The following is a 51,881-nucleotide window of genomic DNA, read 5'->3' as shown; positions in this document are numbered from 1 at the left end:
TTGGGTTATCATTACAGCAAGCCCTATAAAAAAAAAAAGAAGGCAGGAGCCAGAAGTTATGAGTGTTACCCATAAAGTTCATGCAGTAGTTCTGATTCCACAGCGACTTAACCTCTGTCACAAAGTTTTCCAAAGACAGACATAGCGCTCCTGCAAGCAGGAAAGTGACGTACACAGCAGTGGTTTTATCGCCGTGTGGTGTCCTCATCCTCCCTTCTGTGGCTGCTCAGCACGTCTGGTTTGAGAAGACAGCAGAGTTATCTTATTTCCTCCTCATCTGAAGTTTTCAATAACCCTGTTGGTACTGGAGGCACAGGAACCGAGATGTGTCCAGGCCCTACACTGGAATTCCAAGGTAATTCAGATTCCCTGCCATCTCCGTGCCCTTCCCCATTATGTGTACTGAGACCATCTTCTCTACAGATAAGCACAAATGTGATTTAGCTGCCACGGGACATTTAGCAGCTTTCCGTGTTTAAATTGGGACACAGTGTGATACATAAAGGTTAGATCAGGAAGCTGATTAACTTTTATGTGTATCACTAGATATCTGCCAGATTCTCATTAGTTCTGGCTCATGTTGCACATCGAAACAGATGTGACACAGTATTAATTTTAAAATCTTGATTAACTGTAAATTACTTTTTATACTAAAATATGCATTATAATTAATAAATTAGGTCATAATAACAAGTTAGCATCGCTACTGATTTGAATTTAATTATTTAATTAAATAGTGAGATTGATAAAACACTCTTTAGCTTTCCAACAAAGAAAGCAGCGGATAATGCAATTGAATACCAATTGAAGAGATTCACCAGATTTTGTCACATTAAGATTTGGAAATCAGCTAATTATTTTGACAGTGAAACTAAACCCCAAAACCATCCCATACTTCCTCCTTTGATTTCAGCTCTGTCATGGTGGTAAAATCCTTTTCAATTTAGCTAGAACCCTGATTACTTTAATATGCAGAAGTTCATAACTATTGGCATGCAGTTTGCGGCTGATGGCTGCAGAGATCATTTTCCATCACTTTAATGCCATCATCCCATTTTTGCTTCCTAACCCTGACTCGTCTTTTTCTGTTGCACCAGACAAGCACACCCTTATCTTTTCAAGTCTTTTAATGCTTTATTTCATTAACCAAATTTTTTTTCTCAGGTAATCAAATATTCCTCTATTCAAATAAAAAATGTTGTTGGTCAACATTACTGACTTGTTACATTTTGAAAACATCCTCTTAAACTTTCTCAACTTATACCCGCTACATTCAGAAGTAGTTCCTCCTATGTTTATGCAAAGATTCCTCTATTCTCCTTCAGGGCTCTTAAGTTACCGTATTGCCCCAAGAATGAGAAATTAGCCCCTTGATGTGCCTGCCACATAGACCACTATCATCTAACTGCACTCCCCTGTGTGACTGCATCTGTCTGCTCCCTGCTTGGGATAGGTCTCTTCTGGGAAGGGACCTCTCTCCGCTCTGCAGCGCGACACCGAGTGATCCTGATGTTTGACATGAGGTCTCCAGGGCTCTCTGTACAAACTAATAACAATACAAATAAACTACGAACACTTAGGGTTTAAATTAGGCAGAGTTTAGGGTTATTTATGCTTACAGTTCTTTCTTTCTAGTGCCTTTTTATGTCCATTGCTACGTATGCAAAAATTGCATGAAATGATTGATGAAATGATTGATAAAATGATTGCAAAAGACCAAGATAGTAACAGAAGGTTGAAAAAGGGAAAAGTCAAATATTCTAAACAATAAAACATTTTGTTCTCATCAGTGCCTATGATCTTCTGTACTTGTTTGGACTGAAAGTTCAGTTAAGGAAAAAGCCAGATGGTTCCTAACAAACCCCCTCTTGTGAGTGGGTTTTTTAGGACTGCAAGGAAACGTGTCATCAGCTACAGCAGCCCGCCTGCCGATGCTGTGCTTTCCCACCCCAGCACGGATCTGCCTTGGCACTCTGGAATCCCAGCCACCCCTCAGAGGGTTTATTGTCCCTGGTGACAAAAACGGTCAGTTTACTCTTTTGGTTTGTGATGTCATCGAGCTTAGAGCCCCCTCTCTCCAAAATCTTTCAGAAAATTAAGCGTATGACACACCGTGGATTCTATCAATGCAGTGCTGCCAAGTTACAGTTAGACACGCGGGAGGCTTCCAACAGATGAACAGCTCTTACAGAAGCTGTTGTCTTATAACACAGCATTGTGCACAGCTTGCACTCAGGAGCGATGCTTCTCCAACACAGGCAATATTAAAAAGGCATAAGACCTCATTGGAACAGGCATTTTTCATCAGCTTAATAAAGGCAGGGTCTAACATTAAATCAAAATACCTAGCTGCCAGAAGTAAGCAGAAATACCAGTCACCGAGCTGTCCCTCTTGGTAAAACATAAAGAAGGTGATTGACCTATGTCACCGTTAACCTAGATTGTTTTGCAAACAGGACAATTTTGTAATTTTTGTATTTAGGAAATGGAGAATAAATCAAATATTTTCTTTTGGGAAGTCTTCCTCACAAAAATTGTTACTTAGCAATTTATCAGCATACAAGCATTGGGGAGAAAAAACATAAGTTTTTCATACCATTTCTATATTCTGTTTATGCTAAAATAAACAGATTTTTGAATTATGATATTTATTTATGATATTTATTCCTCTTATAAGTTCTTCAGAATGTCTACAAATGGATCCAGTGTGGAATAGATTCCAGAGTATATCATCGCTTTTTGACAATTATCTTATTTCTGTAATAAACGTGCTTTTCTCTTCCAAATGCTGACTGTGCTATATAAGGCACCACTGATTTTAATTTCTGTCTTTGATCTAATGTGTTTTTTGGAGCTGTCTGGTTGTTGTCTTGCTTTCCACTCCGAGAGAAGTTGTTAGCTGGGCTGTGAGTCACAGCAGTGCAGCATGCCAGAGGGAAGCAGGCTTCCGACCACGAAGACTTGGTCCTCTCAGGTGCCAGCTCTGCTAAAGTCCATAAGCATGTCTGCGAGCCTGGGGCAAAAGAAACACTACATCTTTCTAAGCAAATCAAGGGCCCACGTCAAAGCTCGTAGCCTTCGGTCTTTATTAATATGAAAAATGATAGGACAGTGTCAGGCAGTAAAACTAGTAATACCGAACGGGCTTATGTAATGGCTAAACCTTTATCCTTTTCCTGGACATTTTAAAGCTAATTTTTGTGACGTGCGTGGTATCAAGACAGGTAGAAGTCGAGGGGAACTTGCAGCTTACACATCTGTGTACTTACAGTTATAAAATTCTGCTGAGGGAGTTACAGTGATAAAAAACTGAAGTGACGCAGAGGAGGCTCAGGTCCTTGTTTATAAATATACAATGATGTCTCTATTCCAGAAAGCTTGCAGCCCTATACAGGGATTACTGTCTATAGTCCCTCTGCCTTCAACAACAGTTCTCACTGTAGTAAGCACGGTCTGTTACTGCTTGCTAAACCTGGGGGTAGACAGAAGTGAATGCAAAGCCTTATGCGGATTTTATAACTGAAATTTGTGACAGAAGAGATATTTATCAGAAGCTACCTAAAGAAAATGCAGGACTTGTTTCTGTTGTATATGTATACCAGCTAAATCTTCTACGTTAATATCACATGAATTCAATGAATTTATTTTACAATGCTTCATTATTAATGTAGAGATTTATATACTATCATTTTATTTTCACGCTCCTTTAATCTGTTCTCTCTGATGCAACAAATGCTGACATTTAAAAGTTGTGGTTCCTCTTTGATTGCTGGCTTTGGTTCCTCTAGAGCAGACTGAGTACTATATTTGAACACCATACATATCACATGCCAGTACAGGGTTTTTTCCAACACTTAGGAGACTAATCATGCCAAAAATATCTGCCTAGAATATCTAGAAATTGCAGACCATTACTTGTGGCTTATATTCTTTTCTAACAGGAATTTTATGTCACGGTATCTCCCCAGCTTCAGTGAGGATACTCTGAATTTCCCCCACAGCAATAGTATCACTTTCCTAATTAAAACTCTATTAGCTGTATTAGCTTGACGAAGACATATAACTAAAGAATTCAAAGATTATTAACAAAAAAACTGCAGAATCTCAGGCAACTGTGTTAGGTGTGAATCTTTAAGTGCTAGCTGCTATCCAAACAGCTTGAGTAAGTACTACCATCCTGATGTAAAGTGGGAAGGCAGAGGGGCTCAGTGTGCGACGGGCCACAAAGGCGGAAAACGCCACAGGTGGAACTAGAGCCCAGGAAGGAATTTCAGATGCTTAGTGCTATGCATTAAGATTTCTTTCTACTGGTTATTATATCGATCCCAATACTGCATCACCAATCATCTGACTTATACCACCAACTCAAATTAGGGTAAAATCAAGCCTTAAATACAATTTTTAAAGACAATCCTCTTAGCTATTTTAAAATGAAAAAGCATCTGGAAGCCCCGTTTTTCTCTTCAGTTGTTTTGGGTGGGTTTTTTTTGCCTCTGATTTTAATACAAATATCTAGAGAGAAGAGTGCAATGTGCTGAAAACCTTATTCCACCCCTGATACTTTGTGATACGCCTTTGCTTCATGTAAAATTTGCTCTTGCACATCAGTCCCAGCCCCCAGCTTCAAGCGGCTGTGAATTACAGTTACAATTTTTCCCCCCTAAAACAGTTTTTACGCTATGGGTAAGGACAGACTTTTACTTTTGAGCTGCATACTGTAGCGTGCCGTTTCCTGAAGACAAGTGAACAGAACCGGTGTCAGCAGGAAGTGTCATCCAGGAGTAGGAGAATACAGCTATGAATCACTCTTGGGTGTTCTGTTTGTTCCACTGACGTGTTTCCCTGTGTGTACACTCTGTATACTGGTACTTCGCTACTTCTCTGTGCATTTGTTTGTGGCTTTATTAATGAACTAATGTGTTAAGGCACACAGTAATAGTTTGGGATGAAAGCTACTATAAAAGTGCAAATAATTATTGTCTCTGTAATGCTGATAGTCTGTGTCATGGTGAGCAGAACTTTCCAGTGTTGCATCAGCGTGATTACCCTGCCACTCCCCATCCACAAAGGAGAATAATCCTCCTCCATTGCCAGCACACACACAATACGCACATTCAGACAGTATCTGAAACAATTTTAAATAATGATTTCCTCTCGAAGCCTAAGAAAAAGACTTTCAACAATTGTAATGGATGAGAGAAGATAGATAAGGTGATAAATTGTGGAACAATATTAGGACTGATCTAAGCCTCAACTTTATGATTCATGATCTTATCCTATTTGAGGAAATAAAGATTTACAAACATGTAGGGAAAAAAATTGGATAAATCTGTTACCATCATCATCTGTCCAAACTGTAATATTGTTTTTAATGACTACCAGTAAATATTTATCTAGGTATTTTCTAATGTTGGCAATTACATACCCAATTGGGCATAAAATTGTCAATCGGAAATGTATCAAAGCATACCCTGTGTTTTAACTGAAGTACTTTTTTGACAATGCAAAACAATTGATCCCAAAAGAATAGACTGGAGGAGCACTGAAAAGAACATATATAAAAAGATATTGCTTGTCTCATGACAGGATCATAAAAGCAGTTTGCGCTAGTGTGTCTTCTCTATTATAGCCTTCATCCTTGCCTTTGTATGCTGTTTTGTAATAATATTGTAAATTTTGTTGTACCTCCTTTTCATGTACAAAGCTCTAATCATCCATCTGGTTTACACTGGATAAAAAAGAACCGGTGGAGAAATAGGTAGGTGGTGGGAAAATCAGAAGCAGTTTTACGTGCCACTTGAATCTTCCCATGTTCTGGGTCTCCCCAGGACCAGGACATAAATTAGACAGCCTTCACGTCTGCTCTGTTTCCGTGCATCTCAGTGGCCCCAGGAGCTGTTGCAGAGCCAAGAACAGCCAGAGCCCTGCGATGCTGCCCACTCCTCTCTTCCGCAGCCCCCGTGCTGGGATGACAACAACCAGGTCATTGGCAACAGCAGAGTCTTGGCTTCATGGATATTTAGCTTACATGACAAGTCATTTCAGCTTCCATCTGTACAGGGGAGCATGGACAGTTGTGAAAATAGCCTTTCAGTTCACTGCGATGGTTATGGTATTTTCCTCAGTGACTGAAATACCTGAGAATTATCTTTGCTCAGCAAAAGAAAAATGGACAGAGTTAAGTACTGTGGAATGCTCTGTCCACTCAGGAGGTGGTGTTTTGTGATATCTAACGTGTGGTATCAAAATAATTTAGAAATGTTGTGAAATTAAGTGATATCCAGTCACATGAAACCCCACGATGGTGCGCAGCATTGATCCAGCGAGTCCCATCGTGCCTTTGAGGAGCAGACGGTGGCCAGGCCCCTTCCCGGTGCCCTCTCTGAGGGACGGCTGGCCATGCCAACAGAGGGAAGAGCCACCGGGGCCACCGGGCCTACCAGGAGCTTCTCTGTCAAGTACAACTGTCGCAAGAACTAACTGTAGAAACTAAAAGACTCCTGGGATCATTGAACCTGCTCTGCTCGGCTTTTACTTCAACATTCACTGAAAATAACTGGTTTGCGTGGGGAAAAAAGAACCCCAAGGTTCTGCGTAGCCTGACAGCCCCTGGGCCATCCCATCTCGGGAAGACCAACTGTGCACTGGTCTGGTCTGAAACTTGCCAGCAGAGCTAATTAATGCCATAGCCCATCAGGAGGCGGGGGGCAGCAGGAGCATCTGTTGACAAAGGTAAAACCGTCTCGGCACCGCAGTGGCACCCGGGCAAGTGCCATGTCCCACGGCGGGGAGAGCAGCCATGCGCCAGGGATGGTGCGGGGCGATGCCCCGACTCCTCTCCACGACGCTGCGCGGCCTGCGCGCGGCGGCCAGCCCTGCTCACAGCACCGGGCCCTCGCTCCATCAGCACGGCCGGCGCCTGGCACCGCATCCCGTAGGGCCCCGACCGAGTAACGGGGGAAAGGGATCAGCGCGGGGCCGCCCCGGCCCGAGCCGGAGGAGCCCCGCCATCGCCCGGTTGGGGCGGCAGCATGGCGGCGGCTGCCGCTGGGGGGGAAGCGCTGCCGAGCGAAGCCGAGCGCAGCCGATGGCGCCCGAAGCGCTCCCGGCGCGACGGAGACACCCGAGCGGCGCCGAGGCGGCCCCGTGAGGGCGGGGCGGCGGGGCCGAGCGGCCCGGCCGGATGTGAGCGGAGCGGCCGCTTCCTGCTGCCCGCAGTCCTCCCTCTCCCGCCTCGGGTGGTGCCGCTGCCGCGTCCCGCTGCCGGCGCAGGGCGGAGGCGGCCGCGACCCGCTGCCGAGACCGCCGCCGGCTCGCTCCTTGCGCGGCCCGCCGCCCCCCCCCGCCTCCCGCCCCGCTTGGCAGCAGGAGCCGCCGCGGCGCCGCCCCGATGCAGGCCATCAAGTGTGTGGTGGTGGGCGACGGGTGAGTCCGAGCGACCCCGGGGCCAGGCCCTCGCCCCGTGGGGCTCCGACGGGCCGTGAGCGGCGCGGGCCGCGCGGGCCCCGCCGGGTGCGGGCGCCGCCGCCGCGGGCCCGGGCGCGGCCTTGCCGGCCCGACGGGAGCGAGGCCGCTGAGGCCGGGGGCGGCGGCGGCGGCGGCATCCTGCGGGCGGCGGCGGGGGGGGGCGCGGGGCGAGGCGGCGGCCGGCAGCGAATGGCGGCGGCCGGGGGCGGCGGGGCGCGGGGGGTCCCTGCGGCGCTGGCGGGGCGCGCGCCCGGCGCGGCCGCTGGGGAAGGCGCGGCGGCGGCGGGGGGTGGCGGGCGGGCGGGCGGGAGCGGCCCTGCCCGGCCGGCGCCGGGTGGGAGCGGTCCCTCCGCCCCGGGGCGGCCCTGCCCGCCCGGCTCCGTCCGGGGCGTGGGGGGGGCCGCCGGGCTCCGCCGGCCCTGGGCGCCTCTCCCGTCCGGCGCTGTGGTGTCAGCAGGCACACCGAGGTGCTCACGGTGTATTAAATTCCGCGGTTTTGATAATATGAGAAATTAAAAATCGTTTGGAAATAGCTTTTGTGAAAGCAACAGACTTATTATTGTTTATAGCTTGATTTTTCACATCTGATTCTTGCGGTAAAACGAAGTGAAATGTGCTAAACTCCAAGCACATCGTAAGCGCTTGTGAGCAGAGGCTGTTTTTCCGCATGCGTCTGGTCTTGTAAAGCTGCCGTCTAAAGGAGACTGATAAAGCACTCGAAATACAAATAATTAACGATATCTGTGTCTGTAAAGAACTGTTACGCCTACAGATTCTATCAGGGTGTTACTCATTAGCGAAACAACTCGAGGACGCTTTTTAGAATGGAGTTAACTCTTAAGTTCAGCTGTCGGGTTCCAGCGTGAGGAACGCTGGGGCTGTGCTGGGGAAGGGGTTTGTGTTTGCCGCTTCCGAGCGTTCTCCGGGATGATGTTCCCGTCAGCTCGGGGCATCCGTCCTCCCCCGGGTGTCGGAGCTGGAAAACAAGGCCCGTCTTATGCAGTCGGAGAGGTTTTTTCCTTAGGAGAAACAAAAATCCCAGTGTAGGCTGAGCATAATTGGTATCAGAGCAAACTCCTGCAGATGACAGAGCAGTCAAGTGTAGCGACATGGTCTTGCCCCTCTCTGTAGTTTCACGGGGTGGCTTAATCTTCAAGTTATTTGCGTGGGGTTTTTCTTGTTGTTTTGCTTTTTAAGATGTAAAATCCCCCAAAAGGCAGCTAAGTATGGTTGAGAGAGAAATTTACTCTGTGTGACAAATTTGTTTTGATGTGCTGTGTAAGATTTTGAGCAGTGTGAACATGACAGTGGTTTCTTGACAAATGAATACTTTTAATAGTAGTGTAATTCCTTGAAGGATACCTATGTACTGTTTTATTGATTTTTAAAACCAAAAAATTTGCTTTTCCAATTAATTTTTTTTTAATTCGGCTGAACTGTGTTGTCTGTGACAGTGCTGTAGATAAATGTGATGCATTGTGTTTGGGTGCAGAGAAAAGTTCAGTCTACTTCCTCCGCTAGATTTGAGAACTCATCACAAACTATAATGTTCAGAAATTCATTCAACAAAACAGTTCTTTTCGTCATTTGCTTTGTAAACCATCCCACTTCCAAACATGTTTATTGCTCTTTGTCTTGGAAATGAAAGTGGTGTAGTTCTACCTGAGTTTTGTACGTGTGTGTGAACAAAGTACAGTAGTTTGTTTTCCTTCCTCCTTAGGTAGAAGCAAATCTCTCTTAAGGTTCCATTCGGGTGCTGTTGCTCATTTTTGGTAGCTTTGTATTATTCTCCCTTCGGTGTTTTTAAAAAGTACCTGGCTACTTGTGTTTCTCTGTCCTGCTGCTGCTTCAAAAGTTCCAGCATTACAGGTATTGGAGGAAGCCTGTAATGTTTGCCTTAGATAAGGCTAAAGCTTTAGTGTTTCTGTAAAACAATGCAAGTTAAAGATTTGCTTATGTAATGTAAAACTTAGGTACTGTTTTATGTACCCTCCACAAAGATCTGCTAGGAACAAAATAAACAAAGCTGTAGGAGTACCTGTGTGGTGATTTATTTTTTCTTAATTCGTAAATGAGTAGGCTGTTTCTTGTAGGTAACTCATGTTTGTTCTTAGAGGTTTGACTAGTATCTGTTTAGACAACGAATTTGACTAGAAAAACAGGGCATGTATGCTAGTTGTGCGGTGGCATTTTGCCCTTGTTTTTTTTCTTCACTGTGAGGATTGTTTGGGGAAAATAAATGGCAACTGTTGCTTTGACTCTGGATGCTGTGGAGCAGCAGGAATGTGCAGGACAGAGGAGGAGCGCTCCACTTGAGGAACTGCAGGGATTGCTGTTGATGACACTTGAGAAAAAGCATTTGTGTGAGTTATTTTTAGCAGCTTTTGTTTTCAGGCTAAAAACGCAGCTGTTAAGTGGTATGAAATCTCCAGTGATGCCGTGTAACATTAGGGAAAGTTCTGCATTTTGTACTAGATGCCGCAGAAGTGGTCAAACTTAATGCTCTTTTGTAGGCTTTCTTAAACTGTAGAAATAAGGAAGAACAAGAGCAGTGAATTGAGAGTCCCTGTTTGGAATCCTGCTTAGTTTGAGACCTCATCTGCCAAAGCTGTGCTGTATTTGATTTGATTTCTCAAGGCGGGTGGTGCAGTGTCTGTGGAAGGTGCTGAACACCTCGGGCCTCTCCAGTGCAATCTGTAGAGAGCGCAGTGACTTGATATTTAGTCTGAACTTGTAAAGTTAAAAAAACCCAAATCAGTATAGTATTGTTGGGAGTGAACAGCATAGTTGGGAGAGGGTGTGTCACAGCGAGTGAAACAGCTTATCTGGCAGAGCCCTGCATAACCAAAGCTGCTACGGCGAAAATACTGAACTTCTGATCTGCGGACGGTACTAGAGAAATCTCAGCTGCTGTCTAAGGTCCAGGTGAAGGCCAGGGCTGTTGTGCATCACATCTGCTTGGGAGGTAGTTCAGGTGGATCACGTAACCAAACCTTTTTATGAAGGCTGCCACCTGTTTGCAGACATTGGTGTTTCTGGAATTAAACCTGCAGGTGCTTCATCTGGCCTCCATTACTGTGGCTGCAGATGGGAACTAAAATCTCACAATTAGTTTTTAGTTGTGGGAAAGCAGGAAACACTCGACCATCTGTGCAGCTCCAGTGGGTGCCTTTAGAGTGGAAGAAGTGCTGGGGCAGGTCCTCCAGCGGCATTTTCAGTGGATGTCACAAAACGTGGCTCTGAGCAGCTCTAACATAGTGGGGAAACTTCATAAAACTTGTTAGTGTAAATAAGGCCAGGAAAGAGATGACATGTTTTGTTTTCAAGATTTAATACATATGTGGTTATATAAATACATCGATTCCTGGATGGTTCCCGGAAGCAATAAGGCATTTGGTGCTGTCTTTTTTAAGTCTTTCACTTACTGTTAAGTGGTTAAAATGCTAGATTTCTGTAGGCCATATTTTTAATTACAGTCAAATGTTACTAGTTTCACTTATGTAATAGTGCATGGACAGAGCTATGGTTAAGTAGTTGCTAGAAATCTTGTTATGACTAATCTTGGTTTGGTGTTGTTTTAGTTTCTTAGTCTGAGCCTTTATGTACAAGGATTTACGTTTTGCCAGACAGAATTCTGTGTAGGGGAGTTGCTTTAATACAGAAGTTAGAAGTCTAAAAAAGTTGATCAAGTACTTAGAGGATGCGCTTTTTAAATAAAGGTGGGCATTAGTGTTTATTTTTAAGACTGGCAACCATAACGATCTGATTCGTAGGGCAGCGAGCCAAAAGGCAAGGAAGGCAGGAAACCTAGATGAAGCGAGTCTGAAACAGGGCTGTTGAACGTGTTTTGTCTTGTTTAAATGACTGGGGCTGATGGGCGCTGCAGAAGCACACGACAGGCACTTCTGAGCTTGGAATGAAACCTCTCACCACCTCCTTCCTGCGCGGCTTTGATTAGCCAGAGCAGGCTCACCAGCTCCAGTGCAAAATGAGCAAAGCAGCCTGGGTGCGGAGAAAAGGTCTCCATCCATTGCTGAAGATGTTGAGTTCAACATTAATTTGTTAGAAGCTTAAATTACCTGTAATGAACTTGCTGGAAAATGAAGTGTCAGGCCAAATGGGCTCTAGAAGCGAGGGAGTGCGTAGCCGCTGTGCCTCAAGAAGTTTCCCAAAGAAGCTGGGTTTTACTCCTCTCAGTATTTTGAAGGTTTTCATGTTTGTCCTTTATAAGCCAGTCTGGTGTAGCCTGCTTTATAGTGTTGTGAGGGCAATTCAGTCATATGTTCACCCTGATCGAGCTGGTGGCTCAGGGGGCTGAAAGAGTGAGTTCTCCTGATGGGGGAGGCGGGGTGAGTAGTTTTCCTGAGCACCTTGTTCTGCTTCTTACAGAGTCGCTGTGTGCTAGTGCAAGAGGTGAGATGGGATCTCCTCTTTCCACAGCTGTTTAATTAGCGAAGCTGTGTTGTCATACAGCTCCCTGATTCTTTCCCACACAAGTTTTTGAATGGTAAATCCCTCTCCTGCTTCTGAGCACGAGCGTATCTCACGCCTGTTACTACAGGAAAATGTTCAGAGATGGTACTTATCAAGAATAGAATGAGATGTCCCTGTTGTTGTTGTAGCTTGGTAAAAGAGAGCATGTGCTGAGTGGGACGGGGAGGAATCTCAGTCTGTGCAATAGCTGGCATCTTGTTTCCTTGGAAGCAACTGTGAAAAGTAGTGTGGAAAAATGCACGGTATGACCAGAGAGTTGCAGCAGATGGGATGTTGTGCTAGGTGTCAGCTCAGAAACATAAAATTACAATTGAAAAATAGGCACGTAGGATAAAATCCTAGGTAATTTTGCACTGGGAAGCAACTCCCTCGTAGCTCAGGCATTTAAGGTAACATTGTCAGATACTGCATACAAATAACTTCTTGGGCTAATGCAGTATGGAACTGCTTAAAATTTAATGGAGAGACTCATTAGAGGTTGAGCTACAACTGCACGGTGACTTACGGTTATGACAAAGCTCAAATTTACCTGCCTTAAATTGTGAGTCACTAGGTAAGGCTGGCTGGTTAACATTCAATGTTAAATAATTTTAAAGAATGTTTTGAAGATGGTCTTTGGTGAGTGAAGGGACAGTCCGCATGCTTTCAAACCAAGAGAAGAAACAGTGTTCTAAGTGCAAGATACATAGTAAAATTCACATATGAATCCCTCAAAATGTTTGCAGCTGGAGAACTAGTAAGCTCTTGACTAAAGCTTGTTTCTGTGAGTTATTTTGTTCTTCTGTAGAAGCTAATGGATAATAGGATATTTTTAGCAGTAGCATTTGGTTCTTGAGTTGGGTTTGTTTTGTTTTGCCTTTTTTAAAAAATATTAACTGTAATTCTAGACTAAAACTTCAACGAGTTCCTTCACCTTGTGAAAGATTTAGTTCAGGAAGTTTGTGAGTCAAACCCAATGCTAATGGCAAGACTAGAAGTGTACAGTAAGGTTTCAGAGTTACTGCTAACTTGCTCTGAGCAAATCGTTGTGGTGGTAAAACATCAGCCAGAAAGGCAGTTTTCCTTGCCTGGGAGCGGGTCTGTTTGGGGAGAGCGATCGGAAGGCTGTACGGCCGCCTGGGCCCTATTGCTTTTGAGGAACTGGGTGCACACTGGGCTCTGGAGTCTCTCGGATGAAGGATTCTGTGCTTCAAGTGAGAAGCAAGCACGGGAACCATCTGCAGTCTCACAAGCACTCTTTGCGGAGTCTCAAAGAAATATGGTCCAACTTCAAGTTTTCCAACCCTTTAATTGAAACTGTAACAAGAATCCAACGGTGTCGTTAATCTAATGCTTGGCTCTAGATAAGACGTGGGGAGGAAGGGAGCTGGCTGACAAGTTTTGAAAGAAGCCTGGAGCAGAACCTTGTCCTGCCCCCATCCGGGGCTGTTCAGAATGAGATCGGTGGGGAAGGGTTCAGTGCTCCACGTTCTCCACTATTGGAATGTAATCTATCTATAAATCAGCTTGAAATGCTTGAATAGTTGATGGATGCATGCAGGAAGTCCTTTTGCAATAGCAATAAACATTGTGAGAATTATCATTTGTGTTTGTTCCTCAAATACACAAAAGTAATGATGTGTTGAGAAATTACATCTTTTTTCAAGCTTTTTCAAACTTTATGCCAAAGTATACCATTCTCTGGAAAATGGTATAAAAAAACCCCAAAACACAACAACCAACTGCTTCAAAAACAGTTTTGGAATTGTGCAAAGGGCATCTGGAAATACTTCTTGGGTTTCTTAATTTCAGGGGGTTGGAGCAAGGCAGTCCTGATGAGTGTTCAGTCAGGTGACTCGCAGATGTTAGTAGTCTTATTAATACTTGTGGGTTTTTTCTGTCTAAAGATTAACAAAATTTAGTAATTTACCACTTCACAAAATGGATGTTCATACTAGGTGTGTCTTCCTTGCCAGTAATCTTAAGGCTACAGGCAATTAGCTGTTTTCCTGCACAGGAGAGACTGCTGACACCCAGTTGTCCCTCGGATGACTGGATGTAATCAGTCGTCTTCCCTAAAAGGAATATTATTTCTCATTATTCAAGATGAATGTGTTTTACATGTGAACTTTCTTTTTTTACAGTGCTGTAGGTAAAACATGCCTACTCATCAGTTACACGACCAATGCATTTCCTGGAGAATATATACCCACTGTGTAAGTATTTACGAAACCTGAAGAACTCATTTATGTCAAATTCTCTGTGCTTACTGCCATGCCCTTTTCCTTATCTGAGTGGTTTGAATCGGCCGCAAGCACCCTGGGTTCTGTCTGAGCCCTTTGAGCGAGCGTCAGGGGCGTGAGGAGAAGCCCTTTGGGCTGCGGTTGTAGCAGCGCTCCTCCGTGTGCCACCCGCTTTGCCCCTCTCTGCCCTTGGCCTCGCTTCTCAGGGACTAACGCTTACTGACGCTCCATCGGATGCTCTTCTCTTTTAAAACAATGGGTTATTTCTGTCTTTAATATCATTCATAATAAGCAGTCCCAAGGCTGAACAGCTTGTAAAACATCATATCGTAGTCAGAAACGGTTGGTTTATGTGGCTAGAGATAATTTTTTTAATTTGTTCCTTCTGCTTTTTGTGCTACTGCCAATCCTGTGCGATCTCTGGCTCCTTGGGCAAGATTGTGGGGACTCATTTATTTTGGTGCTTCCCGTTTTCTTGCACGTAAGGATTTGTCGGCATCAGTATTAGTCTAGCTCTCTTTCTGAGGGCCTGTTGCAGGGAGGCTTTGGTGCACGAGCAGCTGCTTTGCCCTTTTCGATGTCTATATTTATCTGGTTGTTTTGCTGTCTGTGAGTATTGATGAGTTTTTCAGACAACAAAGTAGGTTCTAATGAGATTTACAGATGAATTTAGTCACCCTTCCAAGGCCTTGCTGTCTCAATTACTTCCATTTCCTCTTTTTGGTCTTAAATTCAGATTTTTGCATTATAGTATGCTAGTGTTGCAGTGAACTTAGTTTAGCCTGAACAAGTCATTCAAACCTTTGCACCTACAGAAGTGATGAGATAAAAGTTACGCCTCTGCTGGTCCTTGGTTTGATATTTCATTGGAGGAGTTTTTGATTAGCAGGATTAATAAGGTTTTTTCTTACCTGCTGCTGTCGTTAAGGATTCCTTGGTTGTTGCTCATGTATCTTCTATTCTAAATCTTACAAAATTACTTGTTGAATGTCCCACTAAGACTGGAAAGTGCTCGCCAAGTGCACGGCCTGCTTTCCTCTCCTTACTGCGATTAGCGCTTCCTTTGGAAGAGCAGTGAAAAAGGCGACTTCTGTTCAGACTGGACCGAGTCTGTTGTGCGTATTTTTTCCTTACATTACCTGATACCAGGCTCACTATTTAAAGGACAACTTCACTGTTTCTGGCGAGGAGAAGGATGCAATAAAAATGTTTCCTTTCGTGGTGTTCCCAATTAGGACTCTGTAGGAAAAAGTTCTTGGGTGCCCTGTTTTACTGCAAGCTAACGCAGCTAACTCTCTCTTTATTTTTTAGTTTTGACAACTACTCTGCTAATGTAATGGTTGATGGAAAACCGGTCAATCTGGGTTTGTGGGATACAGCTGGTCAAGAGGACTATGACAGACTACGTCCGCTCTCCTACCCACAAACAGTAAGAACTGCAGTGTGAAACTAGAAATAATCTGTACAGCTTTGTCTAACGTAAAGGCTTTTTCTTTTTGAACATAAGGCCAACGGTGTCATATCTGGAGTTGTATTTTTTAGTAACAGTGGCTTGTTGCAAGCTACCTTCCTTCATCCTACGTGCTGTGGCTGTAATGTTATAATCTTTGATGTGTGTACAGTTGTACAAATGTTAAAATTTCATGCCTGTGTATTTGCGTGCATTGATACTTGTTGGCTTTTGTGGAGTTGCAGCCTCAGAATCAGCTAGAATGCTTGATTTAAAACAAGAAAAACAAACAAAAAAATGCACAAAACCAAACGCCAGCCCCCTTGGTGAACAGTCCCGTCAGCTAGGCCATTGATTTTAAGGTTAGCATGCGTGCCGAGAGCAGGATTTTGTTTTGGCTTTAGGTGTGCTGTTTGGCTGCAGCCTGTTGCTGTCTCTGCTAAGTGCCTGGTGGTGTTCAGTCTCTGTGAGGATGTTCTAAGTGTGAAAGAGGTGGCACTGATTGAAGATACTGGTGGCATTGGCGGAGCCTGCGTCGGTGCTTTCGGATGGACTTAGGCCTGTGGCTGTTTTACTACTTACTGTAGCTTGTGCTGTAACAGCAGCACAGATGTGCCCGCGCCGGCCGAGTCCTGTCTGCTGCATCTTTCCTTGTATAAGGAAAATGCTGGAGGAATCTGCTCTGCTTTTTCCAGTGCGACTTCAGAGGTGGTTAATCTTTGCAGAGGCTGGTTTTCTAGTCTCTTTAGAGCCGTTACTTTTATCTGGTGGAGCAGTGCTGTAAGTGAAGAAAGGTGGTAATTTGCAGGGTTTGTGTTTGGGGTTTTTTTGCGTTGATTACTGTTGTTGTTAACTGTCAAATATAGATTCAATGCTAATAATGTAAAATGCAAAATTGTTCCAGTTATTCTACAGCATAACTGCTCTCTTGAATAATGTGAAGCTTATTTAATGAACTTCGGTGCTTTTTTTTTAGCAAACCGTCTCAATTCACAATTTTCCTTAATTCACTGCTTGCTAACTCTTACAGTTTTGCTTTCCCATCAGTTACAAACCCCAATATGAAGATGGACTTGCCAGTTGTAGGCAACTCTACTAGAAATGCCAGAAATATCTGCCTTTCCTAGGAAGAGAGACAATAGAAAGCTGTTTTTCTCTAATACTTAGATATTTATAGTATGCTTAAGCTTTGCTTAACATTGTAAAGCTATTTTCAGAAAAGTACCTCAGGGTAGAAAAAGGAATGTTGAAAGATCACTCCATAGCGTGAGAAGGCAGAGTTGCAAGGGGGAATATTGTTCCTGCCCTGTGACAAAGGGACAGAACACACGTGCATGTCTTCACTCTGTCAGAAAGCCACGGTTATTTTAGCAGGCTGCAGAGGAGTTCAGTGTCAATCTAAGCATACTTGGGAAGAAAATCCCTTCTGTACAAGCATGTATAACTGTGAAGTAAACGTTTGAAGTACTTCAAGCTATTTGGATTTTTAACAGCAGAAAATGAAACAGTGGCAAGTCTTGAACCTCTTCCGAAGCAGTCTTCAGAGTTCAGACTTGTGCAGTATCTAAGATTCATCATCACTTAAGGGACAAAAACCCCCACGAAACTAACAAAAGGCACGGAGGAAGAGAATGGTGGAGCTGATGAAGCCTGACTGTTTTTAGGATCTGCCTTCAGCCTCCCCCTTCCTTCCCCGTGCTATTTAAAACTCCCCTCGCGTGTTCCTGTGTCCCTCTGTTCCCCGCCTGCAGGGCCGGGGGAAAGCAGGGAGGGCTGATGACTTGGCCGACACGTGTGTCTCAATTAGCCGCCCAGCGCCTCAACAGCTATTAACTTCACAGGAGGGACTCTGCCATAGCGGAGGCATTAATTTGTACCTTTTTCCCTTACTCGTCTCTTCCCCCCCCCCCCCCCCCCCCCTTAAAGTGTACAGGAATTTAGTACCTTCTGCTGAATGTTTTTGAAATCTACCAGTATTTCAGAATATTTGGGGAAGGAAGAACTTGGGACAGAAAAGGTGGTTAACTTTGTTTCCTCAGGAGGCCAAACCAGAGGGAGAGTTAAGGCAGAAGGATGCCTCTCATGAGAGGTTTTGCTCTTGCTGCTTCCCTGTGATGCTGCAGAGCGGCGCGGGGCAGGTCCTGGTGCTCGGCTCCGGGGGCAGGTGGTCAGTTGTGCTGAATTCCAGGGCAGGGTCTCTCACCAAGAGCCGTGTTGTGAACATTCGTGAGCGCAGATCGCTGACTGAGAACGTTTTCCCTTAAATCCATTTGAGGTGTAACTTTATCTCCTGCTGTTATTAGGTTGGAGGAACCAATGGTAAGAATATATCTTCCAGTCTGACAGATCAACCTATTGCCGTATGTAAAACTTTAAGTAAACTTCAGTTCCAAGTTCTGTCATCCTGTCTTGCTTACGAGAGTGATAAATTGGCCCCTATTTTTTTTAAACAACTAGTTTTCTTGGAACTATTGAGTTGCTCGATCTGAGAACTCTGTTACCAAATCTCCTTATATCAGTTGCTAAGACTAAATCTTTTCTTGCAAATAAACAGCTTTTCCTCTTACTTACTAAGATTGGTAGCGTGCGAGATCTTCAAATAATTCCTCATGGTTACACCGAATTTTTCGATCTCTGGAGCTAGTAGAGGAGAGGAGAGAATCTGCGCAATGTGCAGAACTTCAGTCCCCGCAAACCGGCAGAATTGGAACTCAGAAGTAGTGGCCATAGTATCACATCATTTGATGTTGTTTCTTTTTTCTTCTGGGACGCTGCTGCTGAAACTCGTTGGGGTGATGCATGAACAACGGGGTTGCAAGTGCTTAGCAGTGCAGATGTCAGCTGCTGACCTAACAAAACGCCTGGAAATGCAGCACAATCAACTAACATTCTGAAATGCCTGATTCTTTAACACATTTGGTAGCGGAATAGGCACGGATGCGGAGGTAGGCTGGGGCAAGTTCAGCGTGTTTGAGAGACGCTGATTGAGTTTTGGGTTTACAAGGTTACAGTCGTCATCAGCTTAGAGAAAATTCTGTGGTTATTCTGACCGCTTGTAGGCCGCAGTGTGTCGTTTGAAGCCCGTTGTTTTTTGAGGTGTATATGGTACAGCAGCTAGCGTAAACGTCCACAAAAGTGTTTTTACCTGCGCTTACAGACTTCGTTTGCCTTCAGTTGAAAAGCGAGATGTGTAAGATCCCTAAAAACACCCGCTTTTCTCTCTGTTTTCCCATGATTTAAAAAGGGAAGGAAAGGAGAGAGCTTCAGGGTTTTTAATGCCCTTCTCAATCCTAATATGTTTATAGAGAAATTCTGAAATCTTTTTATACTGACATTCAATAGAAGTGACAGTTCCACAAGATTCTGCTGATTTGGGCATGAAACTAATAATTGTAGAAATCACTGTATAATTTTTTTTTATTCCCTATGGTATACTTTGCCTTTGCAATTTAGGACTACTTTATAGTAGTATATTAATGTTTAAAAAATTGGTGCCGGTGGTTACACTCTGCAGCATCCCGTGCTGATGGGGGACGTACTGTTCACGGTTTGGTCACGTCAGGCCTGCAGAGAGCACCCAGCCCCGGTTCAGAAGCCACTCTGAGTCGTCTTTGCTTCCTGGGTTTGCCAGAGGCCTGAAGCGCTTTGGGTTGGTTTTTTACCCGAGTGTCAGTGAGGAAGAAGTGGTGACGTTTAGGGGGAAACAGCTTGCAACGCAATGGTATTAGCGTCTTAGTTGCTGGCTACCGCAAGAGCTGACTCTAGACTCGACCACGGTCCCCGCGCAGTTGTTCCCCCTCCGCGTGTCTGCTTGTGGCTGCCGGGGGGTGGATTCCCCACGGGCAAAGCCGCCTCTGTCGGCGCGTGCGGCCGCGTCGCTCACTGTGGCGTTTGCCAGCGCGGTGCAGACGAGCGTGACGCCGGCGACGGCGATATTGCCCTTTCCGTGAGATTTTGCAGTGGTTGCTGTGCTGGACTAACTCCTGTCAACTTGCTTTGTAGGATGTCTTCTTAATCTGCTTTTCCCTTGTGAGCCCTGCTTCCTTTGAAAATGTCCGTGCTAAGGTAAGTGCAAGCTGGTGTAATTTTAAGTGTTCAACATACTGCTCGCTTTACAGCAATGTCTGGAAAATATTAGGTGATTATTATTTTTTTTAATTTTGTTTTTGTCACGCAATGTGAAATGTAGTTTGAAAAGGCAGAAATCCATTTGCCTAACTTATAAGTTATGGAAGCTAAGGGCACGTGAAACACTGTAAATACAAATTGTTCCTTGATAGGGTAACAGTAGCTTGAGTGTTCAGCTAAGATCACAAACAGGAGCGTCCCTCTTGATGTAATTTAAAGAAAAATATTAAAAAACCAAATGCATGTAAAAATGAGGTCGATAGCGCTCGTTCCTGGCACCAGCCAGCATTCCAGCGTGTGCCCGGCTGCTCTTGCAGTCCCTCGTGCCCTCGGGCAGCTCGGCCGCCTGGCGCCGGGGAGACGCCGCCAGCGAGAGCCGGACGTACAGATCGGGGCTCTTCTGGCGTGTGGAGAAAATACAGCCCTTAGGAGGGCAGATGTTGAAGCTGTATGGAAACAAATTCCTGTTGGCTTCATTAAAACTGTGTTGCAATTGCACGCTCTCTTCTAATACTGCCTCGGTGGGGTCTTACGTGTTCCCCTTTGCTCTTTGACTGACTTTGGAGAAGGACCGGGGGCCTTTCAGCCGTAACGTTCTCTTCCTTTCTGGAAACCTGTCCCCCCCCAACCCGCGCTGTTTCTTTGCAGTGGTATCCTGAGGTGCGGCACCATTGCCCCAACACCCCCATCATTTTAGTGGGTACCAAACTTGATCTCCGGGATGACAAGGACACTATTGAGAAGCTGAAGGAGAAGAAGCTGACTCCTATCACCTACCCACAGGGCCTTGCCATGGCAAAGGAGATTGGTATGGCGGCAACGGGCTTATTGTGGACTACATCTGAGCTTCATTTGTGGAAGATGTTGTACCTTAGTTAAAATAAACGCCTGGCGTTTGTTGTGGCATTGGCTAGAAGCAGCGCTGCTGGAATTGTGGAAAACGGCTTTGTAACCACCTTTTTGCTTTCCACAGGTGCAGTGAAATACCTCGAATGCTCAGCACTTACGCAGCGGGGCCTCAAGACAGTGTTTGACGAAGCGATCCGAGCAGTTCTGTGCCCCCCTCCTGTAAAGAAGAGGAAGAGAAAATGTCTGCTGCTGTAAACGTCTCCCTCCCCACCCCCTCCAGCCCGTGCTTTGCTCGGAACAATGGAGCATTCACACTCGATGCCAAGTTTTTCTGTTATAAATTAGGTCTCTTCCATAAATTCTTGAACCGATCAATGATTTCATGGTTTCATTTGTTTAAAGTATGAAAGTTACTTTGCATTCTTCTAAAAGCAAACTCCTGAAAAGACAAACCTATGTAAAGCCTTATTTTTAAAATCCTATTCTTGCTCAATTAAGTGTTGCCAAACTATCTGCTGAACTAAGTTGCGTTGTTGTGCTACGAACACTAAGCACTAAACTGTTTTTTAAAAGATTCTTCTGAAGATGACTCTAATTTCTGGTAGGAAATGCAAAAACACTTTCTAGTTTTTCACAGTAAGTAACAGTACCGAATAATTAGCAAAACACTGCACTCTAATGTGTTTTATTATTAAACGTTTTCTCAACCGCAGTCATTGCATAGTGTTGTATATCGAACCTAAATCTTTGACAATGGCTGACACCCCCGAGTCAGTGTAAAATGCTTTATCGTTGGTAAGGGCTTGGTTGCAATCTAGTTCTTGCTGCTGTGATTTCAAAAATAAAGGAATAACTATTCTTACTGGAGCGTATCTAGTCCTTTTGACAGCATTGTATTTGATGGACAGAGGGTAGTGCCAGACAGTATTTGGACACTGTACAGATGACCCACGCTACACTGCCAGGGTAGCTGAGGCTGAATCGACTCAGTGCAGGGTGAAACCAGGGACCATTTTCCCAGAGGTGCAGGAGTGGAGGAAGTTGCTGTTCACGGGTGAATTCCTTTGATTTCAAGTAGGGCATTCATTTAGGTACAATTCTGAACCAGTCATTCCCACAGCTGATGTGTAGTAAATGCTTTTCTTGTAGAATCTCTTCTTACTGAGCAATATAACTTGTATTTTAAAACCTTTCTGATGATAGAAATTTGCTTTTTTTTTTTTTCTCTTTTTCTGTAGAGTAGAATGTTCAAGCGTATCCTCCTTATTTTCCTGTTACTGCTGACCCAGTAAGTTATGCTTTCTGAGGGGCTTTTAGGCTATTAACTAGGTGTAAAAATCATGTGAAGCAGCTTTACACATTTTAGCCGTTTTTGTATTTTAAACCTCTCTAAACTATGAATCTTTTCCAATCTCGCGATTTGCCAGATCTCCCCCCCAGTGTAACATCACTAATGCAGACGAGCGTTCTTTGTCACTACGTGTCCATGTGCAGCATAGGTTGAGTAATGGTAACTTGGGTCTGTGAGGTTCTGTAATTAGTGCTAATGTTCTGTACATCCTGAACTGGCAGGAATACAATGTTGAACTACACCCTTTCAACCACTAAAGCAAAATTTAAAAATAAAAGTTGCAAAATTGTGAAGTTTTTACATTGATCTTTTGCTAATGCAATTAGCAGTATGTTTTGCATGTATGACTTAATAAATCCTTGAATCACATGTGTGGTGGTGTTTGAGTTTCTGAGCAAGTGTTCTCATTCTTGTCCCCCCAATAAGCGTCTTCGTCCACTGCCACCAGCAGGGGGGTGTCGGTGTCCCCTGGGGCGGCTCCGCACTGACCTGGGCTCCTTCAGTGGGGCCTGGCGTTAAGAGCCGGACTCAAATGTGGGACTTGGCCCCGTTTCTTCAGAGGCCTGTCCGTGTGGTTGGAGTTGGTGCTGGCTCCTCCTGCGATGATGTAAAGCTGGTGACAACTGGGGAAAATACACCTGTTTCACGCCACTGTGCGCAAACGAATGCGATGATGTATTTTCCTCTAAAACTGTTACTCTAACAGTTTGTGACTGGGTGGCTCTGGAGCAGTACAGTTTGTGCTTTACCGCCTCAGGTTCCAGCCTTTTAAATGCAGGGCCGTGGTCAGTGTGCGTTACCGGCCTGGGGGACCCCGGAGCAGCACCCCGTGGCTGCCTGCGCTGGGAGTAACCCCCTGCGGGGCCGACGCACCTCCTGCAGGGCATCCAGCGCTGCCAACAGCTGTGAACTGGGGACTCTGGTCTCACCCCAGCACACCTGAACACAGCAAGACCGCTTTTTAGACTGCATTTTATTTTGTCTCCAAGTTAAGTATCACAGCAAGAACATCCACACAGTTATTACTTTTACATTTTTCTACCTTTTTTTTTTTTTTAATAAGAAATGCTGCTGAGCCTTAAAAAAAAAAAGTTAAAATAGTTGCACACTGGAAACAGGGATGCCACTTTTTTAAAATCAGTACAACTGGTCATACATTTTTTTTTGGCTGAATTGGCTCAGTGTTCTCAGTACTCAGAGCTAGAGCTGGTGACTAAGATGATGCCAGGGCATGAACAATATTTTTTTCTTCTCATTAAGTAGTTATAATACAAGTTTAGTTCGAAATGAATAAAAGTAGTCACGTGGATCAACAAATACAAAAGACAGGTAGATTAGAGAGTATTGCACATGTATATCCAAGCAGCATTTAACCACAACACACTCCCTCCCCTGGATACTACCACCATCTGTAAGAAAAACAGTGCAATCAAGCAATCAGCGCTGCCTGACCAAACACGGGCGCGGGCAGCTGCCCACACGCCCCGCCACCGCCGTCTTCTTCAGGCACCCCCCTCCTGCCCCGGCTCCTCGGCACAGCCGGTGACAGGCGCCGAGACGATGGGGCGCAGCGCCTGTGCAGCAGACCCGGCTGTTCCTGTTGCTGATGGCTGCGAGGGCTCGGTGACGCGCAGGCCAAGCTCTCACCCGCTCGCTTTGGTCAAGTATTCAGCTGCCGCCTCAGCTCGTGCGCCAGCGCCCACAGGTTTAGCTACAACTTGTCGTGCGCTTCCCTTTTTTTTTTTTTGTAAAAGCTCAACCTTCAGCATAAATGCAGACTCTGTGCTTTTAACCAGCATCATGGTACTCGAGGTCGCTGCAGAGGCAAGGGCATTAAGACCCTTGTTTATTTTATGCAATGTGAGAAAGTACGGAAATCCACTTAGGCATGAAAGTGGAATGTGTCCTGAATACTTGAAACCTGCAATAAAAACCCGCCACACCTCCTCTCCCAGCTACAGTTAGACTACGTTGGTGTTACATTCTCGTGTTTGACAAGAAATACACGATCCGTGTTCCTGAGACAAACTGTTCAGAGCTTTGAGCACAACATCTGGCATGTGGTCTGTTATCATCTTGGGACTTATTAAAATGCTGCTGAAGACTGCTTCGTTTGACCATCTTGCCGTATATTTACTATCTGAAGAGCACAACCTAAAAAAACAAAAAAGACACCACAAATACAAGGGCTGAGACTGCAGAACTGGTGCCCGAGGCCAAGGCTGGACCAGAGAACCTGGAGCTGGAACCTCCCAAAGAGCAGCAGTTCCGACCTTCAGGACACAGCTGGGAACGCCGCCTTTCCCTGCCCCCGGTGGCAGAACTGCCCCAAACCCTCCTGCGCCTTAACAGTGACAGAAGCCATCAAATAATCCTGCTCAAAGAGACGGAATGCAGGCTGAGCAAAGGGGGGATGAGGGTCAAGCGCTGCCCATTCGCACCGTTAGTGTCAAATTTAGCCCCTATGTCACAGTGGTACCAGTAGGAGACTAGACACTAGATTTAATGCTGCACACATGATGTATTTAGGATTTTATTTTACAGAATGGTACGTGATGGTGGCTCTCATGCGCTAGTACAAGTAAGAAAAAAAAACCCCTATGATTAACTGCTGTGCTGTGGAGTAAATGAAGGAAGAGAAATGGGCTGAGACCAATGGTATGAGGTTCAACAAGGCCAAATGCCGGGTCTTGCACTTGGGACACAACAACCCCATGCAGCGCTACAGGATTGGGGCAGAATGGCTTGAAAGCAGCTCGACAGAAAAGGACTTGGGAGTGTTGGTTGACAGCCGGCTGAATATGAGCCAGCAGTGTGCCCAGGTGGCCAAGAAGGCCAACAGCATCCTAGCCTGTATCAGGAACAGTGTGGTGAGCCGGACTAGGGAAGTGATCATCCCCCTGTACTCGGCACTGGTGAGGCCCCACCTCGAGTACTGCGTTCAGTTTTGGGCCCCTCGCTACAAGAGGGACATTGAGGTGTTGGAGCGTGTCCAGAGAAGGGCTACAAAGCTGGTGAGGGGCCTGGAGGACAAACCTTATGAAGAACGACTGAGGGAGCTGGGGTTGTTTAGCCTGGAGAAGAGGAGGCTGAGGGGAGACCTCATCACCCTCTACAACTACCTGAAAGGAGGTTGTAGAGAGATGGGGGCTGACCTCTTCTCCCTGGTGACAAGTGATAGGACGAGGGGAAACGGGTTCAAGTTACGTCAGGAGAGGTTTAGATTAGATATTAGGAAACATTTCTTCACTGAAAGGGTTATTAAACATTGGAACATCCCTGGAGGTGTTTAAAAAAAGGGTAGATGGGGCACTTAGGGACGAGGTTTAGAAGTGGCTTTTGTCAGTGTAGGTTAAAGGTTGGACTCGATGATCTTAAAGGTCCCTTCCAACCTCAGCAATTCTATGATTCTATGATTCTAAATGAACTCAATTACGTAGAACAGGAGCCACTGAGAAAACCCGCCAGGTCACAGGTGTTAAAAGTATCTAACTCGTAAAACCAGTATTTAAATTGTTAAACATTAAAGATGTGAAGCTTAAGTAAAATACTAATCTACTGAATGGGAGGAAAAGAAGTGGATTTCTTCTCCAGGCCTTTTCTTCCCTCTTCTGTAAGTTACAGATTATTTTTTTTCTTCTGTAAGATGGTCTTGTGCAAGTTACAGATGCTCTTATTTCTGCTTCAGAAGCAAACAAGGGAGGATATTGAGTACTGTCTAGGCTGTGGTCCATTTCAGGTTGTTTTGTCAAAAAAACCCAACATCAACAACACACAAACAAAAAACCCCACCCTAAACCCAACACTGACCCAACAAAACCACAATCCTCACCCTCCCAGCACTTTCAGCTTTTCCATTGTCTTTGTCTCACTTTCCTGCATCCACAAAACAGCAGCAAAGGACGGGAAACGGGAGGCTGCATGGGCACACTGCTTACTGCGGCAACTGGTACCCAGCCTGGCTGGGCCGCTGTGATGGGCAATATTCTGCCTGCTCCTCATCACCAATATTCACGTGACGACTCAGTGGCCAGGTACTTTGTTATCACGTCACCACTAGCGGGACGTAAGACTGCACGACCTGCAGTCTCGGGCAGGAACTGCAGCACGCCAAGGCTGAACGCAGCAGTCACTGCTTAACATCATCCCCTGAGCACGCGCAACAGGGGGGCGTAAAGAGAAACACTTTCCAGGGCTTTCAGTGGAACAGCAAAGCAGCAGGGAGGCACAGAATAAACGGAAAAGCTGGCTAATGCGCAATAACCGAAGACGGGCGTCGGAGATGCAGATGAGAAGCAGAGCTGGAAATACCTACTTTGAAAGCGAGAAGCAGCTCTGAGTAGATTTTAGGAAAACAAGACAGTGGTATTCATTACTCTACTTACCTCCTAGAGCTGGATTCTTCTACAATGTGGATAATCTTTCCAGGAAGATACAGATGAGGATACTGAGGTGGTGAATGTAAGTGCGATTCATCCTCAAGGGCACTGTATGAAGGTGACCGATGAACCATTAAACTCTCCTCAGCCAGGAGCGGTTGGGTGAGTGCATCTTGGCTTCTACCATCCAGCTCAGTGGGGAAGTTCTCTGGATCTCCCCCAAACACTTCATACCAACATCCACGCAGCAAAATCCGGTACTGAATTCAGAAAGAGAAACAGCTGAGTTGAGGTTTGGCATAGAATCATACAACGGTTTGGGTTGGAAAGGACCTTAAAGATCATCTAGTTCCACCCCCTGCCCTGGGCAGGGACACCTCCCACCAGCCCAGGCTGCTCAGAGCCCCGTCCAGCCTGGCCTTGAACCCCTCCAGGGATGGGGCAGCTGTGGGGGACATGGTTTAGAGGTGGGCTTGGCAGTGCCGAGCTAATGGTTGGACTTGATGATCTTTAATGTCTCTTCCAACCATAACGATTCTATGATTTTGTTCTGCAGGTTTAAGTCTTCTTGCACCTGTAACTTCTAACTCTCCATTATCCGACTCTGCATTTACTACGTCACCCAGGCCTTCTCCATGACTCCTCATGCTGGGCGAGTACAGCAGATTTAACTTTAGATGTTGAGAAACAGCAGTTTTGAATCTTTAAGACACTCCTCTACACCTCCAGTATCATCTTGCCTGACACCACCCTGGATCCAGCACTTTCAAAACTGTTTCTCACAAACAAGAAAAGGAAAAGGTGAGCAATTAACACCATAACAGAGAAATATTTGCTTTCCAAATAAATTCTGAAGGTAAAATTTAAATAAAACCACTAACTTGTTTACTTAGTGATACTACATGGTTATTAAAGTAAGACATCTCACTGATTTTTCACCATTTTCGGTTTTGGGTTTTTTTCCCTTTCTTTTCTTTCTCAGCAAAAGTAGCTGAGAAAGGTCCTGCATGCTGAGCACGGGTATCTTCCAGGTCTTGTTGAATCTTAATTTCCAACAAGACAGCTTTATACCGTAAGAGACTAACATAAGCGTTGCTGAATTAAAACCAAACACTTTTGTTCCAAAACACAACTGTAACTGTCTCCATTAAGATCAACCCCCCCCCGCCTTTGTCACCTGGTTAAAGCTGGGGCTTAACCCAGCTGAGGGGCCCACTGGCTTTTACCCAGGAACTGCATGCCCTTACCTTGGGTTTGTTGCAGTTTGCCACGATTCTCACTATTCTCCTCTTTAAATCCTCCATGTTGGGCATACTTAACCTGTTTAAACACACACAGAACAAAGTAAATAAAAGCCTCCTATTCTCCGCAATCTAAGCACCTTTGAAAGAACAATGTAAAAACATTTCCATCTCACCTTGCAACGAGGTCCTTTCCAAGGATGACTGAAACAATGAAGTGCTTAGTGTAATCTGCAAGTGATTTGCTTAAGAAAAAAAAAAAGACACCCTTTAGATACACTAAGGAGAGGCACACTGTAGTCTTATGACTATCATTATCATTCTATAAAAATACAAATATGTGGCAACAGCAGCAGCATTAGCAGTCGGTTCTTCAGCCTTTCAGACCTACTTGCTACGGATGACAGTAATTTCAATGCTGATCATAAAGGCGCGTTGCAGATGTCAAACAGGCCAAGCTAGACTGGTCAGCTGGGCATTTTATTTTCGAAACACTTCTTTTAAACTCTAATTATACTATCTGACAGAATTCACTAGACATTTTTGATTCTGTAGTAGTTCCCCAAGAATTCGACTGTAACTCAAGATGGAGCACATCCAATTCGAGTGGAGAATGTATAAACAAACTCTTAACACAGTCAAGCCCAGAGTTATCATCTAACGTATTTGTCAACTGCCTTGAAGATTTTTACATCTCAGACACAGAACCGAATAACAGAAGTCTCACATTTACCTTAAAAGTCCTCCTGGAGGAGAAAAGGCATAACATCTCAATGTTGGGAAAGAGTTCCTGAGCATGATCGCCAATATAGAAGCTGTTCCGCCACCCAAACTGTGACCAACTATCACAAGCTTATATTCCTACAGACAGAAAGAGAAGACTGAAATATCTTCACACAGAAAAAGCTTTCTGTAATTTTGCTGGCAAACCATATTATTTGGAAGGTAACTTACTGGAGCAATTGTGAAAGCCTGGTTTAAAATTCCATCATTTATTAGCTTTCGATAGATGTAATTTGCAGCTTGAGTTATTCCCTGCAAGACAGCATTTAAAGTTAGAAGAGAAGGGCGTATCTAATCTGAAGCGTGATACATGTACACTTTAAACACAACACTATCACAGAACAACTTGCTTTTTGCAAAGCGGGTCTTCTCTTTTAACATGCTGCGGACAGAAGTCTAGTTATAGCCAAGCGGTCTCGTACGTAATGGTTTAAAAGTTTTTGGAATATTTAGTAAGGACCTAAGTCTGACAAGAGGATTACAAATTCTACCTTGCAGTTCCCGAGGCAGTATTTCATGCACCAACTAAGTTACTGAAATGATTTGCGCAATCCATCTCACAAGGAGAGCACTCTTCTGTTTAACTACAGGATCCCAGGAGTTTATAGTTTTCTTACTGCCGAGATGATTTATAAACAGCTACAGACTGCACGCACCTTATGCACAAAGCCATTCTCCAAAACATCCTCCAGTGTCAAGTCTTCACAATCTGCTGACAGATCAGTGAGAATGTCCTGTAAACAAGACAGCTTTTGTCACACCTCTCTGCGGGGCTTCACGGCTCATGGGCCGTGCTCCGCTCGGCAACACTGTCACAGGACATCAGCAAGCCGACTTCCAAGTGTGCAAGCCACAAACCACCATAAACCACCACCGAAGCAAACACACAGAGCAATCACAACTCTGATTTCAGCAACGACGTCCGAGCTGCACACACACACGTTACAAACGCAGCTCCACTCACAGTGAAAAGGAATTGCCATGCCCGCCCTCCACACTCTCTTCCACTGGCACAGGGAATATTACCCATCCAAGGGCAGAAGGGCTTACAACTGAAGTCTGGAAGACTCACACCTGTGAGCGAGTTATTTTTACACACGCCAGCGTAACGCAGTTTCCTCTAGATACTAGGAGTTCACACATTTCGATAAAGCTGATTATTTATATCAGATGCACCGTACCTCAAAAGACAAGGTTCCTCTCACTGCAACCACAATAGCTTCTTTTTTGTGATCCAAAGCAACGAAAAATGGTATCTCATAGATCTGGAGGGGAAAAATGCAATCAGTAAAGACATCAGCTTTTTCTCAGGGTAAGCGTTTGTTCTCACCTTCGGAAAGCTCTCTTATTGAGCTCTCTATTGTATTATGGAAAAAACCAGAATTATTTCCTTATCAAGTTACTGTAAGTGCCTTTTGTGCAATACTGAGACAGATTTACGTCTGTGGTTTTTGTGGCTGTTCCTTTAGATTAGGAAAAAAAAATCAGAACTGAACGTTTCAGGACCTGTTTTCATGTGGCTTTGCATCTTGCACTTTATAAATGCTGAAGGTAAACTAGAAACTTCACCCCTTGCTTTCACAGAATTAATCACTAAATTTTTTTGGTGAATTCTTGCCCAGATTGTTTACCTTGTTATGAAAACTGATATGAATGAAGTCTCTGTACTGCAGTCCTGTTATTTTTAGGATGGATCCAAAGTGAAAGTTATGACGATCACTGCCAGTTATATCAGAATCTGTTGGTCTATTTCCGCAACTAACAAACACAGAAGAGAAAAATTTTCATGTTCCAATTTTTTAGGTTTCCTTTCAAGGAATCAAACTCAGTTACATTTGCAGAAGGATTTCCGCTAGGAATCAAAAGCTCTTTTGGGTTTTTTTTGTTTGTTTGTTTGTTTTTCTTTGCAATAGTACCAGTAGTCTGATACAAGATGTTGCCTCTGCCCACAAACCTGGCTTTGCTTGAGCAGCACGCCATGCATTTTCAGCTCAAGAACCGGCAAGTACACCGTTGCTACAGGGCTATCAGCAGAGCAAACAACCCAGTAAATGCAAAGAATTGTTAAGACTACAGGCCACTGACGGAAAACACAAACAAGCAACAAGGAAATTCAAACCAAGTTCTGTACAGCAGGCTTATCTCATGTTTCATCCTTTATATTATGCGATATTTTTTTCCAAGTCATTTATATTTCAGGAAGTTATATTTATATTTCATGTTACTAATGAAGTTAATGATGGTTGCAGTCAAAAATGTCATATAAATACATATATGTCACATAAATACACAGTAATTCTACACAGCATTATGCACACCTCCATACTGACTGTAAATATTTTTTTGAGTAAAGGGGGCAAAGGGAATAGGCTGGAAGGACAGGTAACTTTTGCTAATTCCTTTAAGACAGGGAAAACTGTTCATACACTTTTATTTCTTGTTCATACACTTTTATTTCTATACATACACATGTGCCCAAAAGGCAGCTCTAAAAAGCCTCATTTTAAAACATGTTTGGTTTCATTCCAGTTCTTCCTTTGTCATTTTGCTAAATGAATTTTATTTATCTCAATCACAAACTTGTCTTAAGGAAAAAAAGTCAATCTGTTTCTGAGGGTGGAAAGACACTGGAGTAACAAAAGGAAGTATGTGTTTTTAAGCTCTTGATCAAACCTACCAGTCACCGTTGAGCTTACAGAGTGCAGTCAACGGGTTGGTGTATATGTAGTAGGGCCAGCCATAAGCAGCTGCAGCAAACAGCATATAGTGAGCAGCATTCTCCAGTTCGACATCCAAATCATCTGTCTGAAAGGACACAGGGAAAGAAAGGGAAGGAGAGAGAGGAAGAAAGGTGTGTTAGGTAGCTCCAGCATAAAGCCTGAACACAGACTAGCAAAAATCAAGGCACGATGAAATAAGAATTATCCGAAAGGAAAACCTCAAGGTCTAAGAGTAACTAAAAATAGCCACTCATACTCCAGGAAAAAGTCTGTGTTTATTTACGTATCTAGACAGCTCAAGAATCTTGGAAAGCTCTCATTAAATCATTTTCTTCCAATACTAATACACTGATTAGCTCAATACTGAAAACAACGTTCACTCCAAATACGTTACTTAAGGATGCCACAGGAATGGCTGCAGAGTCTGTAGCAGATCTCTCTGGTAAAGACTTTTAAAGCTTGACCCTATCATGCTGTCTGGATCCGAAAGGAAGTCGACAGAAACATACTGGTTGAAGTAGAATTATATACTTCCATGGAACACAGACCAGAAGAAGGTAAAATAATTTACAAAGGCATTTTACCATAGAAAACCAGCAAAAATCAATCAGCAAACTGAAAACCACCATCTGCAAGCATTTAAAAGATGCTATTTTTGCTTCTTACCTTGTCTAGATATTTGCAGCAGACATAATTTAAACAGATCAAAATACTAAAAGACTATCTATCTTTTCAGTTCTATGGAAACAGTACTAAATGTTAATTTTCTCTCTGTTCCCTTTCTCTCTCAGCTCTTCAACAATGTTCAAATGTCCTAAATGGTTCCTTTTTGCACCTAATTCCCCATTCATATATAAGTTCTACTTATGCAAAAGCAGACAAATGTTTTGGCTGAGAACTCATCAAGATGTTTTCACTGCATTTATTAATTATTTAAATTGCTGTGATTTTTTATAATAGTGTTTGACTTTGTTCAAAGAACAAAACTGAAACACCCTTGCGCAAAGAACTGCACTTCAATTTGATCTGGCACCATCTCCTACAGTAATTGCACCAGAGGCTGCAACAATCCTATCTTACCGCAAGAGATGATGGAGAATGACACAGGACTTCTTCAGGCTCTTTTGGGCAACTTTCCATTTTATCTTGCTCTTGATGGAGCAGAATCAAACCAGCTGCTATGTCACTGGGCACCAGATCAGTGTCCTGTACAAAGAAATGAAAGAGAACTTAAAAGCATCCCACACCTCAACACAGCAGAACTATCTCATAAGAAAATGCACACGGAATTGCATTTTTTCAGTTTATATAAATACATTTCACTCAGAGACAATGTGAATGTTGCAGAAACAGGTCACAGCAGCATCTAAACTCCCACCCTTCTGCACATATCGAATGTTTTCTTCAGTAAGACCGATGACAATTCTACACATTAATTTCATCGCTTAACAAAATACCCAACAGAGTATCGGCCACGTAGTACTGCTCAGCCCTATAGCAAATAATGATCCAGACATCACTGATCACTGTTCTACACTCCTATGTGAAAAGTCCTCTACGCTGAAAACAACTAAGAAGGATTTTACACAGGAGAGGGCTGAGGGGTTTTTATTCAGCTATCTGTGGCAGTCATCTCTCCGTGTGACTTACACCCTTTAGCCTGTAAACCGCTGCGTAGGCTGTAGCTATAAATCGCCATGCCCAAATGCTGCTTAATAAACAAGAACTACTAGTTTTGAAATCATGAACAGATTCAAAGTCAACATTGAACTACGACTACCCAAGCAACTGATGACATACATTTGAGCTAAGTCAACACTATACAGACTCCAATCTGGCAGATGCAATTTGTTTCCAAAAAGCAGCTTCCTGCCTGCGCTCACTCCAGCCTGGTACCTGCTCAGAAGCGGCTCAGAACGGGTCAGAATGGCTCAGAATACAGCCTCAATGCAGCGTGGGACTCATTTTTTTAATAGCTAGAAAGTGGTCCGATTCTTTGCTATGGGTAAAACTCCTTACTCATTGTCAGTAGGAAAAATGCCTGGACCCTCACATATTGAGGAAAACAAACTCACCTTTGTTCTCCTGACTAGATACTTAAGGAGAAAGAATACTGTTGTCTCACAGCCCTTCACACTTGTGAAAGGAGAGAAGCCTTCGTTAAACGGAGGGAAAAATCAGTGTTATATTACGAGAATCACCTTGAATTTTGCAATTGTCATATTCAAAACCTGATTCCAAGGCACAGGGTACCAGGGCCCTCTGGCTGAACAAACGTACGTGTGTGTTGCAAGGTCTGCAAATTCACTGTTAGCCAAAACAGAACATAAAAAAAGCTTTCCATCTTACTGAAAAGTAGGCGCGGAAAAGCTCTGCGATACTTGTAAAAGCCACTCGATGGTCATCATCTTGCACAATACAACAACACAGCAACCTGATTCTTTTTTCCCAGACTCTGGTGGCAGTATTCTTCACGTTATACAGCAACTGCCCTGACTGACTGCTTTCCAGGTTCCGATTTACGCTATCGGTGAGGTAAAATGTCTTTTTGCCCCCCAGTGGATCAAAGACGATTACAACTCCAATGATGGTAAAGATGATGATAACCCAGCTGCAAAACAGAAGGAAGTGAGATAAAAAGACCGTGAAAACAGATACTTCTGACAAGTGTGCAAGAAAACACAACTACAGATCTTGACAGACAGAAAACAAAGTTAGGTATTTACACCTAACTGGTATACCTGCCCGGTCTGGTGGGAGGTGTCCCTGCCCAGGGCAGGGGGTTGGAACTAGATGATCTTTAAGGTCCCTTCCAACCCGAACCATTCTGTAATTCTGTATGCAATACCGTATGAACACCATCTGTTACTGTCTAACAGGTGCGTGTTTTGTTATTGGGCTTTCAATCCCCTGGGCACAAGAACAAGGCTGTCGGCTCATTCCACAAAGGGCACAAACTCAGTACCACAGCCCTGTGCTTTGGAAATAGCAACCCAGAGGTGTGAAGGCTCCGTTTTTCACTACCAGTTAAGTGATCTAGCTAGTACCCTCTTCATATTTACCCACTTTTCTACATTCCCGTCTACCCCTCTTACCCTTTCTGATCTTCACCTCCTTTCCTTCACTGTATCACGTGCTCTCTCAAGGCAAGTACCTCAAGCTTGTTTATGGAAGGATACCAATACATTCTAGCTGTCTAGATTTAAAAATTCTCCTTTCACAATGAAAACCCTTCTATGAGAAACCAGAATAAGTTATAGGAAATACTGAAGTCTCCAACTGCTGGAGTCTTCAATAAACACATACAAAAACCACGTAAGCAGTGTTTTCCATTCACGTACACTATCAAGCTTAGATTTGGGGGGATGCACCTTTACCTTGCAATAACCGTCCCAATGATGGCATTTATCACAGCCTTCTCGCAGCGCACACTGCTGTCTGACACCCATACAGCTCCTACAACAGCCCAGACGAATTCAGGCAAATAGAGAAAGAGGCGAGTATAAAGTAACTTGGGAAGTGATTTTCTTGGGCCCGGATTAGAAATTGTTCCTGAAATTACAGAGCAAATTTAAAACAAGAACTGTTTATGAATGCGTCTTAAGCACATAAAATCCTACCCAGATTTATGAACTTTCTGAGCTCTACATAAAGGAAGAAACTTAATAGAAACTATAAAGTATCTTCATACTAATGGAAAGCTGTCACTGAAGCTGAGAAAAGAAAAACCACAATGGGTTTACAGCTGTGATTTACTCTACTAATACCCAAAATCACTCTCTAGTCAGAGACAGTTCTGCAGGGAACCTGAGGCAGTAGTGCTTGCCCAGCAGAAGCAAAAGCGGCATGCTGAAGCATTGGCTCACCTACAGTTCCTTGTGACTTTCAGTGCCTGCTTTTATTATTATTCTATGTAGCTTTCAGTTGCCTGAATATTTCATTTTTAGATGCTAGTTTGCTGGGCTACAATGAAGTTCCGTATACCGAGTCACTAAATAAATTCATTCACATTTTTAGGAGAACAAAAGTAGGACCATTATCAGGACAAATACTTCTTAGACTATCTTCTGTATTGCTAGCTTACTAATAACCTCTTCCTTTTAGCATTCAGGCAATAAAAAAGCAGAGTAATTTTTGGCTAGCTCAGCTCCTGAAACCAGTTTGTTGATCGCCGGGTAATAAGGTGGTAGGATGCGTGTGCTCACGTGGAGGCAGGATAATTTGCAAAGGCTTAAAACACCGCAGAACAAAAACAACTTTGGAAACAATTTTCCAATTGTAAAGGTGTGGTTTGCAGCCAGTGACAAAGCTGTTTAAAAAGCTCTTGATCCAGAGGTCGCTTATTCCCATTCCCCGGTTGTAGCCTGTACAGCAGCAGCATGGTTGCTTACACAGGCATGATCAGACGGAACTGCGGTTCCTGAAAACCACCTCTTCCCTTTCCCAGCACCACAACCCAGTGTACGAGTTCTCCCGTCAGGCTCACCGCTGGCACCACTACCGCCCAGTCAGTACAGTGCAAGGGGTGGTGTGCGAACCACTGCTCCTGAACCCACACATTGTAACCGCAGTCCAAGATATCTCACCATTAATTTTCTTAGAAATTCAGCCTCAGAATTCTCCCATTTCTCAATTATAATGGCCTCGTAGCTGTACTTTTATACCAAACAAGGCCCTTTTCTCTCTGCTATTTATCTCATCTCTCGCCTCCTCAACTTTGATATAGATATAAATAGCACAACTTCGCTTATCTTCCTTTGCCTCCTCTGGAAACTGTAGGAAAACCACCGTTTAGATTCAAGGCCAGGATTATCATCCACATCTCGGCTCTGTCGTACTTTCTCTTCATGCACTCTTTATGCTTCTTTCCACTTATATAATTTAAATATTTTTTTTATTTACACTGTGTTTAGCGAATGAATATATTAGAAATCGTAGGGTCTCATCTATTACTCCAGAGACCACACATATATTTCCAATTAATCTTCCTAGCATCACTTTGATAATGAGGTGTCTCACCAGGAAAAAAATCTTTCCTAGCATTTTTTAACCCCAAATGAAGCATTTCTACAAACGACAAGAGTTGCATTGGGGTCCTTACTTCTGTTTCGCCATTCACTTCAAGCTATAAGTCCTGTTCTATTTAACAATACTTAATGCACCAGTTTAACTATGACATTTCTATGGAACAAGTTCCTATGTGTGGCTTTTTTTCCCAAGCAACCCACTGCAGCTAATAAACTTTTGCAACATACAACTAAACCTGCCTATGCAAGGCATAGATACTTCAGATGAGGAACTGATTTTGGATAATTTCCCCTAAATTCCTGTCAGAAAGGTTGAGCGGTATTCCATTTGAGGTCATGTATTAATAGTGAACGGAGAGGAAGTTTTCAAGATGCTTTGATGGCAATGAACATATCACTGTTAGCTGCACTAATCTGCTGTGTCCATTTATTATTTTAGGTTCCTGACTAACAGAGGTAATACTATTAAAATACATTCATACTATTAAATTAATGCTGACCAACAGTTTCTCAAGTTTGAGGACCATTAAAGCACTTCAATTTTTTTGCATTGTGGTTTGTTGGGTTTTTTTTCACTGTCAACTCCAGCTTAAAAAACATACCTATTACAACTATTAATATTAACTACAATAATTTTATATTAAACACAAAACATTAACTATTTACCTTGCATACTGATGTATACAAGAGCCGATAACGCACATATTATGGAAGCCAGGAGAACGAGGAGCACGAGCAGGTAGCTGTGCAGCAACCCTCCGCCGGGACAGTTAAACTGCCCCTTATGGACCGTGTACAGCGCGAGAATCCCCATCCACCTGCAGAGGCGAGAGCAGCAGCTGCGGCGGGAAGGGCAGGGCGCGCACTGCGGGCCGACGCCCTGACGCAGCGTCCCCATCCCAGCGGAAGCCTTGCACAGCGCTGGGCAGACGGGCAGCTGTTCTGTCAGGAACTCGACGGTGAAATGCCCGCGCGAACGCCCGGCGGCGATCACAAGCCGTTCGCAGACGGCAGCAGCCCCGCTCCGCCGCGCCGCTCATCGCATCGACCCCGCCGGGCCCGGGCCGAGCCCAGCAGGGGGATCGCCGCGTCCGCCCCGCAGTAACGGAGCCTCGGCGGCACCCGCCCCCGACCGGACGCACGGCGCCGGTCCCGGCGCCAGCCCGCCCCACGTCCAGGCCGCCCGGTCCCCGCGGAGTAACGGCCCGGCGCGCCGCCTCACCACACCAGCCGGACCAGGAGCTCGAAGGCCCCCGGGAGGACGAAGTCGTCGCTGCCGATGGCCCAGCGTCTGCCGAACACCACCAGCCCCGGCATCCTGCGGGCCGCTCCCTCAGGGGCGCCGGGCTCGGCCCCTCGCCCGCGGCCGCCGTCGTCCCGCCGCCGCAGGCCACAGCGCGCCCGGGGGCAGGCCGCGCGTCACCGAGCGCCACGTCATGACGCACCGCGCGTTGGGCCTTCCCGCCGCGGCGGGGCCTTTCAGCCAGGCGCATGCGCGGGGCCGCCCGACGCGCGCACGGGCGATGCGGCGCGTGCTCCTTAAAGGGGCAGCGCACCAAACCCGGGACCGCGCTCTGAGCCAAGCAGAACTACGTCACCATGGCGTCATCGGGCGATAACGCCTTAAACAGACCGCATTTCAACAGGGCAAAGCGACACTCCCGACTGCGCCTTTTCACCCGGTCCCAGGCGCATGGAATCAAACACTCAACATCTTCACCATTTCATAAAGTGTTTATTGAGGATGGTAACACAGGATAAATCATGCAACAGCTCAGTAAAAAAAGGGAATCATTTAAAGGATAAAGAATGGTAACTGGTGCTGCTGATTTTGAAAAGTTTGTAAAAAAAAAAATATTAATTGTCCAAAAGTGACATTGAAAACCACCTGAAGCTGAACATGGAAGTTGCTTATAAAGCATTAATTAAAAAGAAAATGTAGTTACTGTTTAAAATGGTCGCCTGCAGATGTCTGCAATCAACGGTGCGAGCCCCCGGTGTCTGCGGCTGCGCTGCCGCGTGCTCCCGGCACCGGGGTGGTCCCAGGCAGGCGGCACGGCAGGAACGGCACCGGCCTCCCCAGCCACCGGCCCCGCCAGAAGGGGAACAACCACGAGAGGCGACGGCTCCCCTTCTGGCACCAACGTCTGTTTGAAACGGGAACCCCATGTCAGCGGATGGCACAAAGACTGGGCACCAGCACACATCACATCAAACATCGGTGGTTTCAGATTCAGAGTTGACATATATTCACCTTTTGGAAAAAAAATAAATACAGTGGAATGAAAATTGAATCAAAGGGAAAGAACAGATGACTACCATCCATCAAGGATGCACAAATCTGTGCACTGAAAAAAAAAAAAAAGAAAAAAAAATCAGTCATTTCAAAGAAATTATTGAAAATTAAAAAAAAAGTTTGCACTTGTTCCTGGTCATAAACAATCTCACAAAAATCTCACTTTTGGAACTATTCCAATTGAAACCATACACTGAATTTATTAATACAGTATAAGTTTCTTTATGTAAAAAATCTTTATACATAGTAATAAAAAAGATAAAGGCAAGATGCATCAAACAGAAATCTGCTGGTTGTTTTTCCTCCGTTCTTACAGAGCCGCTGATGACTACCTGCACTATAAAGAGCTGTGTTTCTGACTTTCTGTCTCAAGCATCTTCGCCTTTGCTTGTGATAAGGATTGTTCTGTCCAAGCATCCCAAAGGACAGATGCTGGTGATGGTTTTTTGGCACTTACGCTGGCAAACTGAGCTTCTTTCCCTTGAGTACTGTAAGGAAAAGTGGGAAAGGAAACAGTTAGCAGAACAGACGTGACCTACGAGAAGCACATGCTGTTAAAACTTCAAAGGGACCAAAACCTGTCACAGAGAGTCACTGGGTGCTCTGCAGACAGTCCTTCCAAGCCTGCCTCTCTCTCCAATACATACTGGTAAAACTATGATGAATTAACAACTATTCCAACCCTGCCCTCTCGTGGCACCCTGGAATTCTCACTTTTCATCCTCAGGAAATACTAGCCTATGACCCTGGTTTCTTAAGAGTTAATACTAGAACAACACACCCCCATATAGCTTTGTAGTGATATGATGGAAGCTGGAATGTGAACAAGGGCAGTATTGCTAATGCACCAAGCAGAAATAACTGCTTCTACGCTTAGCATAAACAGAAACATCCAAAATCCTTTGGACTCTTAAGGTATTTAAATCACTGAGAAAGGTGTCTGTAAGCATGGAATCTGCACAAAACAGTGTATGTTGTCAGGAGAAGCACGAGGATCATGCTTAGTTATGGAAGATAACAGCAACACGTATTTAGCCATACTTATTTTAAATTTATCAATTAAGTTCATCAGACCATTTACACATTTATATTCTACCCACAATCAGAACAATCCTCAGAAACGCCCCACACTAGCAGAAAGTCTACTTGATAAATCTATCAAGGAGATTTCAGCAATAATTTGCACGCAGCATTTACAACCTAGTAATGTCGATACAGCAGATGCCTACGAACGTGTTAACTGCTACATTCCAGAACCTGAAGCTGAAAGTTATTGCACTGCTTACCTTTTGTAACATACAAATAGAAGAAGTCACAGTAAAGAACGGTCTGGACCACACCAGCAACAACGGCTATGAGGTCGAAAAATCCCTCAAAATAGTAGCGCCAAATCCAGTTGACTAAGTACAAGGCACGGTACAGACCCAAGAAGAAAAGATAGTGAGTAGTGATGGTCTCTGCTTCCCCAGTTTTGCTGATCATAAAAAGTTGAGGGAGAATAGCAACCGACTCGAGATAGATGGAGAAGGTCCACAGTATCTGAAAGGAAAAAAACCCCACAAATATATTCAACTGTCTTACTGATAAGAAGCGAAGAGGATATTTGACTTGGCTTGACTTTTCACTTTCTAACAATGTTATGAATAAGTACAGTATTTTGGCAAACCATTCTTGGTACAGTAAAAACTAAGTGAAAGCTTCATAATCAACCACGGGACGGTAGGAGGGAACAACTCTCTTGGCAGACAACAGACTCTCCACACCAGCTGTCCAGTGAGCTGGCAGGCGTAGGTTTATTCATGAGGAAACTTATGCGCATCCATCAATTCAGGATTCACAGTACCACGACATGCAGTTTACAGAGCTGGTGCTGTGAAAAGCTGCAGGGAAGATGGAAGTCCTTCTTCCCGCCACATTCTTCCAACTTTTTAAATCTATTGGTTTTAAAGAATGAGTTAATACAGAACAAAATTTAAAATAATGTCTCAAAGTGTTGGAGCTAAAACTCCTTTAGTCTCTAATAAAATAATTTAATGCCAATGAATATAAAAATGCAGTTCAATCCACTTCAGATAAGCATCTAAAGCTATTCATTATTTCATGGGGAAATACAGAGTTTGAACTCTATAATTACATTTTTAATATAATTTTCCTGTTAGGAAAACACATAGCTGCATTTCAAATACAATGCAATTCTTTCTAATACTCTAGACCATTTGCTATTCTACAAAATTTAAGAAGTAGTATAGTTCCTTTTGTTTTCAACAGGTGGCACCAACTATTCACAAACCGCATTCTGGGGCATTTCTTTAACAAAGATAACATAAGGAAGGATACTTCTGAATTAATATAACCATCAGAGTACACTGGGGAAAAAGATAAAGCCTTCCCATTTCTAAAATAACCAGTGTTGATGCTAATGCTAGTCTCCTAAGTGCCTTAAATTTTCACAGAAATCCACACTGTAAAGATGCATTAAGCCAGAACCTACTAGACACAGGCATCTTTCAAGCGTTCCTCAATCAGCCTAAAAATGCTCATCTTCATGTTCTAAATAATTTTAGAGAAAAAAGTATAACCTCCTGCCCATCCTCAACTCACCTCCAGAGGAGAGAAGTCATGATTGACAAGAAACGAGAGTCCACCAACAGGAACTATCAGAAACTCCACTCTGAACGTATCATGGTTTCCATCATAGGTGGCCTTAAATTTCATGTAGATCAGATACACAGTGGCATACGAGCAAGCAATGTAGATAAGCTAAAGAGCAAGGAAAGAAGAAACAAAAAACAGAACAACGCACAGAGGTTGCAGGATTAGACCAAAGTCGCTGAACAAGGATATTCCCAGGCACTAAGTGCTGTCTTTTTTGGTTGTTTGTATTGTTTGTTTACCTGCATTTGCAGTTCCAGGCTATGTGGTGGTATTTAACTTTTCTCAGCAGAGTAATAACTCAAAACCAATGACTCTGGGCTCTAGTGGCTTTGCTGCTTTAAAACCATCACCTTGCCTCTGGTTGAAGTCAAAGTTTCCTTACAGACCGTTTCCTGAGCAGACAGAACTAAGGAACTGACTGCAGAAGGAATACCCCTTCTGCTACTGCAAGGGAAGCACTGGCCCAGAACACTGATGTTGAAAATGTGCACGTGCATACGTGCAATAATGATGGCAGGGGTCTCTTTACATGCAAAAAGCCTGGGAGTGGTGTGTCTCATGTGGCAATTAAAAATTTACTCAATAAGCCCCATTCAGACTCAGCCATTTAACATATCACAAATTAGATGATTTGATTTAGACCTTTAAACATCTCTAAAATCTGAAGAGTGGCAATTGGCCAGTGTTCTTCACCAGCCAACCGCCATAAAACCTGCAAAACTAACAGACTGCTAGGAGCACTGAACCAGAATTCAGTTTCAATTTCAGTTGTGTCTAAAGTTAGCATTTTTAATTGTTATGGTAGACTTCATAGCTATTCCCTGTTGAATAGGCAAATATCTTTATTTTACAGATGAGAAAACAGAATCTGAGAGAATACATTACTTTCTAAAGGTCAATCTGCCATCATCAGGACAGAGCTCACATTGTCCTGGAGACAACATAGTGCAGTAGACTAGACAAACAGTTCAGCTTCTGCCTCAGTTTCATCACAAATATTAAATATTCCAAACCATTTATCACATTAAATATAGGTTCTTTACAACTGAAAACTAACAGATTTAAAAACCCATTGTTTGCAGATGCTACTTATCACTAAAAACACTGCTCAGGGATAAAAAAATGCTGCAAATACTATATTAAGGAGCTAAGAATCCCAAGACTCTACTACAGTAGCACCCCAGCTGACTGGAGATGAAGGACCACAGGATGGGGTATCAGTTACGGGGAATCCCTACTACAGGTGTAAACTAATCGTAATTGGTATGGTCATAGAAGAAACTGTGAAAGTGTGAGTGAACCCCAACTCCTTATTAAAGATTTCTTCATGAGAATTATCATGTGTTTTGGGACACTCAAAAAGTTTTTGTTTTTAAAGATAAAAAATAACACAACGGTAGAAAAATGACTGCAGATTGCACCAGCAGAAATGCATCCAATCCTCAGATACAGGTACCATGAAAAAGAAACTGTAAGATGCAGAATGCTACAAATCACAAAAATTCATCTGCAGGTCATTAAGAAAGACAGATAGCGCCAATTAGTGTATTTCTGTATACATTCCTGGAACACAGAAGAAATTAATTTTCCTAAATATCTGATGACCACTGCCAGACAAATACAGCAAGTCGGCACCTGTAGTTTAATTAATATTCCTCTACAAATACTGAAGAAAATCCTAACTCTACAGAAACTGACAACATTTTTTACCACCAATTACAGTAGTAATTTACAATCTTTTCCTCAGAATAGACAGTTCTTCTAGTTGTGCTCTGGGTAAGCTTATTTGTATAGTAGTTCATGTTCTCTACAACTGTCTAATGTTAAATACACCTGAATATACAAAGATAGAACAAGAAGCTGTGTCGGGACCCTCAAGCAGCTTTCTCTTGGCCTTACAATGACAGGCCGAAAAGCCAATTACATCTGGCAGTCTCTCTAAGCAGTAGCCTTTGAAACTGTAACTGATGCTTCCATTTTGCAAGTTAATATTGGATTTGACCAGAGGACCACTCTTTCATTACTGGAAAGACTCATTTTAGTATGAAGCTGAGTATCACAAGTGTCATTCCCCATATTCATTCCTTTTCTGGGTAGGAGGGCTGCAGAACAAAGACATGGTCATGACCCTGAAGCACAACCAATAACTAAATTGCAAAAAATCATAGCTGCACCTTTAGCGTGCTCAGAAATTACGTAGGAAAAAAGCTTGTGTTTCAAGAGTATTTTACTTAATCTACAGTTCTTCATCTAGACTGTTAATATTAAAACTTAAGCTTACATGTTTGACTTGTTAGAAAACAACAGTGTGAGTGAGTTTAAGATCTAAAATTTTATTTTACAGTATTATTCCCCTAATTCTTCAGTACATTTTGCGTTATTGCCTATCTAGTCTTTTCTCTTGGCAAAGTTCCTCTGAACTAAAGTTGGAGAACATCAAGAAAATCCAAGAATAAAGGAACTGCCTTAAAAAAGGTGTCTGCTCTGGTGCCACAAATGCACCAATCTCTACTGGTGCCACAAACATGCTGCACTCTCACAGTCTACTGCTTTGTTTTCTTGTACTCAGCATCAGAAATTGCAGGAATAAAGAAAGAAGTAACAAAAACAAATATGGGTTCACTAACATTCAGTGGGCAAGTGAACTGGGTACAATCTGATGGGAGCTACATTCCCAAAAGCATACTTCTGTCAACTTTTGATCCGCCTCTGACCAGACACTAGCTACAATTCTGGCAATTTACCTTATAGTGGATAAAAAGATATTTACTTAAGCTCTAATGTCTCAATTGAGAAATACAATTCACTTGAACCATTTTTTCCAAAAACTTGTATTTTCAATAACCAAAATGGCATTTGTTCTAAACAACATCGTCCCCATAAAAAAAGTTTTTAAAAATTGCATGTGGAGTATAGAAAAAAAGTAGGGTTTTGAGTCCATTTTCCACATTCTTTATCCAAAGCCCATCTAGAACTTATTCTGTAATAACTGTGCAGTGGGCCATTTAAAAAGGCTTTTATTGATGAAATTATGCACTCTGCATGCAACATTACTATCTTTTCTAACTCTTCGGTATACTCTACCTTCATAGATGTGTTATACAATGAAATGAATGAAGTGAAGAGGTCCAGATAACGGGTAGTGAAGACCAGTGCAAACAGAAGCTGGCTTTTCCCAGAAATACCTAAAGTGATAAAGGAAATAATTAATTATTCAAAAAGTGATGATGTGCTTTATAACACTTGATGCCAAGGATGAGAAGGGAGATATCCTTTTTTTCTGAGCAAGTTGATCACCAAATTAGGACAAAATCCAGGCTTCCAGAACTAAGCTGTACGAACAGAACTGTAAATCCATTAATCTCGGTAGCATGGATGTAAGTTACCTGTATACCATTGTACTGGAAGAGGTGCTAGCACTACACAAGATTTAGAGGTTACTCACAGCAGATAGCTTGCAGGTGATGTTTTTGTAGATTACGCTATCTGTTCTGCATTATCACTGGGCATTATGCAGCAAGGCTGCATTAGCTTTCAATTCTCAAGAGTGCCGTCACATGCCTCAGTACATTCTTTAGATGCTGAATAGCTGGAAAAGTACAAGGGCAATGGATACCACAGGTCCGGTGATAATCTGAAAGTATGCTAGCACCAATAATTTGATTTTAAAGGAATAAATGAATTTTACAACACAAGACACTTCAGAAACTTAATTGGTGACATGGTGGGGAAAATTATCAAACAGTCAAATCCCAATGTTACTATGTACTACCACAAAATACAAAAAGAGAGAAGTAAGCTAAGATGACAGACACCTACACTGCATCTTCAAAGTAACTTTAGATTATAGGCCAAAGCCCCACCATCAAAACATTTATTTGTACTTAACTTCAGCCACTAGAGCAGAGTTAGAAGAATAAAAGCTTTGCATAATCAGTCACTAAAAGCTTCTGAAAACTGAGGTGAAGCATCGCTCCGTAATACTGATGTGGTGATGTATCACAGCAGGGGAACAAAACAACCCAGCCTGTGCCCCTATCTTATTATTCCAATTATTCTTGTTTTCAGGCACCCAGGGTAAAAATATTTGAATCTGTTCAGCTAAGCATGCAAATATTGTTCAAAAAACAAGAGGGAAACATATTCTCTAGGAGAGGGTTACAACACAAGGTTGAAAATCCTCATCCCTTTATACAGAGGTATTTCCAAGAAAGGCTTTTATTAACAGTGCCATAAAGCAATTAGAAGAAAGGCTATCTGCTATGATTATTGAACTTTGGCGTAAGAAACACTGAATAAGCCATCCCAGATGAAGGGACTTTAAGTTTATACATAGAGTACAGGAATGGCTGAAACAGTAACAACTAAAAAAGGTTTTCATTTATAACTTTCATATGTGAAACGTCTAAGAGGTGAGCCTGCAGAACAACCCAGCTGCCCATAAGCACCTGCAGGACAGGAAACAGCAAATGCCTTAAAACCTACAGTTACACAGACTGTAAAACCATACAACAAAAGCTGTAGTATAAAAAAAACAAAACAGAACAAAACACCCCCAAACAGACAACCTCTCCACCCCCAAACAAACCACTTCATGAAGTTTAGAAAAAAAAAAACACATTTGACACTTCTTGAACTAGAACTACGTTGCAGACAGCTGAAGCAGCACCCTCAATTGCATCCGAGGTGCACGCTGACATTGCAACTCTTGCCGGAGCCCTGCTCTCACGCTGATGAAACCTCTCAACGCTGTCCTCCGGCCAAACCTACAGGACAAAGAAATCCACCTGGGCAGATCACAGCACAGCACCACGCTACAGCATACAGTTATGTTAAATTATTGAGCATGCTGTTTTCTTTTGGTAAATAACTGTGAACAGAAAAAAAGCATATAAAATACATTAATGATTGATAATGGCTATAAATTTTGACCTGGATATATTGTCACATAAAGACAAGTAATGCACTTGACAAACTCCTCTAAGCTATTGCCAGCCTCACCTCCCCCCCAACCCAAAAGCTGTAATTTTTATTAAGGCTTTCAGTACTTACATTGCGTTTTGAATCTTTAGAATAGCCAAATGCTCCTGAAACACATCCTAAAGCCAAGTTTAAACTCACTGTTAAGTTAAGTAGGCTAAGCTAGGCAAGGTTCAAAGTTTAAACCAAATACCTATCTATGGAAAGACAGGCAAACTGGGAGAAAGTAAGATCTACACCACTAGGAAAAAAAACAGGGGGGGGAAACAGGTAAACACTCTGCTGTATGAATTTGACGCATTTCAACACTTTTGGAAATATATCGATACACCTGCTACAGCACTGACCTCGGCTCATGGTTGGTAACTGCAACATACTGAGACTACACTGCCGTCATTCTCATCCTTCTCCCTTTCCTTTTACTCCCACAAACGTTACTTGAGCTAAATAAACACATTTTTATTTCTTCTTCCCAAGCTCTGGGCTCAAATTTCTGAGTCAAACCTCTCATTTTTGTTTCATCCTCACACACAGAAAAACTCCTTCAACTGCTGCACTCGTTTGGCTAAAAGCACTGGCATGAAACTAATTCAAAAGCTCATCTGATTTTCACAGCCGGGGAGGAGAGCAGAGCAGAAATTGCAGTACTTTCTCATCGACTTCATTTTGCTCTTGTGAGTTAGGTGAAGAGCAATAGGCAGCAGCAGAGGCAGTCAGTCAGCCTGGCTGCGGAGTGTGTACAATACTATGGACAACCACAAAATCTACAAACAGAAGTTTTTCTAAGGAAAGCCTTAGAAGGACAGACTTTCTAAGGAAAGACAAAGTCCATACTTTGTCATGGAAACTTCGCAAACTTTTTGAAGTATTTAATAAAGAAAGTAGTTTAGTTCCGTATGAAGTCTGCATCAGCCATAGAACCACAACTTCTTTGGTTCTGCTAAGAAAATACTAACATTAAGAATCCCGTTTCAATTAAAAAAACCCAACCTAAATGTAAACACAAATTTGTCAATTGAGAAAGGCAAAGTTTTCCTTCAAAGAGAGAGAAGAAATTCCAAATCTACCTAAAGCAGCATTTTTAAAGAAAATACAGACAAATTGGCAGCAGCCTATGGCAAAGTACTGTTTAAAGTCTTCAACATAGCATTCGATCTGGTCCATAGCAGGCACATAAACAAAACTATGAGAGACAGCTACATTACCTAGCAAAAGTATTACACGCTTACTATCTACACTATTTTTTTTAGATTATTCAGCATATAGTTTGACAGTCTTGCAACTGCAGGTCCCCTTTAACACTTGACACACCACACTGAGAAAAGCCAATCAATTTTCAGGCAGTAATTCCCAGTGCAAACAATCTAATTTGACTTGGAATGGATTAGAAAATACAGTCTGAACATGGCAATGTTTGAAAGCACAGGATTCCTTAAGTCTCATGAATTTCCTAATTATGACATGAAGCCAATAATGGAGTTACCTGCTACATTCTCCATGGCTCCTAGTAATTATTTTCGAGCTGTTCTTTGGAATGGCGAACATTTTTCCAAATTCTAAATTTGGAAACTCAAATAACCAGTCATGCTAAAAATGGTTTCCCTGCCAGCTCTGAAATCATGACTTGATTTGTTTTCCCCTCGTTCTCTTTTTAACATATTGACTAAATTAGGGGCGGGGAAAAAAAAAAAGTTCATCAAAGACTTCATAATGCAGATTATCCTAGCCTCACCTATTTTCCTCAATTAGAGGAAATCTTAGGAAAGAAAATGGGGCTGATATGTCTTCAGGAAACAGCAGGCTGCCGCAGAGGTAGAGGGGCTGTCTCCCTCTCGTCTCCAGCTGCTTTTACAGGCCTCCAAGCTCCTCCTGGAACAAAGACCTCAGACAGACACAGGCGCAACCAGAAGAGAAGAGCCGGCACCATGTGGTTTGCCAGCTCTCATGGATCACAGCCTACGTTCAGCAATCAGTTAAGAGTCTTTATTTATTTTCTAAGCTTCTACTGCTTCAAAAATGCACAGTTAAAGCGGCGGCTCTTTTGCCCGCATTTCCTTAGTCACCAATAACGATGAGATATATGTTTATTTAATTTATGAACTGCTCTAATATGCAATGTAAAGGAAAGCCAGACAGCCCACTAATAAGAGGCATTTAGCAACTGCTCAACACTTACCAGTAACTATTTATGAGTTATTGTTGTGTATGGCTTTACAAACATACTTCATATGAATATATATTTATGAAGTTTTTATTAGTAGACACCACAACTGTCAACAGCAAAGCACTACAAGGAACAGGATAGAGCCCCAAAAATAAAATCGCATGCTCCTTTGAAGTGCTCTTCTCATTCTAGACGAGCTTTTTAGGCCTCAGACACTAATCTCACAGAAGTAACATGGACTTGGATTTACTCCTAAGGACTCAGGCCGAAATGGAAGACACCTAAAACCCCAATCCCACACAAATACATCCCTGTTTCATTCTTTTGGTCAGGAAAATGAATGAAACAGATGTTTTCTACTAAAAAAGAGCCCATGCACGTACGTTTGTGTTTGGGGACGCTGGCTAATTTGGTAAAGGCAAAAGTGGAGGGCTCTATGCAAATATAGGCACCTTTACTTTTCTGTGTTGGAGAAAGCAGTACTAAAGATAATGATTAGTATGAGTCTACTTTCTTCTGCATAAATCCCTAGTAACAGAGATCCTCAATCACAACTAACTTAAGTAAAACAACATCAGACCACTTTTCAGGCAGAAAGATGGGACTAGGTTACATTGCACTATACTGTGTAAATAACCTCGCGTCCAAAGGTCACTTAAGAATCTCTTGGCTAAAACATACTTGAATTTTAGTCTTGCAATAGAATTTCTCATTCTCCTTCTTCAGACAAGAAGAGATATTTAGTGTTCTGATCATTAACTCTGTGGTTTGTAATCTTGACTGCATTTCTCAAATAAGGTGGAGGACAGAACTCTACAGACAAGCTGGAGAAGGCCAGGCCCTTCCCTGCCAGATCCTGACAGAATTCCTGATCCACTAGAGCTTGAGCCAGGAAAGTTCGTTAGGAAAGAGCTCTTGAGCTCCATGACTTCAGAAACAGTAGTTCTGCAGTACTGCTGCATTTGAACCGTGGAGTCATTTGCTTGGGCTCTTTTGTAAAGTTAAGAACAGTTTTTACTTTTAAGTGTGTTTAAAATAAAAGCTATTGATTTACCTTTTCTTTTGCACTATCAAGCAATTAGCAAAAAGTGACTTGACATGAAAACGTGCAAAACCTGTACTTCCTCTTACCTGTAGCATCAATCTCTTTAATTTCCTCATTTTCAGTCCTTTCAGGTTGCAGCTTAAACTAATTCTTCACGCTCTTAACTGAAGACTTTACAGATACATCTGTTCAAGAGCGTTAACTCAGTATTTGAGCGATATGTCAACACATGGCAAACCACTTTCAAGAATAACCACTCCTCCTAATGAAGGAGAAGCTCAATGAAGAGAAGGCAAAGTCAAGCTCATAGTCAGACCCCAGTCCACAGCAAAAACAGTATTTCCAGGGTCGGTGGCCTGACCCGTGTAACACACAGAGCACTGAAACGTCCATTTCGAATTACAACAAATCCTAGTTTTCCGACAGAAATCAGCTATGCTGCAGTTATAAGCGCTGCCTGCAGTTCCCTCCAGCCACCACACCGTACACCAGAAGCCAAGCAGCAGAGCACATCGCAGGGGATCCGAGCAGGCACGTACAAAACACGGGGGGAAGGCGGGCGCTGCTCCGCCGGGGGAGCCCGGGCCCCCTCCGCTGCCACGTCAGAGCGGGCCGTATCGCGACAGAAGGCCTCGGGCTGGGCCGGGGGCCGCCCCCCGACAGCCTCCACCGCAGCTGGTCGCAGACCCGACAACAGCCCGAAGCCTCAAACGGGCACGAATCACAGTTCGATCCTCACGGCGGCGAGGGGGGAACGACCGGGCAGCGGTGGGCCGCCGGCAAGCCCGCCCGCCGCGGAGCGCGGGGCCCGCGGGGAGGGCGGTGGGGAGCGCGGGGGTCCGCCGTCCGCCGCTCCCGGCGGGGCGAGGGAATCCGCGCCGGCGCCGCGCCCGGCAGCGGCGGGGCGGGCAGGGAGGGAGGCCGCCCGCCCGCCCGCCCGCCAGGGACACCCCCCCCGCCCCGCGCTCCATTCATTCGCCCGCCGCCCGGCGGTTGCATAAGGCGGGAGCGACCCTCCCGGGGCCGGCCCAGCGCCGGTGCTCGGGGATTAAAGTACAAATGATGGCAACCACTAAAGCTGTAACGGAATGGCAGCGCCCACGAGTGCACCCCCCCGCGGCGGGCGGGATGCGGCTCCCCTCCCTCCCCCAGCCCCCCACACCCCGGTTCGGAGGGGGTCCGTCGGTACGAGGGCTGAGCCCCCCTCCCGTGCGCCGCGGGGACCGATCGTCCCTGCTCACCTGCCCGGGGCGAGTCCTGCCCTCACGCCCCGGGGGGGGGGGGGGCAGTCGCCCCCCCCCCGCCTCACCACAGCAGCGCGCCGGGCAGGCGGGACCCCCTGGGCTCGGCCGAGCTCTCCTCCGGGAGGGTCCCTGGAGGGCGGCAGAGGCGATGGCAGCCCCCCCGCCGCGGCGCGACGGCGGCCATCGCGCCCAGCCCCCAGCGCGGCTCCCCTCAGGCGCCGCGGCCCGCGGCCGCCCGGCCGGCCCCGCCGCCCGCCCCGCACGCACCCGCGCAGGAGCGGCTCTTCCAGATCTTGAGCAGCAGGATGATGATGGCCGCCAGGTGGGACAAGTCCCCGGTGAGGCGGAAGATGTTCATGGCGGCGGCGACAGAGGCGGCGGCGCAGCCCGGAGCCGGAGAGCGAAGATGGCGTAAGCTCAGCGGGCACCGAGCGACGTGGCCCGGGGACGTGGCCAGACAGCCACCGCGCCCGCTGCACCCTGGGAAACGGGCGGGCGCGCCCCGCCCCCGCGCCGCCTCCCGCCGCGGGCGGACGGGCCCTGAGCGCCGGGGCGGGATCGGCGGGGACGGACGGGCCGCGGGTTCTGTTGGGGGCCCGGGCCGCGAGTCCTGAAGGGGGCCCGGGTCACCGGCGGGACCGGCCGCGCCCTGCGCTGAGGGGGACGGCCCGGGCCAGACTCTGTCACCCCGCCGGCCGCCGAGCAGGGAAGGCCTCACGGCACCGCGGGCGGAGCAGGACATGGTCCCTTTTTCGCTTTAAACTCTTCGGAAGCCTTTTTAGATGAATAAATTGGAGGCTCTTTGCCGGCAGAGCGCGGGGCTGTGCAGCCGGGAGCGGCGGCTGGCGGCGACTCGGGCCCGGCGCGCACGGAGAGGAGCGGCCCGGCCCGGCGCGTCGCTCAGAGCCCGGTCGAGCAGGTGACACCACACAGCTATTGCCGTGTTCTGTGAAAACGAGCGTCCGAGTTGGTTCATGTCTAGTAGCCCCAGAGAGTGCGCACCTCCCGGGAAGAACACCGGGCAGTTATTCCCGTCCCGTCCCGGGGCGGGCCGCGCCGGCGGCCGCCTGGCCGTGGAGGCCCCGAGCCGAGCGGAGAGGGGTCGCCTCGGGCGGCGCCCCGGTGCTCCCCAGTGCTCTCCGGGAAACAGCAACGATCGAAACAGCAGCGCAGACAGCCGGGAGTGGGATTCCAATGACTCTGGAAAATAGGTATCAGGTTATCCCAGCTGAACAGTGGCAATATGCTTTTTTATAGCACCACAGAAAGAGTAAGTTATTTCTTTAAAATTTCCTAGTTTACTTTATTACACCTCCAGTTTGAGGAAACAGCATAAGGACTTTACTGTTCCAGAATAACGTATGGAACCACGTACAGGAAATTTCC

General features: G+C 44.5%; 3 protein-coding genes across 4 annotated transcripts; 1 reads left to right on the top strand and 2 right to left on the bottom strand.

Annotated features, from left to right (window-relative positions):
- The first annotated feature begins 7,006 nt into the window (after nt 1-7,006).
- Nucleotides 7,007-22,330, top strand: RAC1 (Rac family small GTPase 1). The gene is made up of 6 exons (XM_074598498.1): nt 7,007-7,425; nt 14,085-14,156; nt 15,495-15,612; nt 19,636-19,698; nt 20,410-20,569; nt 20,735-22,330. Exons 1-6 carry the CDS (start codon nt 7,391-7,393, stop codon nt 20,863-20,865), a joined length of 579 nt encoding a protein of 192 aa, XP_074454599.1. The 5' UTR covers nt 7,007-7,390; the 3' UTR covers nt 20,866-22,330.
- A 586-nt stretch (nt 22,331-22,916) lies between these two features.
- DAGLB (diacylglycerol lipase beta) lies at nt 22,917-37,604 on the bottom strand. Of its 2 annotated transcripts, XM_074598497.1 has the most exons (15): nt 37,334-37,574; nt 36,778-36,929; nt 34,462-34,636; nt 33,434-33,695; nt 32,165-32,290; nt 31,042-31,169; nt 29,996-30,122; nt 29,546-29,629; nt 29,021-29,098; nt 28,536-28,616; nt 28,315-28,442; nt 27,758-27,826; nt 27,588-27,660; nt 26,347-26,600; nt 22,917-24,115 (listed from the first exon to the last, which is right to left on the bottom strand). In XM_074598497.1, exons 1-15 carry the CDS (start codon nt 37,426-37,428, stop codon nt 23,923-23,925), a joined length of 2,025 nt encoding a protein of 674 aa, XP_074454598.1. In that variant the 5' UTR covers nt 37,429-37,574; the 3' UTR covers nt 22,917-23,922. The 2 variants fall into 2 exon arrangements, with proteins under 2 accessions (XP_074454598.1, XP_074454597.1); XM_074598496.1 differs by lacking the exon at nt 36,778-36,929 and having other exon boundaries at nt 37,334-37,604.
- Nucleotides 37,605-37,826: 222 nt separating this feature from the next.
- KDELR2 (KDEL endoplasmic reticulum protein retention receptor 2) lies at nt 37,827-50,999 on the bottom strand. The gene is made up of 5 exons (XM_074598495.1): nt 50,763-50,999; nt 44,147-44,247; nt 41,009-41,167; nt 39,694-39,946; nt 37,827-38,895 (listed from the first exon to the last, which is right to left on the bottom strand). The coding sequence occupies exons 1-5, from the start codon at nt 50,851-50,853 to the stop codon at nt 38,861-38,863; spliced, it is 639 nt and encodes a 212-aa protein (XP_074454596.1). The 5' UTR covers nt 50,854-50,999; the 3' UTR covers nt 37,827-38,860.
- Nucleotides 51,000-51,881: the final 882 nt, after the last annotated feature.

The sequence above is a fragment of the Larus michahellis genome, chromosome 8, assembly GCF_964199755.1.
Source record: "Larus michahellis chromosome 8, bLarMic1.1, whole genome shotgun sequence".
Classification (NCBI taxonomy): Eukaryota; Metazoa; Chordata; class Aves; order Charadriiformes; family Laridae; genus Larus; species Larus michahellis.
This window is presented reverse-complemented; position numbering and strand designations above follow the sequence as displayed.

What these genes read in the sequence shown, in the direction of transcription:
- RAC1 (XM_074598498.1), top strand. Translation starts at nt 7,391, where the DNA reads ATGCAGGCCATCAAGTGTGTGGTGGTGGGCGACGG. An exon ending in CGCTCTCCTACCCACAAACA is followed by an intron (nt 15,613 to 19,635) that starts GTAAGAACTGCA and finishes CTTGCTTTGTAG; the next exon opens with GATGTCTTCTTAATCTGCTT. An exon ending in TGCCATGGCAAAGGAGATTG is followed by an intron (nt 20,570 to 20,734) that starts GTATGGCGGCAA and finishes TGCTTTCCACAG; the next exon opens with GTGCAGTGAAATACCTCGAA.
- DAGLB (XM_074598496.1), bottom strand. Translation starts at nt 37,604, where the DNA reads ATGCGCCTGGCTGAAAGGCCCCGCCGCGGCGGGAAGGCCCAACGCGCG. An exon ending in TGTAAGCTCAACGGTGACTG is followed by an intron (nt 30,123 to 31,041) that starts GTAGGTTTGATC and finishes TGTGTTTGTTAG; the next exon opens with TTGCGGAAATAGACCAACAG. An exon ending in AGGCTTTCACAATTGCTCCA is followed by an intron (nt 28,443 to 28,535) that starts GTAAGTTACCTT and finishes TTCTGTCTGTAG; the next exon opens with GAATATAAGCTTGTGATAGT.
- KDELR2 (XM_074598495.1), bottom strand. Translation starts at nt 50,853, where the DNA reads ATGAACATCTTCCGCCTCACCGGGGACTTGTCCCACCTGGCGGCCATC. An exon ending in GAAGAGCCGCTCCTGCGCGG is followed by an intron (nt 44,248 to 50,762) that starts GTGCGTGCGGGG and finishes TTATCACTTTAG; the next exon opens with GTATTTCTGGGAAAAGCCAG. An exon ending in TGTATAACACATCTATGAAG is followed by an intron (nt 41,168 to 44,146) that starts GTAGAGTATACC and finishes CTTGCTCTTTAG; the next exon opens with CTTATCTACATTGCTTGCTC.